The sequence below is a fragment of the Herpailurus yagouaroundi genome, unplaced genomic scaffold (genome assembly GCF_014898765.1).
Source record: "Herpailurus yagouaroundi ecotype Mexico unplaced genomic scaffold, PumYag 181, whole genome shotgun sequence".
NCBI lineage: Eukaryota > Metazoa > Chordata > Mammalia > Carnivora > Felidae > Herpailurus > Herpailurus yagouaroundi.
In genome coordinates, this window is record NW_024412412.1 from 37,742,225 (window position 1) to 37,814,313 (window position 72,089).

The 72,089-nt window shown below is 36.0% G+C and overlaps 1 protein-coding gene across 2 annotated transcripts; it reads right to left on the reverse strand.

Annotated features, from left to right (window-relative positions):
• Positions 1-15,934: 15,934 nt before the first annotated feature.
• Positions 15,935-42,324, reverse strand: LPL (lipoprotein lipase). 2 transcript variants are annotated; one of them, XM_040490372.1, is made up of 10 exons: positions 42,025-42,324; positions 34,431-34,600; positions 29,820-29,999; positions 28,206-28,317; positions 27,215-27,448; positions 25,579-25,821; positions 23,490-23,610; positions 22,137-22,319; positions 20,246-20,350; positions 15,935-17,879 (listed from the first exon to the last, which is right to left on the reverse strand). In XM_040490372.1, coding segments are annotated over exons 1-10 (1,437 nt in total). In that variant the 5' UTR covers positions 42,113-42,324; the 3' UTR covers positions 15,935-17,878. The 2 variants fall into 2 exon arrangements, with proteins under 2 accessions (XP_040346306.1, XP_040346307.1); XM_040490373.1 differs by lacking the exon at positions 15,935-17,879 and adding an exon at positions 20,643-20,644 and having other exon boundaries at positions 20,330-20,350.
• Between the last annotated feature and the right edge of the window lie 29,765 nt (positions 42,325-72,089).

A 72,089-nucleotide genomic window follows, 5' to 3' on the forward strand; every position in this document is an offset into this window, starting at 1 on the left:
CACTTTCTTACACCATACACAAAAATAAACTCAAAATGGATGAAGGACCTGAATGTGAGACAGGAAACCATCAACCCTAGAGAAGAAAGAAGGAAAAAACCTCTTTGACCTCAGCTGTAACAGTTTCTTAGCTGACACATCTCCAAAGGCAAGGGAATTAAAAGCAAAAATGATCTATTGGGACCTCATCAAGATAAAAATCCAGCATTGGGGCGCCTGGGTGGCGCAGTCGGTTAAGCGTCCGACTTCAGCCAGGTCACGATCTCGCGGTCCGGGAGTTCGAGCCCCGCGTCAGGCTCTGGGCGGATGGCTAGGAGCCTGGAGCCTGTTTCCGATTCTGTGTCTCCCTCTCTCTCTGCCCCTCCCCCGTTCATGCTCTGTCTCTCTCTGTCCCAAAAATAAATAAACGTTGAAAAAAAATAAAAAAAAATAAAGATAAAAATCCAGCATTACTTTGATCCCAAAACAGACAAAGACCCCAATAAAAAAGAGAATTATAGGCCAATATCTCTGATGAACATGGATGCAAAAATTCTCAACAAGTTACTAACAAACCAAATCCAATAGTACATTAAAAGAATTATTCACCACGATCATTGGGTTTTATGGGCTGCTGAGTTCATTCAATATTCACAAATCCATCAATGTGACACACCACATTAATAAAGGAAAGGAGGGGCACCTGTGTCTCAGTTGGCTAGGCATCCAACTTTGGCTCAGCTCATGATCTCTCAGTTTTCGAGTTTGAGCCCTGCATTGGGCTAGCTGCTATCAACGTAGAGGGTGCTTTGTATCCTCCATTCCCCTCTCTCTCTGCCCCTCCTTGTTTATTCTATTTCTCTCTCTTTCTCTAAAAATAAAATAAACACTTAAAAAATTAAAGGATAACCATATGATCTTTTCAATAGATGCAGAAAAAGCATCTGACAAAATACAGTGTACATTCTTCATAAAAATCTTCAACTGGGGCACCTGGGTGGCTCAGTTGGTTGAGCATCTAACTCTTGATTTCAGCCCTGGTCATGATCTCACAGTTTATGACATCCAGCCCCACATTGGGCCCTGCACTTACAGTGCAGAGCCTGCTTGAAATTCTCTCTCTCCCTCTCTCTCTGCCCCTCCTCCAGTTAAATGTGCATGTGCTCTCTCTCTCTCTCTCTCAAAATAAATAAACTTTTAAAAAAATCCTCAAAAAAGTGGGACAGATGGAAAATAGCTCGACATCATAAAGGCCATATATGAAAGACCAACAGCTAATATCATCCTCAGTAGGGAAAAACTGAGAGCCTTTCTCCTACACTCAGGAACAAGACAAGGATATTCACTCTCACCATGACTATTTAACATGATACTGAAAGTCTTGGCCTCAGCAATCAGACAACAAAAAGAAATTTAAAAACATCCGAATTGGCAAGGATGAAGTCAAACTTTCACTATTTGCAAACAACATGATACTCTAGTAGAAAACCTGAAAGACCCACAAAAAATTGCTAGAACTAATACCTGAATTCAGGAAAGTTGCAGGATATAAAATCAATGTGCAAAAATCTGTTGCATTTCTGTACACCAATAATGAAGCAACAGGAAAAGAACTCAAGGAATCAATTCCTTTTACAACTGAACCAAAAACAATAAAATACTTAGAAATAAACTTAACCAAAGATGTAAAAGATCTGTATGCTGAAAACTGTAGAAAGCTTAGGAAATAAATTGAAGAAGATACAAAGATATTGAAAAACATTCCATACTCAAGGGTTGGAAGCACAAATATTGTTAAAATGTCTATACTACACAAAGCAATCCACATATTTAATGCAATCCTTATCAAAATACCACCAGCATTTTTCATAGAGCTAGAATAAACAATCCCAAAATTTGTGTGGAATAACAAAAGACTCCGAATAGCCAAAGCAATCCTGAAAAAGAAAAACAAAACTGGAGACATGACAATTCTGGATTTAAAGCTATCTTTTAAAGTTTTAGTCATCAAGACAGTATAGTACTAGCACAAAAACAGACACACAGATTAATGGAACAGAATAGAAAACCCAGAAATGGACCCACAACTATATGGTCAATTAATCTTTGGCAAAGCAGGAAAGAATATTCAACGGAAAAAACACAGTCTCTTTCTTTAACAAATGGTGTTGGGAAAACTGGACAACAACCTGCAGAAGAATGAAACTGGATCACTTTCTTACACCGTAAACAACGATAAATTCAAAATGGTTGAAAGACCTAAATGTGAGACCTGAAACCACAAAAATCCTAAAAGAGAACACAGGCAGTAATTTCTCTGACATTGGTCATAGGTTTGTCTAGGTTTGTCTCCTGGCAAAGGAAGCAAAAGCAAAATAAACTATTGGGATTACATCAAAATAAAAAGTTTCTGCACAATGAAGAAAACAATCAACAAAACTAAATGGCAGTTTCTTGAATGGTATAAGATATTTGAAAATTGCATATCTGATAAATTATTAGTATCTAAAATATATAAGGAATTTATACAATTCAACAGACAAAAACAAATAATCAAATTAAAAATGGGTGAAGACATGAACAGACATTTCTCCAAGGAAGATTTCCAGATGGGCAACAGACACATGAAAAGTTGCTCACCATCAGTCATCATCAGGGAAATGCAAGTCAAAATTACAACGAGATAATACCTCACACCTATCAGAATGGCCATGAAAAACAGGAAAAACAATAGGCATTGGCAAGGATTTAGAGAAAAACGAATCCTTAATGCTCCATTGGTGGGAGTGCAAACATGTGCAGCCACTCTGGAAAACAGCATGGAGTTTCCTCAAAAAGTTAAAAATAGGACTATGCTAAAATCTAGTAATCATACTACTGGGTATTTATGCAACTAATACAAACTACTCATTTAAAGGTATACATGCACCCCTATGTTTATTGCAGCATTATTTACAGTAGGCAAATTACGGAAACAACCCAAGTGTCCACCATTGATAGATGAATGGATAAAGAAGATGTGGTATGTATGTATGTATGCTATCTATGTGTGTGTGTGTGTGTGTGTGTGTGTGTGTGTGTGTGTGTATAATAGAATATTACTCAGAAATTAAAAAGAATAAAATCTTGCCATTTGGAATGACATGAATAGAGCTAGAGAATATAAAGCTATGCAAAATAAGTCAGAGAAAGACAAATACAGTATGATTTCACTCATATGTGGAATTTAAAAAACAAAACAGAGGAGCATAGAAAGAAAAGGAGAGACACACCAAGAAACATACTCTAGATCATAGAGAACAAACTGATGGTTACCAGAGGAGAGGAGATTGGGAGATGGGTAAAATAGGCTATGGAGATTAAGGAGTGCAGTTGTTGTGATGAGCATTTGGTGATGTATAGAATTATTAAATCACTATATTGTACACCCCAACACTAATATAACATTGTTAATTAACTATACTAGAATTTAAAATAAAAAATAATAAATAAAATAAAAAGATGCACAGATTGTTAAACATTGTTTCTGGGTGTGTCTGTGAGAGTGTCTTCAGACAGTGTCAGTAAAGAAAATGACTTTTACCCATGCTGTTGAGCATCATTCAATATGATATGTGTTAATTATTGTGTGTCTCAATAGAACCAAAAGGAAGACCTATATGCTTGACCTGAGACATTCATCTTCTGCCCCAGAATCCCTGGTTCTTGGGCTTTCAAATTCAGATCAGGACTTACACCATTGGTCCCCAGTTTTCAAGCCTTTGGACTTGGAATAACTTCTATCACCTGTTTTCTAGGTTCTCTTAGAGAACCCTGACTAATACAGTGCTCTTCAAATTGAGAATATACCCTTCTATTTCTAATTTTTGGAGAGTTTTATCATGAATGGATACCAAATTTTGACAAATGATTTTTCATCCTCAATTTTTTTATGGTTGCAAATAATTTCAATTAATGGACATATGTGTTGTTCACAAATTTGCTATTAAAAACAAAACTGTGATGAGTGGCACTATGCTAATATCTTTTTGCATATGTGAATCTTCGATATAAAATTCTTAGAAGCAGGGATACTGGAAAAGGGTATGCATTTATAATTTTGATAGGAATTACCAATTGCCCTCCATGAGAATTGTACCAATGCACTGTCTTGCCACAAATGTAAGAGAGTTCTTATTTCCTTTCAGAGTTGCTAACAAAGTGTATCTTTAAACTTTATAATTTTCCCAATATAAGTTCATATAAAGTGGCTTTTTGGTTTTTTTGTTTGTTTATCTCTAAGTATGAGATACTATCTTTCCATCTGTTTGAGGGTCTTTTTACATTTACTTTTCTGTTCCCATTTTTTGCCCCTTTTCCCTCTTTGCGTGTGTGTGTGTGTGTGATTTAATTGATTTTTAGAAACTTGTTTTTTACTATCAATTTTTTTCAGCAATTTGTTATCTTTTGGTTTTTCTTTTGGTATGTGTGAAATTCATATTTCAGCTAATCTTAAATGGGTCACATTTTTTCCATTATTTTTATGATAAGATTTTAGAAATGTAACATGAGAAAATACGGAAAACATTGTAATTTATCAATTCCTTTGAAAAATCATCTTGTGGAAAGATGTCCACTTATAATAATAGTGATCTATTCCTAATTTCTTTCATAACAAATATTCAATATAGCTTGAGTGTGTCTTCTTTCACCGGTATGAATAAAAAGGTATCATCCTCATTCACTCACATCATACCTTTAAGGTTACAGGAGCAGTAAAGATCAAGGAGTAGACTGATACTGTTTGTTTGTGTATTTAATTTACTTATTTTGAGCGAGAGCACAAGTGGGGGAGGGTCAGAAAGAAGTAGAGACAGAATCCCAAACAGGCTGTGCAACATCAGTGCAGAGCCCGTTGTGGAGCTTGAACTCACAAACTGAGATCATGACATGAGCTGAGATCAAGAGCCAGATGCTTAACCGACTGTGCCACCCAGACGGATACTATTTCATGTATATGGAGCTCAAATGTGCCCTTAGAATCATGATCACCTTAAAATGATTAGTGCTCTAGTTTCAAATAGAATGCTTCATACCTCTGATAATATGCTTGTCATTGGCATCTTAGCCCAAATTCACATGTAGAGGAATCCAAGGACCTCGTTTTATAACCCAGACTCTCCAACGTGGGGCTACTGAGAGATTAATTTTCTAGCCCTTAGATAACAAAGTGCTGAGTTCACAATGATGACCTCTTTATTTAATCTCTACTGTCATTGCTCTTGGGTATGACACTATCTCACATGATGTTGGCACACACAGAAAATAAAGTTATTTTTTTCTTTTAAAATTAACATTAACTATAAAGTGTTAAGATATGAATATTTTCCTTCCTTCTTTCTAACTTCTGCTTTCTATTTTTTTAACCCCAACTCAATTCACCCTATCTTTATTTAGCTTTTTTAGGTCAGCGTCTCAGTTCCTTTTTGTTTTCTTCTTAGGAAATATGGGGAAATCTTTTCCTGAAGCTAATTATGTTCATGTTTGTTACATTCTTGAAAATACATTTTTTTAGTGAAGGAAAAGCTTATGTTTATTTCAGTGTAAAAACAATGTAAAAAACAAAAAAAGCAAAATCTAAAACTACGGCATCATGAAAAATACATTTTAATAAATTAAAGAATATATTTTTAGAACATCCTAAATGCCCTGTTCCCAGAAAGAATGAATACTGGTCAATTTCTTTTTTTTTTTTTTTAATTTATTTTGAGAGAAAGAGAGACCATGAGAGGGGCAGAGGAGTGAAGAGGGAGAGAATCCCAAGCACTGTCCACACCGTGCAGAGCCCACTGCAGGGCTTGAACTCATGAACCACAAGATCATATAACCTGAGCTGAAATCAAGAGTCAGATGATTAACTGACTGAGCCACCCAAGCACCCCAAATGCTGGTCAGTTTCAATTATACCCATTACTTGTAGAAACCTATAGAGGTAGAGATAGGGTGAAGTGAAGAGTCTCATTCATTTAAGCTACTAGTCAGAGTTTGAAAAGTTCTTATTCCTTTGCTCATTTGTTTTGTTTCTTAAATGAGAGACAAGCCAAGAAACAGACTTTTAACTATTGATAACAAACTGATGGTTACCACAAAGGAGGTGTGTGGGGGATGGGTGAAATAGGTAATGGAAATTAATGAGTCCACTTGTCATGATGAGCACTGGGTAATGTATGGAATTGTTGAATCACTATATAATATACCTGAAACTAATATAACTCTGTATGTTAACTATACTGGAATTAAAATTTAAAAAATAAAGAAAAAAGTATTCACGATAGTCACCATCCATTTATTTGTGCAACTATTTAACAAAGAGTTGTTAATATAAGTGTAAGTATATTTATTTTTATACTCTGAGGGTTTTTTTAAGTAGATATATAATGTAATCATTATTATTAAAGAAGCCCAGTATCCATCTCAGAAGGCAAGACAAACTATGTAAATTAATTTCTGGGAAAATAGAATGATGGAGGCAACATAGAGCCAGAGCACAAATATAACAGCATTTTCTAGCCCCTACTTCATAGCCAGATACCTCCCACATCTTTAAATCTTACCTAATTTTGGTGAAGGACAAGGCAGTAAGTAAAGTCAGTGCTAACATGTACAGTGCCTTTAAATGAATTACCAAAAAAAAAAAAATGCCCACTGTGGGCAGCTGAACTAAAAAAAGGCATCCACTTCTGGGCACACGAAGCATATGAAGATCCATGTCACACATAGCTTTCCTATCTACTCCCATAAGCCTGCTAAAACTTGCCATAGGTACTATGATCCTAGCACCTTACAAATTGCCTGCACGTAGGAGATGCCTACTAAAATTTGTCAGCCTGAAGTGACTCTACACTTTCCTTCCTCTGTACCTCCAGCTGTTAACAATATCATTTGTTACAGCTCAACACCAATGAATTATTTAAGTGACAGAGATGTCAAGGTTTTCTGATTGAGTCCCCACTGAAACCAGTGAAGCTTTCAAAAAACACCAGAGACTCCTGTGCACTAAACTTTACTGGGAAAATGTTTGGCCAAAGGTGCTACGAGACACCACACTATGAATGCTAAATTTAGCCAACCACAGATTAATCCCTTCTCCCTATATCTCAGGAATACCTCCATAGGGGCTGAGGTGCAAGATAATAGGAGAAACAGACACATGGCAGAACTCAAACGTCTCTCTTTTCCATCCTGATCCCTCATCTATGAGTTGTTATTGTGTATTCAGGCCTTTGTTCCCTTAGGAGAATTTTTTCCTGCCAATATATTTCTGGTGGACCATTCTTATGTGCACTGACATGCTCAAACAGGCTTAAAACTTAGAAGGAAAACGATGACTTTGAAGCCAGACATGGGTTTGAATGCCAACTTGTCCACTTACTAGCTATGAGTCTCTAATTTCTAAATTACTTAATTTCTCTTCTTCTCAATGTACTCATCAATAAAGGGGAGATTATAATACCTTTCTTAGAGGACTTTTGTGATAATAAAACAAAGTGACTTGCACAGTGTGTGGCACATAGATGATGCAGAGAAAATGGTATCTACTATTTTTATTAAAGCAATATCTGAACAAATACATGCTACATTTATGCTGACTGATCTTAGTGGTAATGTGGTAATGGAAGAAAAAAGATTGAGGGAGGGAGTTCAGAACAGTGAATGTAGTCATTAAAGATACAGAGAAGATACGGTGGTTATTCTAGGCAGGGAGAGCCACATGAGCAAAAATGTGTAAGTTACAGTAAGAAGCTTTGTTTGGAGAAAGATTAAGAGCCCATGCTGTCTCGGGCAGAGCTTCCATATTAAATTAATGAAGAATTACTTGGCTGAATTAGAAAAGTATAGGAAATACAATAATTTATTATCTCTACTTATCCACTTCCCTTGACTTGCAGTTTGGACCATTATATACCATTAAGGGGCTTAAAGAACTCCTAATTTCGATTTAGCTCAGCCTGATTCTGGAGATGGTCTTGGAATTACACCTCCTGGCAGCCACATTCTGGTAGTGTGAGCCTGGACTTTATGCATAACATTTCCTCAGCTATAATGGGGCAATGATACCAATATCAAGGATTATTATAAGGATTAGAAAAAAAGATGCATGTGAGGGCCTAGAATCATAACTTCTAGATCTCAGGTGCAGATCATATGCCAACCCTCAGAATCTCATCTATGACATGATTTATGCCACCATACTATCCCCTTATAAGAAAACTAAGACTGTAAGGAAAATTTCACCATTCTTGGCTTACGAAGTCAAATTTCATTAATTTTATTACTGATCTTATTCCCGTAAACAATTTCTTCTGTTTTGTCCTAAGAATGAGTTTCATTTTTATTGTGAAATATTTGTATTACCTTTCACTAAATAATTGCCTTAATTTAGCAATTAAAAGATTTCTAAGCCTAAAAAAGAGTCTCTCTAGACTCTTTTGGAACCCTGTCAAAGGAATGGGAAGGGTCAGAGGAAGAATTTAGGTTTAGATACTACCCTTAATCTCACATCTTAGGCAGATTTCCATAGTAGGTCCAGAAGCCTGGGATGAGAAGGTAAAACAAAAACAAAAACAAAAACAAAAACAAAACAAAACAAAACAAAATCTTGAGCCATGATAAAATAAGGAAATCTCCACATGAGAACTTTTGTGAAGGTTTTCTGAGTTTAGCCTGTTCAGAGTCCAAATATGCCAAAAAATTAATCATTATGAGTAAATAATCTGTGAGGATCATAGAACAGATTTGCCAATGTGACTTGATGCAGAAAGGGCAGTCATTACAACAAATACTGTTGGAACAATTTGACTATGTTAAATAAAAGAGCAATCACCACCATAACAACAACAAAAACCTCTATCTATAGTTTGCACTGTATATAAAAATTAACTAGAAGTGGGCTAAATGTAAAATGGAACAAATTGCACATACACATATGCGCATGCACATACCTGCACACATATTTGTTCACATAAGGCAATAACAATTTAAAGTTTTGTTGTTAGTAGAGAGATTAAGTTTTGAGTAGAGGAATGGGGTGTTATACTATATTCTGAAAAGTTCATGTGGTTGTTATATTATTACTATATCAATGGGTAACCAAGGCAATTGCAGAGAAAGGGAAGACTATTGCAATAATCCAGGTAAAACTTGATAGTGATTGCATTAACAAGAGTAAAAAATGGTCAGATTCTGGATATACTTTGAAACAGAGTTGGTAGGATTTCTTGACTTATTGACTATATCTGTGGGGGAAAAAAGGATTCAAGATTAAATTCCAAGGTGTTCTTTCTGAAGAACAGGAGGAAGGAATTTGCCATTAACTAGGTGTGAAAAAATAGGAAATTAGTAGGTTTTATAATCAGTAGTTATGTTTTTAACATGTTAGATTTTAAATGCCTATTAGAAAGCCAAGTGGAGACATTTATTTATTTTTAACTTTATTAAGGAATAATTGACAAATATATATCTTTAAAGTCTGCAATGTGATAATTTGATGTACATATACATTATAGAATAATTACCAAGATCAAGATAATTAACACACCGTCACCTCAAATAGATAACACAGTTAACTCTGTGTGTGTGTGTGTGTGTGTGTGCGTGTGTGTATGTGTGTGTTGAGAATGCTTAAGATGTACTCTCAGTAACTTTCAAGTACATAATACCATATTTTTAACTATAGTCACTATGCTGTGTACTAGATCCCTAGAACTTCTTATAACTGAGTTTCCAACTGGGGATTTTTAAATTTTTTTTAATGTTTATTTATTTTTGAGAGAGAGAGAGACAGCATGAGCAGGGGAGGGGCAGAAAGAGAGAGGGAGACACAGAATCTGAAGCAGGCTCCACGCTCTGAGCTTTCAGCACAGAGCCTGACACAGGGCTTGAACTCACAGACCATGAAATCATGATCTGAGCTGAAGCCAGAAGCTTAACCAAATGAGCTACCCAGGTGCTCCCCCCGTCTACCCCCCTACCCCCCCTGCGCCCCCCACCAACTGGAGATATTTAATTAGCAATTGGGTATATGCAAGTATGGAATTTAGAAAAGAGATATAGGTTGAAGATATAAGTTTTGGATTCATCATCAGACACATGGTGATTAAAGCTATGGAACTAAATTAGGATCATTTTGAAGAAAGGGCTGAGGACTGAACACTGGCACACTCAAACTTACAAAGGTAAGGAAGATGAGCAGGAACAATCTCATTGAGGAAATTGAGAATGAGTAGATAATTAGAGAGGAGGATAATAAATAGTTCCAGAGATTAATGAAAAAGCGTTTCAAGGAAAGAGCAACTAGATGGATCAAATTATGCTGGGAAATCAAGTAAGCAAGAGGAGAATTACCATTGGGCTTAGCATCATGGTAATCTTAATAAGAGTAAGGTTGGTAGAATAAAAGTGACATTTTGATTAGACTTTGAAAAAGGAAAGGGGGAGTAGAAAAAGTGAGTAAAGACAAATCGGACAGTTTTGTCTTAAAGGAAGACATAGAAATAGAGATGGACTGGGATCAAAGAAATTTTGTTTTGTTTTTAAGCAGAAACTTTTATAGTTTGCTTTTGTGCTGACAAAATGATTTAGCAGAGAAGCAAAAACTGAGAGGCAGAAAAGAACAGGGACAACATTAGAGCAATGTCTGGGTAGGAGATACACAGGAATATACAATGAATATACACAGGAGATACAATGCAGGAATTGGCCTTAGATAGGGATAGGGAAAACATCTTATATCAGGAGAGAAAGCAGAGTACATGGACATAGTAGCAGGGAGATTGGTAGATTGAGGAGTGGAATACATGGAAGTTCTCCTTATGATTGCATCTGTATCTTCAGTAAAATAAGAAGCTAAGCCATCAGCTGTGAGTGAAAAGAAGTGAGGAGCTATTGAGGGTTGAGATGAAATAATCATCTGGGAGAGTAAAAGAATGTTTGTAAATGTAGTAGAATTACTGAGCAGTCATAAGGGACATTTTAAATGACATGGTGACAAATTTAAAGTGAGATAGTGACAAGAGATGTGTGTGTGTGTGTCTATGTGTGCCTGCACACATGCACTCTCATGTACATATTTGTGTGTTTCCAGTCACACTCTGCTGTTCAGATGCAGTCATTGAGAAAGTGATAATTTGGATTTATTCAGGGTTTGCATTTTGCTGTAAGAAATTCTACTCAGGGACAGAATGGCAAGGACCTTGGAAGTTTGGGTAGTAGAGCAAAAGTGACCTTGGGCCTTAAAATCTGAGTAAGGATCAAAGTGAGAATATGTAAGGAAGCAAGAGATGGATAAATCAATGAACTGGAGGTTCAAAAACATTTGAAGAATTGTTGGGGTGGGAACAGTAGATTGATTAGATAGAAAGACAGGAAGTAGTGGTCAAAGACGGGAGAACTTGAAATGGAATATATAATCACTAATCAACATCCTGTCATTATAGATTAATTTGAAATTACCAGAATTTTAGATAAATGAAATAATACAGTATGTACTCTTACCTGGCTTCTTTCACACAGCCATAATTATTTTCAGATTCATTCATGTTTTTGAGTGTATCAGTAGTTCACAATTTTTTTTTTTTACACATTCACATGTTGATAATTACTGGGCAGCTTCCAGTTTCCAGCTAGTACATATAGATCTGTTAAGAACATTCCTATCAAGTCTGTATGAACGTATGCTCTCATTTGTCTTTGGTAAATTCTAGGAGTAGATAGGCTGAACTATATGGTAGGCATTTGTTTAGCTTTTTAAGAATTTGCAAAATTGTTTTCCAGCATCCATCTGTTTCCTTCTGTTTTCCAAAAGTCTTTCCCTAATGAACAAAAGAGAGGTTATGTCTGGAACATTTGTAACTATCTGTCTCTAAATATCTTAGGAGGTTACAGATTGTATAAAACCATACTTATTTTAGTTTAAGGTAACTATGAAAGCAAAATATATGACCCATATCACTTAATTTTTTAATTTTAAATTTTTTTAATGAAAGATCAATACAACTGACAAACCTCTACAAAAACTGACAAAGAAAAGAAGACACAACTAGAAATATCAGAAATGAAACAGAGAATATCACTAAGGACATAAAAGATATCAAAAGAATAATAAATACTATAAGTAACATGAAACAATATTTTTATTGAATTACAGTTGACATGCAATGTTACATTAGTTTCAGGTGTACAGCATAGTGATTGGACAAGCATATGTATTATACTATGTTCACCATCAATGTAGTGACCATCAGTTACCATGCAACACTAGTACAATACAAATGACTATATTCTCTGTGCTGTACCTTTTATTCCCCTGACTTTATTTATTTCATAAGTGGAAGTCTATACCTCCAGTTTCCCTTCACCTACTTTGCTTATCTCTCTATCCTCCTCCCCTCTGGCAACAATCTGTTCTCTGTATTTATGAATAAGTTTCTACTTTTTGTTTGTTTATTCATTTGTTTTGGTTTTAGATTCTGGATATATGTGAATCATATGGTATTTGTCTTTCTCTATCTGACTTACTTCACTTAGCACAATATGCTTAGTCCATCCATATGGTTGCAAACAGCAAGATCTCATCCTTTTTATGGTTTCCAGTGTGTGTGTGTGTGTGTGTGTGTGTGTGTGTATGTGTGTATACTCTCTCTCTCTCTCTCTCTCTATATATATATATATATATACATATATACATACAGTATATATGTATATATATAGAATAGTATAGTATATATATAGTATAGTATACATATAGTATATACATATAGTATATATAGTATATATATAGTATAGTATATATAGTATAGTATATATATAGTATATATATACTATATATACCATATATAGTATATATATAGTATATATACATATAGATATATATATAGTATATATACATATAGATATATATATATGGTAGATATATATGGTTGTGTATATATAGTATACATATATGGTGTGTGTGTGAATATATATATATATATATATATATCTTCTTTATGCATACACACACACACACACACACACATATATATATATATATACATTTTATTTATCCATTTATTTATTGGTAGGCACATGGGCTTCCATATCTTGGCTATTGTAAATAATTTTGCAATGGCATAGAGGTGAATATATCTTTTCAAATTAGTGTTTTTGGCTTTTTTGGATAAATACCCATTTGGGGTACCATTGGATCATACGGTATTTCTATATTTATTATTTTGAGGACTCTCCATACTGCTTTCCACAGTGGCTGTACCAACTTATATTCCCACTAAGAGTGCACGAAGCTTCATTTCTCTCTAAATCCTCACCAGCACTTGTTTTTCTTGTCTGTTTAATTCTAGCCATTCTGACAGGTGTAAGGTGATATCTCACTGTGGTTTTGATTTGCACTTTCCTGATGATTAGTGATGTTCATCTTTTCATGTGTCTGTTGGCCATATGTATGTCTTCCAAGTTTATTCTTGTGGCTGCTGAGAAGAGGTGTTAGTCTTTCACTACAATAGGTTTCTCCATAGGGACACTCACAACATGGTTTCCTCCAGAGTGAGTGACCCAAGAGCAGAGACAGCACGAGAGAACAACCAAAACAGAGCTTGTGCTTTTATAGCCATCACTTTTAGAAATGACGTACCTTTTCCAACTGTTACTGTTCACATAGGTCAACGTGGGAGGTGACTACCCAAGGATGGGAATATCAAAGCATGGGAATTTTGAGGGCCAATTTAATGGCCAATTGCTACCCTATTCCAGTTGTTCTATATATGTGTTTGATCTGCAGACACATAGTTCTATGCATACAATACTGTGATAACAAAATAAAGAATTGAGGTGTAATTAACTACTGGTATCCATGGTAGAGAGTGTACTTAGTGGGAAGCTTCACCATTACATGCATGCTGTGTCAATAGTCACAAAAGGTGTGATGGGATTAATGTAAATCCATCTTATCCTAGTAGAAGTCCAAGAATGTATCTTCTAATGGTGAATTAACTGTGCTCTGTATATGAGGCAAATTTAAACCTAAGCACATATTTTTAATGTATTTGGGAGGCCAGATAATGTAAACATAAGTTATTAACCAGTAAAAATCCATTCTAGTTTCATGTGTGTATACTTGCAGTATAACATCAGGCAAATCACTTAACCTCTCTGAGCTGATTATATCAACTAAAAAATGAGAATATTGTATTAAGTGATTTCTAAAAAGATGCTACTTGTAAAAATGTGTATTTGATGACATTCTAAATATAGGAAATTCCCAATAAGATTCATTTAGAGGATGGTTATCTTTATGATAGCATTTCTACAGTATGATCAATGCATCATAAATGGGCCCATTTATGTCTAACTGAATCAGGACTAAAATAAAACATCTTTAATAGAACAAGGATATGGCAGTGTTTACTTACAACAAACTGCCATGTGTTGGGCCTTTGGATAAACAAGGCTGGTGTTAGAGGATACTAGATAAACACTGAAGATTCCTTCTGTAAGGGCAAAAGGGGAGTGCCCCTAAATTATAGTTTTCATAGGTTATATATGTAAAGTGGTTGTGTCTATCCCCACAGTTCTATGCATATACATTTTTAAGACCTTTATTGAGGCATGCTATAAAAGTCACCTACTTTAAGTGTATAATATAATATTTTTTAGTGAAGTACAGAGTTGTGCACTCATCACCACCATCTAATTTTCATCATCCCAAAAAAGATCCTTTATATCCATTTGTAGTCAATTGTTCTTCTAACTCCCATTCCCAAGCAACAGCTAAATCTACTTTTTGTCTCTATAAATTTGCCTTTTCTGGATTTCATACAAATGAAATCATACAATATGGAGTCTTTCATATCTGGTCCTTTCATACAGCAAAAGTGTTTGAGATGCACCCAATTTGTAGCAGATATCAGCAGTTTGTTCTTTTACTTTTCAACAATATTCCTTTGTATGAACATACCACATTTTCTTTATGTCTTCACCCATTGATGGATGTTTGGGTTCCTTCCCATTTGGAGCTCTTATGAATAATGCTGCTATGAATATTTTGTGTTAAAGCTTTGTGGAGATATGGTTCACTCCTCTTGGGTGTATACCTAGTAGTGGGATCAGTGTGTCATATGGGTTAAACTCTATAATTAATTTTTCAAAACACTGCCAAACTATTTTCCACATCGGCCACACCACTTTACATTCCCCTCAGCAATATATGCAGGCTTACATTTCTCCGCAGCCTCACCAACTCCTGTTATTATTTGCCTTTTTGGTTATATCAATATGCATTGATGGGCTGTGAGCAAAATTTAAACTGGAGAGTCTCTTCCTGTCAGGGATACCCCAGTCCAGAAGGTCTTATGCCTAACTAACCATGAAATTTTGGGCCAGTGGCCAATGAAACAATTGTTCTGTAGATTAAATTCTTCCTGATTGTACTAAGAAGCAATCCCTACATAGATGCATATATGGCTGTATGTTATTCTTTTCCCCAAAAAAAGTTTATAAAAAATTCACCTTCCAATATCAAATAGTTGATTTTATCACACAAACTCACTTTGTAGGTAATAATTAGACCTCAGAAATAAAAATAATTCATTCTAGAAAATGGTCAAAAATTTTTAAATTAATCTAATATTTTACTACTTAAAAAGTAAGTGTAGACAAGTAAAATTCATGTATTTTATTTAGGGAAAAAATCTGTATTATTTTCTTTTATAGTTGGTTTAAAGGATCTCTAAGGCTTTGTACAAATGTAAATATAAAAATAAAACACAATGTGCACTGTAATTCTTAGAAGCTATATTTTTTTCACCAAGCATAGTAATTTTACTCAGCAAATTTTACTCAGTAAAAAATATGCTGAATGAATCTTTCCTAAGAATAAATATCTATTTAGGGGACTAAAACAATACAAAATAATGACTTAGTGTTAAAATAACATTTTGTCAATTTTATTAAAAGCAGATTCCATTTCTGAACATAGTTAATTAAGTTTCCTTAAAGAAAAAAGAAGCCTACTTTATGGTATTATTTCATCAGAGTAAGTTGGCTCATTGAGACTATCACTGAAAAAGACATGTACAAAAGTTAGCACCACCTGTCTATAAACGCAGATAGTCACAGCCATTCCAATATATATAATCTCCCTTTACTTATACACACATATATTTACAGCTAATAAATAACATTTAAAGCCAAAGCATTGTTAATATACATATATAGTGAAGTCTGCAAAAGTCAGAGTTCCTAGGCCCATACACTGATTTGATCCATATTTTTTCAAGTTTATGTATCCTTGTTCAAAACCCAAATCCAGGAAATTAATGAATTAGCAATAAAGGGGGAAGACAACAACAAATCTCCAACATTTTATTTTTAGAGAAAATTCATTCCAAGTTGGCTGACATTAATCACAGTGTTTGTATTACTTTATATAGGCATAACTATATTTCTCAAAAGAAAGGCTGAAGTTTTGGCATCTCTGGAATAATTTCTACTCCGATATGTCCCAATACTATATCTCTTGATTTTTTACTTTCCAAGCTATGCTGAATAATAAACACATATGCAGGGCTTCATATGTGAATATATGTTAAGATATCCACACACGTTTACAGTTTGGATTCCCAGCAAGAGCCTTTGAGATATTTTACTTCTTTATCAATTCATATTAATATAGAGAAAATCATTCTGAAAGTATGATACCTAATTTATAAATAACTGTTCACTCACTATTGACTAGTTGTTAAAAACAATAACTCTCATGGCATTTCATGTAACTATGGCGATTGAGGATTCTTTTAATTGCCCACAATGGTTTTAACCACTGTTTATGGAAATATACTTTTTCATCTCCTAACTTAGTAAAATGGTCCTTGTCTAAAACTTGCATGATTCAAAATTTGATCTTGAACACATATTTTCTTATCAAAACCAGGGAAGAAAGAGACATCCTCAAAGCATGACTAAAGCATGACTGAGATAAACCTAAAATTGAATAGGGCTTATAAGATATTAAATGACCCCAAACTGATGAAAACAATTTCAGAAATCTGATAATGAAATTGTGGTATCATTTTCTTTCCCCATGTTTAAAATTATGTGTGAGCTGGCAATAGCAGGCTCATAGAAGATGCTGTTAAAATACAATCTTGAGACAAAGGAGGGGGAGAGATTAAACTATAAAGCCTATTAAGACTGAATTGATCTAAATTTTATATTTCTTTTAATTAGTAACTTAGAAATGATGCAACCAACTGCAGGGATGTTTTAAAGTTTCAGTGATTTATCAACTTCATCTTCTATTCCTCTCTCCAAGTCACTAGTCCCTGGTTAAATCCTGGAAAACACAGAAACCAAAAAAAAAAAAAAAAAAAAAAAAACATATTTTGCACTAATGGGTGCAACTCATGCCACCAAAAAAAAAATCATTTTCTATATTCAGACTTGGAGAAAACTTTGAGAAGGTATCAGTCCAGAAAATGCAGAATTTCAAATAAAATATGAAATTCTACTCAACTTTAGGCTATTGACTAAACTTACTATATAAAGAAGGTTTATTATTTTACCATGGGCCCAAATGGCTCTCAATTCTTTCTCAAAGGACAAAACAGTGATTTTTAAATCTGCTATCTTTTGATGTTGGAGGATGTGCTATTTGGCCACTATACCCTTCAAATTGAATTAGTCACTTTTTTTTTTTTTTTTTTTTTTTGTATTTGAGATTATATCCTAAAATAACAAAGCAGAGCTGGGATTAATACTCAGGGAACTTGTCTTTGAAACATCCAAAGCACTGGGCATCTGATGTAAAAGTTACTCCATTCTTCATGGAATTCGTGTTCTGTTCTTCCTTCTGTAGATTTGCCCAGTTTCTGAGAAAAAGCAGAAGAGGAGGAGGAATTTATTACCTTTTTAGTGTTCTACAATCATCCCTCCTCCCACCTTCATGATATAAAAGCATTCAACTGGAAGATCAGTACAAAGGTTGTGAATATATACCCAGGAAAGATGTGGACGATGGATCACATGTGGATAATGGCAGGTTTGTAGGAATGAAAGACACTCTAATACCTACTTAGCTATATCCCAATAAGGACTATCATTTTCAGAGGACTGAACCAAATGATTTCAAACAAGATATGATTTAAGATTTCTTAATTCTAAAACTTGCCAAATGAAATGGCTGATTATTTTCTTTTCCTGAGGAATGAAACTTCTGAAGAGTTTTATCAGAAGAAAAGAGACAGAGAAATTTTGATTAATATAGTCACAGAAGAGAAAAACTGCAGAATGTTATAAGCCTTGTTCATAATTACTTCCACATAAAGTACAGATGTATAAAAACACCTGCCTAAATATCTGTGGTCTCAGTAATCTTATTATCAGATAAGGAATGTACCCTTAGATTTTCTCAGATATATTATTGTGACTTATATAAATAGTATGACCAGAAATACTTTTAAAATATCTGGAGATATTTCCTAATCTTTCAGGTTTTGCTTTTACATTTACACAGAGATTTAAAGTTGTATTTGATTTGGGGAGAACATATAAGTATATGTGATTTTGTGTATGTTTGTATGTGACATAAATGCATGTTTAAAGCTTCATATAGGATTCCTTTTCTAAAAGTTAAAGTAAATGTGAAATTGTCTCAGATTTTTGATGAGGGAAAACAAAGCAATGAGCCTCTGAGTAGAACAGTCTCCACTTAGGTAAATATTCAGTTATTCTGCCTGGCTGAATACCATTAACTAACTACTCTATTTCAAATTTATCTTGAGTGCTCTTACGTTAATGTTTTTCATAAAGTGGCTTCATCTTATCATTCAAAGTATGTCATAATTCTATTTTTGTAAAAAATGAAAAAAAAATATAAATATTATATATACATAGAGAAGGTCTAAAACAATATACATTTAATGTTAATTGGGAGTTGTCCCTGGAGGAGAGAGTCAGAGTGATTGTATTTTCTTTTTGCCTATTTTTTCCTAATCTATATATAATCCATAATTACCCATGGATAAATTACATAATAAAATAGAAATTTACAATAATAGAGATATTCCCTATAGGGTTTTTAATATGATTTTCTGATTAGGAAATTCTTATTCTGTACTTTTGTCTATAAATGTAACTGAGAGAAGACAAATCAGAAGTAAGTGTTTTTCCTACATCAGGATTATGTTGTGCCTAGCCTTTCCCCTCTTTTCTTGTGCCACTGGTTTGTATGACATGATCAAAGTTTTCCTCCCCTTTTACTTTAACCCATTAGTACTCAGAATCTGGCAGGAGAATGAGCAGAGAAATGTGAGAATTCAGGAGGGGCTGGGAAAGGTCACATGTGAATCTCCACTTAATATTACACTCTAGAAAGATTTGGCTGACAACTGTCATGTGGATTAGTCTTAAAGATCATGTAGGTAAGGGCCAGGGGATTGCTTTGAGATAGAAAAGAGAACCGTCTCCTGAATTCTAACTCCATTAGCTCCCCATCTTTGGTGATTTTGAGATGGGTACTTGATGGCTGCCCTTTTGGCTCTCTGTCCTAGAGTCTGCTGTCACTTGGAGCATCAAGAAGGACTATGTGAGGGCACCTGGGTGGCTCAGTTGACTAAGCATCTGATTCTTGATTTCAGCTCAGGTCATGATTTCAGGGTTTATGAGTTTAAGCCCCACATGGGGCTCCATGCTAACAGCATATGGAGCTCTGTGTTGTCAGCACAGAGATTCTCTCTCTCCCTCTGTCTCTGACCCTACCCCACTTTTTCTTGCATGTGCGTGCATGCGCATACTCTCTCTCTCTCTCTCAAAATAAAAATAAATAAACTTAAAAAAAAGAAGGACTATGTATTGCAGCTGATGTTTTGCTCCCCTGGGTACATCTGGGGAGGGGCTACACCCTCAGCCATGATTATAACTATTGTGTCATATGCTCTGTATACGGGATCCATAAAGTTAGCAGAGATACAATACAGAAAATGCAGCAGTGAAGATTTTGTGGCAGCCCAAAAAGTAAAATAAAAGAACAGAAAGAGGAAGAAAAAAGAGGAAGTATTGAGAAAAGTAAATGGGTAAGTCTGATGTGTAAATATGGAAGGGCTAAGAAAGACCACCTGAAGATTCTAACAAGAATCGGTGCAAGTCTTTAGTCACAAGATGAAGAGCAATGTATGAAGCAGTGTCCCTCAGAGGGCAAGCTCAGGATATCCAGAGAGCTTTAGTCCATAATGCTCACCAGCCAGACTTTTTATTCAGGGACTTGTCATGGCATTTCACAAATACCACAGATGCCTTTCCTTTCTGCAGATGAGATACTTTCTCCCTGGAACAGAAGATCACCCTGTAGAATAAAATGGATGTAAACATATAAGGGAAAATAGAAACAACTGTTCACAAATATATGGTTTGGTCAAGGATCTTTAAATCCTACATGATCAGCCTGATTGTTTTGATATTTCTAAAAGCTCACTGTTTAAAGTTAGGTCATTCTGGTCAGCAATACATCTGAATCATAGGGTTATTTGAGGGCCTAATCACAGTTCAGCAATAAAGGTAGTCAATCTGGACAGCTTGGAGCAACCTTAAAATCACAAGGCTTTCACCATGAGATAATACAAGATCCACTTTACCACTTCTTTGTATCTACATTAAGGAATTCACAAATCATCCTTCAACTGGCCCTGTTAGAAAAACAAATGCTCTGCAGAGCCTCTCCATCCACAACCTCCTTTTTGTTTGTTTTGTTTTGTTTGTTATAAAAGAAAATGACCAGAGGGAAATAATTTATCAATCCTAATTTAAAGAGTCATTTTTATATGAAATTTATTGTCAAATTGGTTACAACACCCAGTGCTCATCCCAACAGGTGCCCTACTCAATGCCCATCACCCACTTTCCCCTCTTGGGCCCCCCCCCCCCGCCCCCCGCCCGCGGGGGGGGGGTTGTGGGGGGGGGGTGGGGTTTGGCTCCCTTCCTCGCTAACTTTTTTTTTCTTCCCCTCCCCCATGGTTTCTGTTAAGTTTCTCAGGATCCACATAAGAGTGAAAACATATGGTATTTGTCTTTCTCTGTATGACTTATTTCACTAAGAGTCATTTTTATTACAATAATGGAACACTATAGTTTGCAAAAATCCCTATAAATTTAGTGTACAAGTTTTCAAATCCCTGGGGCTCTGTATTCAATTTCTTTATAGATATATGTGAGGTGGGGTTGGGGAGATGGATGAAGATACCTTGGAATCTCATTCTTCTTGAAGATGTTGGTTTTAATCTTTGAATGTCAAAGTGACATCTCTAAGGTTCTTTCCACAACTGTTTTGTACTTGCAAGAAACAGTGCTAAAATAGGGGCATTTGTACCCCAATGTTTATAGCAGCACTCTCAATAATAGCCAAATTATGGAAACAGCCTAAATGTCCATCAACTGATGAATGCATAAAGAAATTGTGGTTTATATACACAATGGAGTACTATGTGGCAATGAGAAAGAATGAAATATGGCCCTTTGTAGCAACGTGGATGGAACTGGAGAGTGTTATGCTAAGTGAAATAAGCCATACAGAGGAAGACAGATACCATATGTTTTCACTCTTATGTGGATCCTGAGAAACTTAACAGAAACCCATGGGGGAGGGGAAGGAAAAAAAAAGAGGTTAGAGTGGGAGAGAGCCAAAGCATAAGAGACTCTTAAAAACTGAGAATAAACTGAGGGTTGATGGGGGGTGGGAGGGAGGGAGGGTGGGTGATGGGTATTGAGGAGGGCACCTTTTGGGATGAGCACTGGGTGTTGTATGGAAACCAATTTGACAATAAATTTCATACATTGAAAAAAAGAAACAGTGCTAAAATAGAAGCTGAGATCCTCATCTCAGCTCTCGGTCAATAATCGTGACCAGTTCAGGGCTTATGTTTTCTTTCATGAAATTCAGAAATACTATTACTTCCCTAGTAATGATAATAAAAGAACACTCCTCCCCCAAATTATAGGTGTAATTATCTAGATGATATAGTTTTAAATACAAAGCTTACTAAAGTTCCACCTGAACGTTGAAGGCTCCAAGAGTACCCTCCCAAGGTAATGACAGGGTAAGCCTAACGTGAATGGAAAGAAATTGATTTAATTACTTTTTTTGAGTCTCTCCTGCTTTTACTCTGATCTTCTCAATAGTAAACCCAGGGCTGCTCCACCAGTCTGACCAGCTGAAGTATGAATCGCTCTTCCATTTGAGTTTCAACATTAGCAGTTCCCCAATATCCACCTCCGTGTAAATTAGAAAGGAGTATGTCTTATTCGCAGAAATTTCAGGCCTGAATAAAAAATCAGCATATTTGGTTAGTTCTGTGTGGTTTTTTTTTTTTTGTTTGTGTTGGGTTTTTTTTTTTTTTTTTTTTTTTTTTTTTTTTTTTCATTTTTCTTCCTCCCAAGGCATAAATAGCTTTGTTGTTTGGGAGATATCTTAAAAATACAAAAAGTGTCCAAAAAAATATTCCAGATGAAGATCAATGGCATTTAGTGACTTTTAAAAGACATCTACACCCTTTTAATCTATTCTAACTTTTACACTAAAAGTGTGAACTATCTAATACAATTCTTAAGAAAAAAATCCATAAATGAATCATTCAGAGACATTATATTCATTTTCATATATCCCCTTTCAATCTGTACTGCTATGTGAACATTTTTACTTTGTTACAATCATAGCATACATACAATTCTCTATTCTTTCTTTGTTTACCTCATATTTTACCTTCCATTTTTCACCATGTTTTACCTGTTTTTCTATAATTATAGGTTTTAGAAACTAGATAGATTTTAGTGACTTATTAAACCACAATTAACCATTGTCTCAATGTTGGGTACTTATTTATTTCTAATTTATGCTATTGTATGCACAATGTGAATATCTTTTGTCATAGTTTTTTTTAAATTTTTTAATGTTTATTTTATTTTTGAGAGAGAGACAGAACATGAGTAGGGGAGGGGCAGACACACAGAATCTGAAGCAGGCTCCAGGCTCTGAGCTGTCAGCACAGAGCCCAACGCAGGGCTTGAACTCACGAACCTCGAGATCATGACCTGAGCCGAAGGCAGACGCTTAACCGAATGAGCCACCCAGGTGTCTCCATAAAGCTTTTTTTTAAAAAAAATTCTGTTGTGGGGCGCCTGGGTGGTTTAGTTGGTTAAGCATCTGACTTTTGATTTTGGCTCAGGTCATGATCTCACAGTTTGTGAGATTGAGCCCTGTGTCAGGTTCTGTACTGGCAGTGTATAGCCTGCTTGGGATTCTCTCTCTCCTTCTCTCTCTGTCTCTCCCCTGCTCATGCTCTTTCTCTCTCTCAAATTGCATAAATAAAACACTTTTTAAAAATTCTGTTGAATATCTCTTTTTCTACTCTTCTTCTGTTCTAGGGACCAAAAGCAGTTAGCAGTGCCATGATAAACCCACATGCTGGAGGTAATGACAAGTGGTTACTCACAGGGTGAAAGGAATGTTCTCACTCTCAGCCACAGTGCCATACAGAGAAATCTCAAAGACCTGGTTGGTCTGTGTATCACTCTCAGTCCCAGAAAAATGTATCTTTACTTGGTAATGGAAGACTATAAGGAAAAAATTGGAACAAGTGCTAATCAGTTTTTATGGAAACATCACAGCCCCCAAATAAGCAGGCGATTCAGAACCACAGACTACCTCACTAGTGATTAAATAAGAAGTGCTCGCACACAACCATCACTGTGGCTTGGAAAGATTTCTTCATGTCTGTACAGTGTTTGTTACTCAAATTTTCAGACCTTGAATTCCACTCCTTTTTAGAAAAGTGTGATTTCAGTGCATAGGAAGAATCTAGGTATATCTGAATTGTCAAGCAGCCCTAGATTGTAGTCATCTTTGATTGGGTACAAGGGAAATCAAATCAAGAAACCAAACTACACATGATTCTTTCTTCATGAACTATACCCTTCCTTGGCCATCTTGACCCTGAATATCTGTATAAAGCATATTTGGCATTTGTTAATGGAACACTGTGATTGTGTTTTTTCATGCTTTATGAGTATGTCTGACACTCTACCCTATGTGTAAATTCCTTCAGGTCAGAGGATCATGTTTATCCTTTTTATCCCCCCATCATCTAGCACAGAGTAGGTATTATAGCAGGCTCACAATAAAACTCATTCATTGAATCATCAGTGAGGCTATAAAGACTGCCAGTTCTTAAAGTGTTTGGGAGAGCTTCTGGAAGCAAGTACTTGAACTTCTACATCATTTCCTCCCTGTTCTATCTCTACTAAAACCCCTGTGTAGATGGAATGGAGGGAGGTCAAGGAGATAAGAAACACAGCAGGCTTAACACACAGCTACTAACGAGTAGAAGAGAAACTGTTTCTCTTCAGTGGAGCCCTTGCAGGACTCACCATAGACCAGAGCAGGAGAAGTTGATACTGCTGCAGTGACCCCAAGAACAGTGATGGAGCACTGCATGGCACTGAGCAGGATGCCTGGGGATGAGTAATACCCACCAGGTCTCCAAAAGATTCCACCCTCCTCTCTACCTCACACACATTTTCTCATTCTGAAAAGTCAGGGAAACTAAGGGTTTCCTCGTTGCTTAAGAGGTTTCCTTGAACTATTGCTGCTCTAAACCTCTGGGCAACCAAATGCACCTCTACAGAAGTTCTAACACACTTTACAAGTGGGTGCCTCTATCAGATACATTTTTACCTTGGAAAACTGTATTTCAGTATCATCCCTTCCCCTGGACTTCTCCCTGGACTCCACATAAATTAGCTTTTCTGGATTAGTTCCTCTTGCTAGATTTACCTAATTATCTCCTTTCTTGTCTCCCCTCAATCTGTATAAATCTTGCTCTAAATAAGCTGCCAAGTTTGAAATTCACCTGGGAACAAATTAATGACAAAATGGAAATATCTTACAGGTTTGGTATATTCTCTCTCCCAGGAATAGTTGAATTTTAAAATACAGATAGCTCTTGCCTAAAGCAAACTTTAGGAGTTGGCAAACCTTTTCTGTGAGGGGCCAGATGGTAAATAATTTAGGCTTTGTGGGCCATACAGTCTCTGTCCCAATTACTTAACTGTGGTAGCACAAAATCACCCTTAGTCAATTAAAAACAAAAAATGAATGTGTGTAGTTGTGTTCTAATAAAACTTTATTTACAAAAGCAGGTAAGGGGCTAGATTTGGCCTCCTGGGCCTTGGTTTTCTGGCCCTGGATAGATAGATGGTTTCAAATGAGCTCTGAGCCTGGTTCTAATGGGCTAGCCCATGCTAATGGTCACAATTACAGAGAAGGGTGGCAAGCAAGACTATTACAGAGGTTAATGCAGGTTGTACCCTGGGCCTTACTGGCAATGTGAATTGAGAGCTTCAGTAAAATGGACCAGTACAACTCCCTCTCTAGCAACAGAAATACAGTGAGGGTTCAGGGTTTAATAAAATCATTGCACTACTTCTGTTGTAATGGACAGAATCAGTACATGGGATGCAATGAGTGTGATAAAAAAATATGATCAAACTGATTTTCCTCATTTACAACATTCTCCAGCATACCTTTGTAAGGCATCTGAGACCGAGTCTTCAGGTACATTTTGCTGCTTCTTTTGGCTCTGACCTTATTGATCTCATAACCCAAATTGTTGCAACGGTTTTTTCTACAACTCAGGCAAAGCCCTTTCTCAAAGGCTTCCTTTGAATTGCACCGGTAGGCCTTACTCGGGTTTTCTTCATTCAACAGAGAATCAATAAAGAGATGAATGGAGCGCTCATGGGAACACTTCACTAGCTGGTCCACATCTGGAGAACAAGAGACAAAAAGAAAATTTAATTCCATGACAGTCCACAATGAGTGTTTCATCTCACATGTCTAAACTAGTTAAATGCGGTGTCAGAATAAAATTACCTAAGAATCTAGTCCTATGACTCCTTGATGTAAGTCCTATTTAAGGAGGTATTCTTGATGGGAGTTTCTTACCTATCTCTAGAGTGTTAAAATTGCAAATTTGCAGAGAACTTTTGACTTTTCTGCTGTCTTATATTTGTATGTTTATGAGGATCTAAGTAAGAGACATTCAAGGCAGAAGTTGACTTCCCCCAGTTTGTCACATCCTTCTCTTATATTGAAAACATAAAATACTTCTACATGGACCTAGAAACAATATCACAAAAGGCAGAATTATTATTTTTTTTATTTAAAAAAAAATTTTTTTTTCAACGTATATTTATTTTTGGGACAGAGAGAGACAGAGCATGAATGGGGGAGGGGCAGAGAGAGAGGGAGACACAGAATCGGAAACAGGCTCCAGGCTCTGAGCCATCAGCCCAGAGAAAAGGCAGAATTATTAAATGAATAGTATTTTAACATAGATTCTATGTATAATTGGAGGTTGTGTCACTACTGATTTTTGCATTAAATGAATCACAGAAATAATCAGTAATGTAATAAAAGTGTATCTATTACCATAAGCTTCTATAACAATTAAAAATAGTAGCATTATGCTGTAAGTCCTATAACATGTGCACAAAAGACCTATAGTCAATATCTACAGGTAAGTTTAATTGCCCACAAAGGATGCAAAGATCCCTTAAAACAAATTACAAATTTAACACAAACATGATTATTGAAGTAAATATTAGGACAATATTAAATTATATTTTCTTCTTTAAATTTTGGAATATTTATTTTTAGAGAATGGCGATTTGTTTCTTATTTTTACTTTCTCTCTAAAAGGCTAACAAAATTAATTTGGACTAATTAACATGCCCTTTATTTTCAATCAATTCAAAATAAACCTTATGGTTTCACAACTATATTCAGAATATAACAACATGTGCCAGAAGTCATTTTATGCTGCTATTATCCAAGGCAATGGAGTTTTCTTGTATAGATCTCACCTTTCTTTTCTTTTATCTCTGGAAGCTCAGTACTCACTCACTCAGTATTGTAGTCTATAATATAATACATAAAAGAAAAAAAAATGTTTGTCTATCTGATCAAAAGAAGTACTAAGGTATAAAGGCGATTATGCTGAATATGATAGCTTCTTCAGAAATTATCTTGGCTAAATGTGTATACTTTAATATACACATTTGCATACACATTGCATACTTGTGGGGAATGGGTGGAAGACTGGGTCAATAAGAATTAAGAACAACACTTATGTTTAATTAACTTCTAAATCATATTTACCTCCAAGGCCTCTCTCTGCAATCACACGGATAGCTTCCCCAATGTTACATCCTGGTTGAAAAGTGCCTCCATTAGGATAAATGTCAACATGTCCTACTGGTTTCTGGATTCCAATACTTCGGCCAGGTGACCCTCTGGTGAATGTGTGTAAGACATCTACAAAATCTGCATCATCAGGAGAAAGGCGACTTGGAGCTTCTGCATATTCAAAGTTAGGTCCAGCTGGATCTAGTCCTTAATGAGGGGGAAAAAAAAAGACCTCACATATTTTTTAATTCCCATTAATTTTAGTCTCCATTAGCATTAGACAATGCTAATGTCACCTTGGCATTCGATTGTTCATCATTTGAATGTAACTGGCAGCCACATAGATTTTTATTAGCTCCTTATCCTAGTGATTGGATCATTAAGTTACTGAGAGTCATAGAAGTAGGCTTAGCTCTTTCTGAAAGGAATTTGAGTCTCTGAAACTTGCTATTAAATAGCAATTTCATTCAGAACAGCTAGATCTCCTTTTGTAAATTACTTTTGAACCTGTTGAGAAGGACTTCAAAGAGTGGTGAGTTCGTTCTTTTTCTTTATGCATGCCAAATCATCTACTACCTTTGCCCTGGTTGACTGCCTTCTTTTTTCCAAACAGGCTCTGGTGTTGGTCCTTTTTCATTTATCCCAGTACTGATGTGAAATGTGACATACATAACACCAAAGCACAGAGCCCGGGAGGATGGAAATGAGCTTCCCAGAGACCACTGGGCTTTTTGTGCTTAACTCTGCTCTTTCTTCTGACAGTAGGTGGTATGTCTAGGACAGCTAGTGCCCATATTCTGTCCTTCTCCAGAAAAAAAGTGCTCCCATAATATAATCAAATGGCTTGGCAAGCAGAGAGGAACACCACACACATATAGATATATTTGACAAACATTTTTATTCTATTTCCAAATGACAGGCATCTCGACTCTTCTGTGATAGACTACTGGCACTGCTTTCTTACCAGTAATTCTATTGACCTTCTTATTGGTCAGACTTCCTGCAATGCCAGCAGCATGGGCTCCAAGGCTGTATCCCAAGAGATGGACATTGTCCAGAGGATAGTGAAATTCCTCCTTTGGAAGAGAAAAAGAAAAAAGGGGTTCTTACAGTTCTGTACAAAAGATCAAAACTAAATGAAAAATATTGTTTTGGAAATGCAGGCTATACTGAAAATTAATTCTACTTATTTAAATTTTGTGGTATAGATCAAAGAAACACTTTAGTGTTGAGATTTTCTCTTTCTTTAACAACATATTTAAGTTACAAACTTTTTCCATACATCTGATATTGAAATGTATGGAAATGTGAATTTTCATTTATCTGAAAATATATGTATGCATGTACATGTGTATGTATAGCTGTATATTTATATGTAGATATATGTATATGTGTGTGTATCTATATGTAGATACACACATATATTAAATATATATTTAACTTTAAGCCAGTATTCCCTACTCTAAATACCCTACATCACTTTATTCTTTAAGTTAGCCAGGAAATGTCTTAAAACCAGAAAATATTATAGCAGGAATGGATCGCAGACACATATAGTCCATCCTCTTTATTCAATAGATAATAAGCCTGAGGTCGAGGCAGGTGATCTGATTTTCCCAGATTCACTTTCCTGATAGGCAAAAGAGTCAAGAAAAGAGCTTTAATCTTTTTTTTTTTCTTTAGTTTTAGAGACAGGGAGTGTGCTCAAGTTGGGGAGAGGGGGAGAGAGAGAGAGAGGGAGAGAATCTCTAGCAGGCTCCACACTCAGGGCAAGAGCCCAATGCGGGGCTCAATCCCACAACCCTGGGCCCATGACCTGAGCTACAATCAAGAGTTGGACACTCAACCAACTGAACCACACAGGTACCCCAAGAACTTTTATCTTCTAACAGTCAGTCCAATAAACATAGCTTATTTTTTACCTCCACATATCTGGCTTAAATATTTTGGCCCTGTCAGAGTATTAGCTTCCTTTCAACCAATGCCAAGATACATTTCAAAGATAATTTTCAGAGAATGACCTCAGGAAAAAAGTGAATAAAAGTGGCAGCTAAGTCAGAAGTCCTGACCCTTAGCCATCTCATATCTACAGACTTTTCTTGCCAGTTTCTTCCCAGCTCAAATCCATCACTCCCCTAACCCTCAACAAAAATCTGGATCTTTAATCTACACTAAGCAATAGGTATTATTAATACTTTCATGAAAGAGATTGGTATTCTAATGGGTCAAAGCCAAGATAACATTTCCATGTGCCAGTCAACTGGTAAGGAAGGATTTGGCTGAACCTGACATCTTCCCTTTGCCCTGAAATAACAAGCTTTTGTCTGTTTTGCCCAGTCACTTCTTGGTCTCACCAGATCCATTCACTATGAGAATATCGATAGGGAAGGGCAGGACTATGCTTTGGCTTTACAGTTTTATCATTCTTATCATAATACTGCTTTCTGGCTGAAAAATAACCATGCTTATTCTGAAGATTTGAATTTCCCCAGATGAAAAGTAACAAAGACCAGCCATTTGTCCCACTCTGGCCAAGAGATCTGTTTTGGACATGTAAGGCTTCTTCCCCCAATCTTACCTCCATCCAGTTGATAAACTTGGCCACATCCTTTCCCACCAGCTTGGTGTATCCCGCAGACACTGGATAATGCTGCTGGGCCCGTGACAGCCAGTCCACCACAATGACATTGGAATCTGGTTCCCTCTTGTACAGGGCAGCCACAAGTTTTGGCACCCAACTCTCATACATGCCTGTCACCTGAAAAGGATGATGCAAGCTTTCTTAAAATACCCACATACAACTTGTTATAGATATGACAGCCTAATATACTTACGCTGAATGGAAAGAAAACAAACAAATCTGAAAGGTTGTCCATTAACTCAGGAAGAAAACTCAAACTATGCAAAACAGTGTTCAGAGACTTGTGACTCCCCTTTATGAGGCAAATTTGAGTACGCCAAGGAAGGGTGTTGAGGTGAGGAATGGCAGACTAGGGTTTACACCACCAATTTTTAAAAGCTTGGTTTATGAATTCTGTAAAACCAGTAATTTATATGAAAGATCAATCTGAATAAGTTAAAATTTTGCACTGGAGCTATAGACTATTTTATAATAATTTAATTCAATTACTTTCAACTAGGCTAATAACTTATTCCCAACAAAATTAGTTTGGAGGATGTGAATGCACTTTTTTTTTTCTTAAGAGTCATTTATTTACATACAACATTTGATGTGCTGATGAAAAAAAGTTTTAAGCACGCTAATTCTAACAGAAGGTAAATTTATTTATCAATCTGTTTGTTAATACATAAGAAAATGATCAGTTTCAGTTCAGATTTTTTTTTACAGTTCTCTCAAATTCTTAATTTTCAGAGTGGAAATTAATGAGGTTTAATAGTCACATTTCTCAAATTAGATTGGCTCTGGAGATAAGGATACTGCCAATTGTAATTCTTTACCTCTTGTTTAAGAAAGCCCCAAAATTCAAAGTCAAAAGAACTATAGAGTTCTCACATTAACTTTTTTTATGTAAAATTTTAATTTATGCTTTCAGAGAGGACATCAGACACTTCTGCAAAGATGCACACTTTAAAATAATCAAAACACATTTTTTAAAAAGCACATTATAAAATTCTCCACCATCGTTCCATGAGCCTGCATGTAGCAGTAACTTGATTCAAATCCCCAAATCTCCCCACCTCTACCATGACCTGATAGAAATCATATTGTAGCCATAGTAAAAGTTACTCAAATACGTACTCAACAAAGAAGGTTCTGAAATATATGTTTAAGGCAGCTTTTGAAGGGAGATCTATAAAACCTATATTCTTCTTAGAATAATTCCAAAAGCAAATATAGGAGTCTTGAATTCCCAAACCAGTGGGCTTCATTTGGAACTTTGATCTTATATGGTGGATTCTTTCAGATTTATGCTTCCATTTTGTTCACTTTATTCTCTAGACTAAAACTATCAAAACCTGAGTTCTTGTTTCACTCCTGACACTAACAACTGCACAATTTTTCACCTCATTGCTGTGGTAGGAAAAAGCAAGCCTGAAACTCAGGAGATCTTGGTTCCAGTCCCAGCTCTTCCAATAATTACTTCTATGAATGTAGGCACTGTTTTAACCTTTTAGGACACCTACAAAACAAAGGAGTTGGATTCAGATGATCTTGAAGTTACCCACCACCTAATAAATGTCTTCTTGCAACCATTCTGACTTCCAATCTACCTGCAGTGATATAATTAAAGCTATTGCCATTTCAAGCATAAAGAGAAAAAGAAAAAAAAAAAGAAAAAAAAGGTACAAAGGTGACGTTGGCTCATTAGAAACTCATTTAATAAACCTTCTCTGAACATGTTTCGGTGAGGCTGCTTTAAGTCTAAGCACAGTCTGGGTCTTTGAGGAAACAGGCTAGAACACCGACCTAGCCTCAAATTCCTGTGAATTGGTCCTGTCTTCTCTTCTCCTCTCTTAGTGGTTGGGGGTTTGCCACACTTTTCAACTGCCTTTCAAGAGAGGATGATGTCAGTTCTTCAGAATGAAACATTAACCACTCCTCCTTTCAGCTGGCGTGAGGGCCTCCTACCACAATGAGAACTCTGTGCTTAGTGCACTGGTCTATGAAACCTAAGCAGGTGGCAAAGCTCCAGGACAGCTGTGTCTAAACAGCTTTCTGGGATGTGCCCTAAGCATACTACATGCTAAGCATTCTTTTGGATTTTCCATGGCAAAACTAAAGAATTTCCCCATTTCCCTTAGTCTTATGACCTTGAGTTGCTGAACAGCTTACCTCAGATAAGGCAGAAAAATCTTGCTTGCTCTAAGCTCCTATTATAAGTTTTTCCGTACTATCAATGTTTCCAAGTTAAGCAATCTATCAAAGAGCAAAAAACCCAACTTATTTCTACAGTGACTGATACTTTTATTAACTGTCTAAAAATGAATCTACTCCTTTCTCTTTTTTTAATCATAGGAAGAACTTTATTTTTTGTATTATTTTATTTTATTTATTTATTTTTTAATAAGAGATTTATTGTCAAATTGGTTTCCATACAACACTCAGTGCTCATCCCAACAGATACTCCTTTCTTTTTTAATTCAACATAAAATACTGCTGTAAGTACCCCTGAACAAAGGGGTGTAAAAGAAACCTTCCTTAACTCTAAAAAGTTTTTCTAGGGTTTTTTTCTAAGGTTCCTTAAATCAGCACAAAGTTTTTAAATCTTTGATTCTCAGATTCACAGTTGAACTGAAGCCTTTCTATGGCTAGATTAGTTCCTGAATAGACCAACCAGCTAGCTTTTTATGATGAAAGTCAGTCCCACAGCCAATGGCCTAGCCTCTGAGCTCAGGCACTCAAAATGTCAGGACACATGATATGAAGAATATGGTGGGTTTAGTGGGCAGAAGGACCCATAATAGAAATTGGCACTATATACTGATACTGGGTTAGTTATGTCATCTTTGCATGAGAAGGAACTATGCTTTTTAAAAATTCTTAAAGCATCAAGTTCTCTCAGGGGATAAGAATGTGAGGTCTGAGACATTCAATTTATTGTGCCATATAAAATGTTTATTAAGCTTATTATACTTTTTACAAAGGTATTAAAACTCTATATACAATCAAAACATCTCTAAAACTACCAACAATTACTTTTTCTTATTGAATCTCTTAAATATAAAAAGATCCATGTTAATAATTTGAATATATAATTTTATCATAAGATATGTAATTTATGTTAACTTAGTAAATAGATGTTTAAAAAATAAACATCCATCTAAATTCTGTTAGTAGTCACCTTCATCTCCATAAAGTTATAGCAATTATCCTATATTGTTAATAAGAATGGTACTTAAGTTACACAGGAAAATAAGTCAAGACTAGAAGTCTATCAATCCTTCTCTAATTCATCTCATTAGGATATATTTAGTATCTTTACTATATTCACAAGCTCCGACATAATGGAAAGATAATTTCTCTTTAATGTCCCATTTTATATAACTCCTTTTTATATAAAAGATGAAATCTGCTAACTGGGGTTTTAAAATATTAAAAACCAACTGAAGTAGTTAAGTAAGAACTGAACCATGTAAAGTGACTGCCACATATTTAGAGAGTACTACTTTATTCACATTCTTTATTTTGTTGTTGTTGTCTTCTTTTTTTTAAGCGTTAATTTCCAGTTACTTAACATACAATGTAATATTAGTTTCATGTGTAAAATTTAGTGATTCAACATTTCCATACAACATCTGGTGCTCATCACAAGTGCACTCCTTAATCCACATCACCTATTCACATTCTTTAAATGTAACCACAGTTTTCACCTTTTCTAATCATTTTGCATGACACTTCCCTGGCTAGCCCTCTGTCATCTATAAAAAAGTTCCCTAAAGTTTACAATTGGAGAATGTTGGAAGTAGAGGGACAACTAGTCTAACCTCTTTGTCTTACACATCAGTCAACTGAGGCCCAGAGATAAGAAGTAGCATCAGTCACTTCACAGAGCTAGAGAATGGCAAAGCCAGAGCCAGAATCAATACTTCCTCACTCCACTCTAACCCTCTCCTCCCTCTGACAGGTTGTTTCCCTTAGGAAAGCATGTGCTTTGGCAATGTGCTACATGAATCAGGATCATACCAGGTGTGTACTGGTTTCCTAAACTGAAAATGTACATTCTGCTCTGTAGGTGAGCAAAGCCTTGTTTTCCCAACTCACAAGAATGGCTGATTCAAGGGCACCAACTAGGGACTGTGGTAAAATGAAGGTAGGCACTATCTGGGGGAAAATACTCATGAACCTGTGATTTTAGATTCCATAATCCCACCCTGAGCCAGAATTGCCTGTACTCAAGTTTAAAGTAAAGCCATAGGAGGGGCGCTTGGGTGGCTGAGGTCATGATCTCACGGTCCATGGGTTTGAGCCCCGCACCAGGCTCTGTGCTAACAGCCCAGAGCCTGGAGCCTGCTTTGGATTCTGTGTCTCCCTCTCCCTCTGCCCCTCCCCCACTCATGCTCTGTCTCTCAAAAAGTGAATAAACATTAAAAAAAATTTTTTTTAATAAAAATGAAGTAAGGCCATAGGTACAGGATATATGAAGACTCATCACAGGGTTCCCAACAACTCATCACGGGGTCAAGATGCCTGGGTCACCCCAATTCTTTTCTAAAAAGACTGTCTTACCGTCCAGCCATGGATCACCACAAAGGTTTTGCTGGTGTGGTTGAAGTGGCAGTTAGCCACAGATTCTGTCACTCCAGGAATGAGGTGGCAAGTATCTTCAGCTATGTCTTCAGGGGTCCTTAGAGCAAATTTACTTTCGATATCTATAAAATCTCTTCCTCCTGTAATTCCTGAAAAGGAAAAATTGGATAGGTGGCTAATTGGAGGGTTGTTTGTTTTATTTGTTGTTATGGTATGTTTTAGGTTTATAAGCAACTACCACCAATGACATTTTTATTTCTATTTTTTTTTAATAAATGTAGATTGAAAGAGAATGACTTGGGGTACCTGGGTGGCTCAGTCAGTTAAGCAAGAGAATGACTAATTCTCCATTAGTAATAGAAGTTGACAGAGACCAGAATCCAGGTCTCTTGGTTACAATTCAAAACTCATTCTTCTGAAGAACATTGGCTCATGGCTCTTGCATTGTAAAATTCCACTTATATCATATATTATTTTTCACCCTCTTTCAATATTGGATTATATCAACATAATGCTTTTCCCAAAATGTTGTATAATAGGCTTGAGAAAAGGTTGTTTCCTTTGCAATAACATAACTTTAAAAAATAATAGCAGTAACAAAATTTGGAAGCTTGAGGAAGTTTTTATATGAAGTTGTTCTCACCCCCATAGCAAGGTACCTCAGTTAAAAATATTTTTGAAAAATCATTTAGTGGGTTGTTCAAAAATGCATATACTATGTGTGAACTGGTTAATACTTTACCCAAATATTTTTTTCTATTATTTCTTATGTCTTTACTGTCTTTTACACAAAGTCATAGCTTATAGCTTTGTAGTTACAAAACTACAGCAAAGCAGGTTTGGGAAAGAATCCACTTTGATTCTTCATAGTCAATCCCAAAGTGAATAAGGAGAGAAATAAACTTCAGCCTACCATTTGAATCTCTTGACAATAACTCTAAATTTTGATAAACCTTCATCTAATACCACAGTGAATGCTTGAAATAAATTTTGCTGCAAATAAAATCAAACTCTTCTACAAAGCAAACACAATCAAAGGGAAGTTATATTAGGGGAAATTATTTACTTTCTTGTCAAGAAAAAAATTAAAAATTATTTACTATAAAATGGTAATAATTTGTAGATTTTAGATTCCTCTACTTAAAACTCAGATGATAAATAATTGGTACTTCTAATTTCTTAATCTAAATTTACTCTTTTCACAATTCAAATGCTGAAAATCTGTAATTTCAAATAACATTGCAAAAGCCAGGCCAAAATAAAAACAAGAATGATATGGTATAATGAATACACAGGTATTCATGTAGCTAGCTGAGTACTGGTCAACTTTTTCCTTTTTAATTATTTTCTAAAATTCCTAAAGCAATATTGTGGCTACTTGCTAAGTCATTCATTATAGGTGACAAGTTGATATCTCTCTCTCTCTCTCTCTCTCTCTCTCTCCCTCTCTCTCTCTCATCTCTAGCACCTGGACATTCTAAGATAATTTATTCAAATAAGAGAGTGTGGTAAACTATTGCTATTTAAGGCTTTTTTTATTTACAGATAGTAAAATTGCACTTGAAAGCCATTCACCCATCAAAAATACACTTGGCCTTCCATCTTATTTGAAGATGCAGGTCTTCCTTTTCCTTCCTAACCAGGTAGTACTCTGATGGCCTTATTATTTGCCTGATAGTAGAAAAAAATGTAGATTTTTAAATCTTATTCTGCTCTAAATACCCAAGAAGGTTTTTTTTTAATTGTTAGGAAGCGCTTTAGAAAATTTCAAACTAAATTAGTTTCACCTTGTCTCATCTCTCCACATCAAATAACTCATCCTTCCTCAATAATCTTATTTTAACATATTTTATTATCAATCTTTTCAAAGTAGAAATCATCCAAGTGACCTGGCAGACATATCCCACCCACCACCTATTTGTTAAACTGTTATTTAAGACTACAGCTTTACATAGCTCCAGAGGATGCCACTCACTTTGGTCTATTTTCCCCTAGAGTTATGCAACATGATGGCCCTAGAGTTGCTGGTGGTTTTGAAATAACTAAGGATATTCTCAGAAATTATTAAGGCTAGCTTTGTGAATTTCCATGAAAAAAAGTCTATTAAATTCATAGATTCTATACAGATTATCTGCATAGCCCATTGAGAGGTCCAATTTTCCACTACCAACATTTCCTGTTCGGTACATAACTTCTACATTTAAAAAAAAAGGAAATTCCTACATTCTCAAACAAATTTGTATTTGGAGACTTTTATTTCACTTCTCAAGGAGATTAGTTTTTATTTTAAGTTACAGAAAGCATAATGAAGCATTTGACAGGAAGATTGCACCACTCTATATGCTATGTGCTGTTTTCAAGTCTATGTCAGTTCTATACATGATCATAAATGGTATTAGTGTTTAGTCAGTTTTTCTTTCTCTTTGGCATGCTGACAGAAATGTTCACACTGCTGGTGTTTGTAAGAGTGTCTCAGCATCCTAAAGATGAATGTACTTTCCAAGCCTATCTTTTCACACAATTGATATGGGCCAGCTGTTACTTTTAGTTGTTCCAATATACACTAGAATTGCTCTTGCCAGACAGATGAAGTGATTTGACTCAATTGTTACTAAGGGAATTACGGATTTCCATACATGAAAATGATATTAATGACTGCACTTATCTTTCTAAGGGGATAAAGATCTTTTTTATCAGATCCCCTTAGAAATTAAAGCTACCTTAGGGTAGTCGGAAGGGGGCTGCCTAAGGTATATTCCTTTATAAGTGCTTCCATCCTGAATTCAACTTATCATAGCAACGTAACCACTCTGACTTGTTCCCATCAGATGGCCTTATTCAGCACTAAGGTAGGACTTGGATACCAGGCAAGTTACAAGTTAATGTATTTCTTGACTATGTAATCTTTATTTCTAACTTCTTAAATAGCTAAAATTCTAAGTGTATAAACAAAGACAAGGTATTTACTTAACATGGATAATAACTCACAGAGATGAAATTAGATTGAGAGGTGAACGCGCTTTAAAGGTAAATTTATGGAGGGTATGTTATTGTTCCTAGGAAAGAAGAAATATTGAGCATCCCAGAAAATATATTCTTTTTTCTTTAATTCTATTTTTTTTTAATTTACATCCAAATTAGCTTATACTGTAACAATGATTTCAGGAGTAGATTCCTTAATGTCCCTTACCCATTTAGCCCATCCCCTTTCCAACAACCCCTCGAGTAACCCTCTGTTTGTTCTCCATATTTAAGAGTATCTATGTTTTGTCCCCCTACCCTGTTCTTATATTATTTTTACTTCCCTTTCCTTGTGTTCATCTGTTCTGTGTCTTAAAGCCCTCATATGAGTGAAGTCATATGATATTTGTCTTTCTCTGACTGACTAATTTCACTTAGCATAATCCGCTTTAGTTCCATCCACCAGCATTCTTCACAGAGCTAGAACAAACAATCCTAAAACTTGTATGGAACCAGAAAATACCCCAAATAGCCAAAGCAGTCTTGAAAAAGAAAACCAAAGTAGGAGGCATCACAATCCCAGACTTCAAGCTGTAATACAAAAGTGTAATCATCAAGACAGTATGGTACAGGCATAAAAACAGATACTCAGATCAATGGAACAGAATAGAGACTCAAGAATTGGACCCACAAATGTATGGCCAATTAATCTTTGACAAAGCAGGAAAGAATATCCAATGGAATAAAGACAGTTTCTTCAGCAAGTGGTGCTGGGAAAACTGGACAGCGACATGCAGAAGAATGAACCTGGAGACCACTTTCTTATACCATACACAAAAATAAACACAAAATGGATGAAAGACCTAAATGTAAGACAGAAAGCCTCAAAATCCTCAAGGATAAAGCAGGCAAAAACCTCTTTGATCTTGGCCACAGCAACTTCTAACTCAACGCGTCTCCAGAGGCAAGGGAAACAAAAACAAAAATAAACTACTGGGACCTCATCAAAATAAAAAGCTTCTGCACAGCAAAGGAAACAATCAGCACAACTAAAAGGCAATGAGAGAGGATATTTACAAATCCTCTCATTACAAAAAGGAATGAGAGAAGATATTTACAAATGACATATCAGATAAAGGGTTAGTATCCAAAATATAAAGAACTTACCAAACTCGACACCCAAAAAACAAAGAATCCGGTGAAGAAATGGGCAAAAGACATGAATAGACACTTCTCCAGAAAAGATATTCTAAAGGCAGTTCACAGTTACCAGATGGATAGGATAAGCATGCATTTGAAGATGAGGTACAAGAGTTCAATTATAATGCAATTCCCTTTAAGTTTCTAATCACCCCCCCCACCCTCAACACACACACACACACACACACACACACACACACACACACACACACACCTAAAGGACTTCATCAGTAATTCACCTTCTCTCTGAAACTGATAGTCATACTTACTGACTCAGGCAGCTTCTGCAGAGTGCCAAAAACCAAATTGAATGGGAAAAAAAAAAAAAGTTTGGTGAGGGGAAAAAAAGTCAACATCCTATTTGACGGAATTGATTAGTCTTTTCCAATGTAGACACCTAACAGATTTGCTTTTCATTTGTATGGAAAAGATGTTTGTGAAAACAGAAGCAGTAAACTAGATAGCCCAATTTCTCCTCCCAAAATAAAGCAAAGAAGGAAGGCTAAGCTAAAAGTACACTGCCTGAAAGAAAGTGAAAATTTCCCATTGTTAACTCTTCCCCTGTGTCTCACTCCCACCTTTCAATACTACTATTCATCCATCCCTCCAGTGCTGAGCTCTATTTATGTGGAATCTGCTATTTTGCTGCCATCACCCATCACATTTAATTCACATGTTAGCCTGGAAATTCACTATGGCAGGTCAAATAGAAGTGCAGTTACTGAGCACTGACCCATATGCTCCTTGCTTAGCTCTTCAAGTTTCCTAATGAGGCTCTGCAGAGACTGAGGTGGCTCCAAGAACAAAGAGCCTGAGGGCAGTGCCTCATATCCTTACTTTCATCTTAGAAAAAAATCAAGAATAAGTAAAGTCAGAGCCCAGAGAAGGTGCTGCTCACACTTGTATCCTTTGGCTATGAAATTCTTACATTCCTAGATGAATTCATTTGGAGGAGAAAAGGGGTAGAAATTTGCTGTGATGGGAAAGGCATAATATAAAGGGTGGGGGGTGGTGGATTGAGAGTGGGAGGGAAGGATAGGAGGGATTAATTTCAAGTGTACTTAAAAATGATTCTTCCCTTAATACATTTACAGCCAGGAAAAGCACGTGTTGGTTAAAATCCAATTTAATTCATCAATCACAAAGTGTCTACTTAAATCAAAGAGTATGAATTAGAGGCACTTACAAGAATTGTTTTTCAAGATTTTATTTATTTTCTTTTTTTTAAATTTTTTTTTCAACGTTTATTTTATTTTTGGGACAGAGAGAGACAGAGCATGAACGGGCGAGGGGCAGAGAGAGAGGGAGACACAGAATCGGAAACAGGCTCCAGGCTCTGAGCCATCAGCCCAGAGCCCGACGCGGGGCTCGAACTCACGGACCGCGAGATCGTGACCTGGCTGAAGTCGGACGCTTAACCGACTGCGCCACCCAGGCGCCCCAAGATTTTATTTATTTTCTTAAGTGATCTCTACACATAATGTGGGGCTCAAACTCACAACCCAGAGATCAAGAGTTGCATGTTCCATCGGCTGAGCCAGCCAGGCACCCCAGCCTAAGAGAATTTTGAGTGCAGTCTGAACTCCTCATTTTAGAGTTAGGAATCTAAAAACCAGAAAGGTGACACTGACTAGACCAGGAATTTAGGGTCATGAATTGCTAAGGAGCCAGCAAAAACAAACTGTGGACAACACATATTCGGGTGTTTATGGTAAAAGGAACATCACACCATGGTGTATTTTCTTAAATAAGAATTTGGAGTTTGTTCTTACCATTTTCTTGGAACTATGAAGGGAACATGACACTATATAAGATATTTAAGACTTTCTAATTGAACCTCCAATATTCTTAAACTGATCTGACAGAAAAGATACTTTTTTTATTCAATCATATTAATGAAATCTACTTTTTTTTAAATAACCTTAACAAAAATGTTCTATCACAACACACTGCTGAAATAAACTTTCAACTGAAAAGTCATGGACAAACTTAACTATAACTTGAACGTCTGTGGACATGCTACCTGAGAGCACATCCAAGTGACACTGACCTAACTGCAATTTTACCAGGGAAGAGAGAAAAAAATGTTGCCTCCTTTTATAACTTGCTTCAGTTGGTTTTTGGTTGTTGTTGTATATTAGATGAACCAAAGTTCAAGGGCAGGCCTGCTGCCTCCATAGTGGAAGGGTCTGGAGCTGGGCCTGTGTGTTCCCTACAATAAAGAAATTCACATCTCTCCTGTAGCACCTTAACCCTAGCAAGCCAGGGGCTCCAGGGTGGTGACTGAGGTTCAAGGGTAAACTCCCTGAAGCCCCACTGCTAGCAGCTGCCTCTCAGGTCAGAGCAGGACTGAGTTCCCAGGACATTAAGGGTAGCCAATTGCAAAACCCGTAACCCCCAAGTCAGTGGCGACAGACAGCTAGTCCCTGCGACACGTTATCAGGAGGGTCAACTCTTCCCTAGGTTTTCTGGGTGCTAAGAAAAGTTGCATCTGCAAGAATGGAAGCTAGGGAGGGGTGCCTGGGTGTCTCAGTCCCCTCAGGTCATGATCTCAAAGTTCCTGAGTTCAGCCCAGCGTGGGGCTCTAAGCTGAAAGGGACTTGCTTGGGATTCTACGTCTCCTCTCTCTGCCCCTCCCCGACTCATGCACGCTCTCTCCCTCTTCAATAAAAGAAAGAAAGAAAGAAAGAGGAAGAGAAAGGAAGAAAGAAAGAAAGAAGAAAGAGAAAGAAAGAAAGAAAGAAAGAAAGAAGAAAGAAAGAAAGGAAGGAAGGAAACTGGCGAGCTTCCCAGCTCCGGAAGGGGTGCAGGGTGCTGGCACAGCAGGACTCGCTGCCACCTACGCGACTCAGTCCCCCACTACGCTGTCAAGGCAGAGAGCTGGTGCCCGGTGCTTCTAAGATACCCACAACGCTTTTTCCCCTCCTCTTCGTGGCCTTCTCTTACAGAAGCCGCCACTCTGTCGGTGCTCACGAAGGCCGGAGCCCGGGTCGCGGCTGCGCCAGGGTCACCTTGACCTGCGCGCCTTTCATTCCAGAGCCCGCATGCGAGAGAGTTATTATGGATCTCCACCATTTAAGTCCTTCCTCCTACCTCTCTTTGTCCGCCCCTCATGCTACCCGCTACTCTTCTCTGAGCCTACGTACCCGGAAATATGGCCTCAGCCAGATCGGAAGGATCAACGAGGGAAAGACTCCAGCAAGACTCTAGCAAGATCGGAGGGAGAATTCCCTCCCTGCCCCTCCCGGATCCCAACCCAGTGGCTCTTCTCCCGGCCTGGCGCTCTGGCTAGGAAAGTTTCCAGGGTGCCTCTGCAACCCCTTTCAGTTTCCTCCTTCCCATCCTTGTAACTTGTGGAAGTGGCCACAGAGTGAAGTCTGCAGGTGGAGGGGAGTGTACACGCAAAACTTACTGTCGTCGGCAGCCACCCATCCACGGGTAGTGGTCAGACTCTGGAGCCATATGCCCAGAGCCATCAGGAACAGGGTTTTGCTCTCCATCTCCGGGCAGGGCTCTCTGTAGGAGCTACAGGGCTCTGGCAGGAGCGCGAACAGTGTTGGACCAGCTGAGCCTGAGACGGGAGCAGGCTGGAGGCGCGGTTCAGCGTGAGGCAAGTTGCCCTTTAAAACGGAGGGCAGGGCAGTTAGAAGTGGCAGGTTCCCTCTGAGGAGGAGAAGGGAGAATGGAGTCTGACACTGTTTCCACTGCACGGCTGCTTATGTGACTGGAAATATGCAAATAAACCTCATCATCTATTGGCTTTAAAATCAGAAGTTGGGGGGAGGGCTCTAAATTCTCTTCCAAGTATTTGAGCAAACTGTAATGAGTATCAACCCTGCCAGAGAAAAGAGGGGGAAAGGGCAGAAGGGAGAATTTACTTTCTCTGTAAAGTTCCTATTTGCTTTTCCTAAGGATTCTCGCTCAGAAAGGCCCCCTATCCACGAAACACAAATTTATATGGATTTATGTTAAATACTCTGCAATCACCAGTTTTCCAAAGATGGGAAATTAAACTGTTAAACTACATTTCATAAGTATTTAAACTACACTTGTCTTTTAATGGATCCTGTTTGTGACTTGCAGTGTTTTTGTTGTTGTTTGTTTTCCCCCAAAATTCTCCTGGACAATGTCAATTTAGGGATCCATGGACACACATTGTTCCGTGGCTCATGCTTGCACAATCTTGTATATTAACATTGGCAAAATGGATTAACATACCTGGCGCAGAAAAGCCCTCTTGCTTTAACCAGTTTTAAAGTTTTCTGTCATGAAAATTGTACCCAATCCTCAAACTCATAAAAGAATTCAAGGATGACATTTTATCCTCACAGACAGAATATTGAGGTCAAACAACTTAAAACTAGATTGTCGTGTGAACTGAAAGAAGCCCATTTAAAAAAAAAAGAAAAACACATATTGTATGTGTTTATAGAAAACACATTTATATAAAATATCCACAAATAGGCAAATCTTAGAAACAAAGTAGATTAGTGTTTGCCTGGAGATGGGGAAGAGTGGAGGAGTTTTGGGGGGAAGGTGATAAATAATATTCTAAAATTACATTATGGTTTTAGTTAAATATACTAAAAACATTGACTTGTTTATGTACCTAAATTTATGGTACCTAAATTACATCTTAATAAAACGATTTAAAATGTTCTATTGGGGCACCTGGGTGGCTTAGTCAGTTAAGCATCCCACTTGTGCTCAGGTCATGATCCCATGGTTCCAGAGTTCCAACCCCACGTTTGGGGCTGACAGCTCAGAGCCTGGAGCCTGATTTGGATTCTGTGTTCTCCCTCTCTGTCTGCCCATCCCCCCACCTCTGAAAAATAAACAGACATTTAAAAAATGTTGTATTGAGGTATGCAAGTAAAATAAGAATAATGAAATCACATTGCATATTTTTTTCACCAAAATGTTCATAATACTTTCAAATATCTTTCTATATGTAAAGAATTTGCATTAGCATATGGGTTAGTGCTCAGTAGCTGCACTTCTATTTGACCTGCCATAGTGAGTTTCCAGGCTAACATGTGAATTAAATGTGATGGGTGATGACAGCAAAATAGCAGATTCCACATAAATAGAGTAGAGCTCAGCACTGGAGGGATGGATGAATAGTAGTATTGAAAGGTGGGAGTGAGACACAGGGGAAGAGTTAACAATGGGAAATTTTCACTTTCTTTCAGGCAGTGTACTTTTAGCTTAGCCTTCCTTCTTTGCTTTATTTTGGGAGGAGAAATTGGGCTATCTAGTTTACTGCTTCTGTTTTCACAAACATCTTTTCCATACAAATGAAAAGCAAATCTGTTAGGTGTCTACATTGGAAAAGACTAATCAATTCCGTCAAATAGGATGTTGACTTTTTTCCCCCTCACCAAACTTTTTTTTTTTTTTTTACCCATTCAATTTGGTTTTTGGCACTCTGCAGAAGCTGCCTGAGTCAGTAAGTATGACTATCAGTTTCAGAGAGAAGGTGAGTTACTGATGAAGTCCTTTAGGCATGTGTGTGTGTGTGTGTGTTTGTGTGTGTGTGTGTGTGTGTGTGTGTGTGTGTGTTGAGGGTGGGGGGGTGGTTAGAAACTTAAAGGGAATTGCATTGTAATTGAACTCTTGTACCTCATCTTCAGATGCACGCTTATCCTATCCATCTGGTAACTGTGAACTGCCTTTAGAATATCTTTCCTGGGATGCTCAATATTTCTCCTTTCCTAGGAACAATAACATACCCTCCATAAATTTACCTTTAAAGCGAAATAAGTCATACAGAGAAAGACAGATACCATATGTTTTCACTCTTATGTGGATCCTGAGAAACTTACCAGAAGACCATGGGGGAGGGGAAGGAAAAAAAATAAAAAGGAAAGAATAAATAAATGAAGTGCTTTCACCTCTCAATCTATATTTTAAAAAAAATAAGTAAATAAAATAATAAAATAAAATAAAATAAAATAAAATAAAATAAAATAAACATGACACCAGATTTGGAGCTGCCTGTGCTGTTATGCTGCATGTCTACAAGAGTTGCAGAGATTTCCAGGAAGAATGAACTCATAGCAATTCAGCCTGGTAAAAAAGGAGACAGTTGGCTCCAATCAGTGGACAAGCAGTGGACAGGTGGGTGTGGTGGCAACGCGCTCTCCTGATTGGCTGTTCTCAAGGCCTGAGTTGTTCTGAGGAGGCCCAAGTTGGTCTCCACATGTTAGCAAAGTGCCTCAGTGAAATGCCTAGCCCAAACGTCAGCAAAGTTATTTGATTACCCATAGCATGACGCATGACTGTTTCCATAATTGGCATTTCCTTTATAACAGATTTTAAAAGCTTCAGATTAAAAAAGCTAAACTTTTTATAAACGTTTGACAAACCAGCACTCAACAGCACGACGCTTGCTCCTAGTGTAAGTTTAAAATAATGTAAATAAAAAGTTCAATGGGCATACCTAAAAAAAGGACCAGAAACTCCAGTAGTGAAGTTCTGTCTGCATATCCTCTATTATTTAGATTAAGGGACTATTTGCACACACTGAGCATTTTACAACCCTTTCTGTGTTTAATCACTACAAAAAAATACCCTGGACTTAATAATATTCCCATTGCACAATTGAGGGAAGATGAAACTCAAGGAAGAATAAATAACAGTAACCACAAGTCATAAAATACGTTTTTTTCGGGGCGCCTGGGTGGCGCAGTCGGTTAAGCGTCCGACTTCAGCCAGGTCACGATCTCGCGGTCCGTGAGTTCGAGCCCCGCGTCAGGCTCTGGGCTGATGGCTCAGAGCCTGGAGCCTGTTTCCGATTCTGTGTCTCCCTCTCTCTCTGCCCCTCCCCCATTCATGCTCTGTCTCTCTCTGTCCCAAAAATAAATAAACGTTGAAAAAATTAAAAAAAAAAAATACGTTTTTTTCTTTGGCAATCCCAAGAAAGAAAAAAATGTATTTGATGGTTATATGTTAATCATGCTGCAATTATAAGCTAGGAAAGGCTGAGAAGCAGATGTGTGTTGTACATGCATAATTTAAGGCATATATTTTTTGCATATTTTTTTGTTACATTAAAATATGATGGAATGTCTAGGGTCTAAAAGAACATCTGTACTGAAGTAGATCTGGTCTCTATCACAAAAATTACATTTAATGTAGAAAAGAACTTGGTTAATGAAAATAAATATATATAAATATATTTAAATAAATAAATATATGTAAATATAAACTTATAAATACAAAAAGTACTTGAAGTCTACTGACTTTTAATAAGAAAAAATAAAACCAAAATGTTAACCAAAAATGGTCATAAAAGACTTTTCCAGTGCCACTTAACCATTAAATTGTAGACAGGGAGGAGTACAAGTTGCATCTGTCAAGGACGGTGATGTGACAGTGAGAGTGAGGATGAAGTTGAGATCATAGGTCTGGGATGTGGTGCCTGAGACTGGAGTTGTCCTACTGGGCAGTTGTTAAGTGGGGATGCTGGTCTTGTAGACTTCTTTTATTTATTACCTAGCAAAGCTATTTTGAAGAAATTCCAAGTAGCAGTTCAAAAGATGGCTAAATTCAGAGAGTATAGCTCTCCATTGGTAAAGTGGATGTTGTATATAAAAGTGGATGTTGTAATATAAACTACAAATAAATATTATATTTAGCCAATTTGCTACTGTCTCCTTCCTTTACCAGGTTTGAATAAAGGAACCAGTGTTACTTTCTTTGCTTTGGGGTGAAGGAATTGTGGAGTGTGGAAAGAATTGCTTCAAACAATAGAGGTATGGTGTTAAATAATCCAGACACAGTTTAAGGATTTTAGTTTTCTTGAGTTGGGGATATTCTACCCTTCCTTTATTCTAAAAACAAAAGAAAGCAAACAAAAAATAAATAAAATAAAAATAAAAATAAATAAATCATTAAAATCATTAATGCTTTAACATTAGCATTAAAAGATTTTTCTAAATAAAGTTCAGAAGAGAAATAAAAGATAATTTTTAAAAGAAAGAGAGAACAACAATAACAAAAGCCAATGCATTTCAATGGCATGTCTTGGAACAAGGCCTTATGTTGAGGGAGACACATCAGAACATACCAGATAGATGCTGTCACAGCAGAACTGTGACTGGCTGAAGGGGGAAGGATGTAAGTCTTTTCTAGAAGACAGGTCATAAAAACAAAAAAGGAATGTCCCCACAAATAACCTACTGGACTTATAATCCATGTTCATTTATAAGTAGTTTTATTTTAAATTTTTTTCAAAAAAAGAAAACTTAAAATTTAAATCCATGTAGGAAATAAAAGAACACTTTTTTTGAGACTTAATTCATGACTTGAATATGTAAGACCACCAGTGTTTTTCCCTTAGGGCTTCACATTCTGAGGTAACTTCAGACAAAACATCAAAGCCCTAAGCTGAAAGTGAGCTAAGTCAGACTCAGCACAAGATATGTTTGAAGTGCCCCCTGCTGACTTCCTGGTGACACTAACATCTCCAAAAAGCTTTTTCAAGGGCCTTCAGACAGAATTGACTTGAGTAATCATTAGGCTCTTTTATTACTTGAGGTTTTCTTGTTTATTTTGTTAAATTATATGTAACATGAAGGAAAGTATTGTTCTTGTTACCTCTGTGGTACTTCCCACAGCACCAAACTGCGCTGGGAAGTTAAGAGGTTCTTGGTCAATAGTTGTTGGGTGAATTAATAACACTGAGTAAAAGATAATACAGTGCTAAATGGGGGAGACAACAAGATTTTTTTTTATTTTTAATTTTTACTGAATTTTGTAGTTATGAAACTTGTTGTCATAATCTAGTCTAGTTAAGCCAAATTATTTGCGTTAGAGAAATGAAGGACAACTTTTTTCTGACTGGAGCTTTCTGCTGGCCTCATATATTTTGGTTCTTCCTTTTAATTAGCCTTTTATTTAAAAATGTAATATATTCTTGACCAAAATAAAACCACAAAAGACAAAAAATTTAAAGCAGTCCAAAAGTGTGTGCAATCAAACAAAAGTCTTTCTCTGACCTCATACTTTCAGTCTTCTAGTCTTTGTCTAGAAGCAACTACCCATAGCAGTTCCCTTTCTTGTTTACCTTTCTAGAAAAGTCTATGCATTTACAAGCATAAATGTGTACATATGTATGTTTTATTCATCTACAAAGTCACATCTTTTTACTGTAATGTGAGCACACCATAACCACTGTTTTGCAATTTTTTTTTATTTAATATGTGACTTATAGATGAGCTTATGAAGAAGAGTTCCCTGTTTGAAAATTTTTATGGCCATATAAGTTTTTCTTACATAGTTGTACCATCATTTATTAAACCAGGCATTGTTCACAGTTATTTAGATCTTTAGATAATATAAGCTAGGCTATAATGAAAAAAGACAAATTCTTCAAAATTATTGAGTAAAAAAGTATGAATATTTATCATCTTAATAAGTAAAGCAACGTGTCCTTTAATGAAACTGCACAAATTTATATTCCTACCTACAGTGTAGGAGAGTTGAGTGATTGTGGAAATTCCGGCCATCACTATGTATTACTGAATTACTTAATCTCTAGCAACCTGGAATGTGAAAAATTGTTTCTCATTTTAATTTTTATTTTAAATAATAACAGCTAGTTCTCACGTAGCACTTGCTATATGTGCCATTATAAGAGCTTTTCATATATGACTAATGTAATATAAAATACCTTTATTAAGATATGTCATGTGTCATCCAATGTATCCATTTAGAACATACAATTATATTGTTTTTAGTATGTTCACAGAGTTGTGTGAACATGACCTATTTTAGAACATTTTATTCATGTCCAAATAAGGTCTGTACCAATTAACTGCCATTCCCCTCTTCTCCCTCCCCCAGTCCCAACCCTAAGCTACTTTCTGTGTCTATAGTTTTACCTATTCTAAATATTTTATAAAAATGAAATCACACACTATGTGGTTTTTGTGGCTGGCTTTTTTCATTTAGTATAATATTTTCAAGGTTCATTCATGTTGAAACATGAGTGAGTACTTCATTTCTTTTCATTGGCAAATAATATTTCATTGTATGCATATAACATATGTTATTTATCCATGTATCAATTAATGAATATTTGGGTTATTCACACTTTTTGGCCATCATGAGTAATGCTGCTAATACACATTCATGTACAAGTTTTTGTGTAAGCAGTATGTCTTTAATTCTCTTGGGTATACATGGAGGAGTAGAATTGCTGAGTAATAATGGTAACTAACTCTATTTCTAAGCCTTTGAAGGATGCCAGATTATTAAGTAGCTCTTTATTTACAGAGTCTCCCAGATTTCCCTCTGAGAGTTTGTCATGACCTCCTTTGCTGCAAAATAGTATTCATTTGTTGAGTATTATACATATAATATGATGTTATTTAGTGTCTATTAATTGCATGAGATTATGCCCTCACAAAGTTGAGGATGAAATCTCAATCATAGCTTCTGTTTCCTTAGCACTAAACATAGAGTTGGGTACCATCATAGGTAATCAAGCATTTATACAAACAAATGATTGAATAGAGAAAGGAAAGAAAAGTTTAAAAGACAAAAATCAGTACATACTGCAAGGCATTCATATTTATCTTAAAATCTATTTTCTAGTTTCTTTAGCAAAATAGTTAAGTAAAAAATCCATAATTAAAAGGATAAATTAAATAAACTTATGGATTACTGAACATGACAGTGTAATGCCATTCACAAATGAAGTAAAGGGAAATGCAAATCAGAACCAAATCAAGAGGATCTATCTGAGCTTGCACTGTCATAAATATTTGCAATTATATGGTAGTGCTTTCTACTTTTATTACATGACTTAGATACGTTATAGCAACCAATATAATTTTATAAGTGATTTTTTTTCTCCTACTTCTATTGATATTTTAGTATGAAACTAACCTTAAAAAAAAACTAACCTTGCCATTTTTATGATTTTTTTGTCATCACTGGTAGAGTTAGAGTACTATTTTATCAAAGATTATGTATATGTTTTCCAGTACATACTAGGCATTTATCTAAAGAATACAAAAATGCTGATTCAAAAATGGCACATGCACCCAGTTTTTATAGCGACACTATCAACAATAGCCAAATTATGTAAACAGCCCAAATGTCCATCAACTGACCAATGGATAAAGAAGGTGTATTGTGTGTGTGTGTGTGTGTGTGTACACACTCACACACACACATGCACACACCTATATATAATGGAATATTACTCAGCAATCAAAAAGAATGAAATCTTGTCATTTGCAACAATGTAGATGGCACTAGAATGTATTATGCTAAGTGAAATAAGTCAGTCAGAGAAAGACAGGTATCATATGATTTCACTCATGTGGAATTTAAGAAACAGATAAACATAGGAGGAGGACACTTGGGATGAGCATTGGGTGTTATATGTAATTGATGAATCACTAAATTCTATCACATTATCACATGTGATATGTTAATTAACCTAGATTTAAATTTTAAAAATTAATTTGAAAAATAAAAAGACCAATAAAAAGACTATAATATAGGGGCATCTGACTGACTCAGTCAGAAGAGCATGTGATTCTTGATTTTGGGGTTGTGAGTTTGGGCCCCATGTTGGGTATAGAGATTACTTTAAAAATAACTTTAAAAAAAGGACTACAATATAATTTATCAGCTATTATTCTATTAGTCTTTAGCTTAGAGTTCCCTTGTTTGTGAAGCTAAAATTACATAAAATTGGGGTAAAAAATATGTATATGTTGTTCAGTATCAATTCTAATACTTTTTGTTCAAGATATGTAAACAATTTAATAATAATACATTGTGAGAAATGTGAACAGTCTTCACTATTATAAAGGCTAAGTCATCATAGTCAGAATTGAGAATTTGCTTTGGTCTGGGCAATTCTCAAAGAACCACCAGGAAAGTCAGCACGCAAATTGATCTTTGGAATTATTTCTAAAAGCTTTATTCTCTGACTTCACACACCAATTGCCATATGTCCTCTCACTACATAGAGATTTAATTGACCCTTGCCCAAAATTCTGCACAACCATCCCAAACCAGTGCACATACCTTACTCTAGATGCACTTTTTGGACTATTTTAAGCTACCAGTCAACCCAGTTGACTTATTACCTAATAGCATTGAAAGAGGGGTATAAATCTGCCAGGACCTTGAGTCCACATTATTAAGGGCTTTCTCTAGAGGCCATGAACCCAGTTTGTCTGCTTGACTGGCCAGGAGAAAATAGGCAATCTCATCATCTCAATCCTGCCTGAATGCAGACTTTTCCATCTTGGACTTAGCTGTAGTAGATTTAGTGAAAAATTCCAAGGAAAGCAAATCTCATTGGATCTTGATAGAGAAGATTGAGACTAGGTGGCGAAGTCCACAGTGAAAGGAGAGGAGATCACAAAAGTGGGAACTCTGGGCCTATTCCTGGTTGCTAGGATCCTGGCACAGGGATCACTGTCGTCAGCAGTCTCAGCTGGAATGCTCTATTCACTCAAGAACTGTGAATCCTTATCTGTAATGTGCTGAAACAGACTTATATCAGCTTGCTAAAGCTGATTGTTAAATCTTTAGGAATTATGTAAGTAGGTTGATGGTATTTGTAGCTTTAAATAAGCCACTAAAGGAGTATTTACACCACAGAAATTGGCAAATAGTACACAGTTTTTTTGTTTTTTTGTTTTGTTTTGTTTTTTTCACCAAGAGAGTAGGCTAAATATTTACCAGTACAGCATTTATTCCTACCCTTTAAAACCATGTAATGCACAGGTTCTCCGGGTGCCCGAGTGGCTCAGTCAGTTAAGCCTCAGACTTCGGCTCAGGTCATGGTCTCTGAATTCAATCTCCCAGTAGGGCTCTGTGCTGACAGTTTAGAGCCTGGAACCTGCTTCAGATTCTGTGTCTCCTTTCCTCTCTGCCCACCCCCCCCCCCCCCCCACTCGCTGTCTCTCTCACTCTCTCAAAAATAAACACACACACACACACACACACACACACACACACACACACAAAATAGGTTCTCAACCAAGAGTGATTTTGGCCCACAGGCAACATTTGGTAATGTATGGGGACATTTTTGTTTGTCAAGAAAGCTGGCTGGGGCGGTGTTACTGCCATCTAGTGGGTAGAAGCCAGAAATGCTGCTAAACATCTTTATACAACTCAACATAGCAAAGAATTATCCAGCCCAAAATGTCAATAATTTTGACACTGAGAAACCTGGTGTAAACCTCAAGAAAATAGAGCTTCCAGATATAATATGCTCATCATCATGCTCATTAAGACTCTACCTAGTGGTAGAACAGACTAGGATATTCCTGTATTCTCTCTCATTTAAAGTCTCATGGGTCCACCTTCAATCATTGCTAGTGCTGGTTAAGTTTAAAATTTAAACTTGCAGGTGCTTCACACCTGAAATGTTGTTGTCTCTTCTGCATCATTCATACCTACCGTATGGCAGCCCTGCCCACCTCCCAATGACTTGTATCTCATTGCTTTTTTCTACCTATCCTGGTAACGTTCTGCTACCTGTAACCACCCTTCCTACTATCTTAAAAAAAAAAGATACAGCTTTTTTGAGACATAATTTACATACCACGCAATTTACCTATTTAAAGTAATAATTGAATGTCTTTTAGTATATTCACAGAGTTCCATGACTATTACCACAGTTTTAGAACATTTCCATCATCTAAAACCCAAACCTCAAACCTATAAGCAGTCAATCCCAATTTCCCCCAAGCTCCTCATCCCTAGGCAGTCACAAATATACTTTTGATTTCTATAGATTTTCCTATTCTCAGTATTTAATATGAATGGAATGATATAACATATGGTTTTGCCATCATGTTGAATCATGTGTCAGTACTTCATTCCTTTTTTATGGCAGATAATATTCCATTGTGTGGATATACCACATTTTATCCATTTTTCAGTTAATGGGCACTTGGATTGTTCCAACTTTTTTTGGCTATTTTGAATAATGCTGCTATAAACATCCATGGATACAAGTTTTTGTATGGATATGCATGTGTTTTTACCTAGGAGTAGAATTGTTGAGTCAAATGGTAACCCTGTGTTTAATTAGTTGAGGAATTGCCAGATAACTTCCTAAAGTAACTGTACCATTGTACATTCCTACCAGCTGTGTATAAGGGTTCTAATTTCTCTATATCCTCACAAACACTCATTATTATCTGTTTTTTTTATTATAGACATCTAAGTTAGTGTGAAGTGTTATTGTAGTTTTGATTTACATGTACCTAATAGCTAATGATGTTGAGGATCATTTTGCGTGCGTACTAGCCATCTGTATATCTTCTTTGGAGAAATGTGCATTCAGATCTGTTGCCCATTTTTCAATTGGATCATTTGTCTTTTATTATTGAGGTATAAGTGTTTTTTCATGTATTCTACATATAAATTCTTTATCACATATATAATTTGTGATTTTTTTCCCAGTTCTGTGGATTGTCTCCTCACATTCCTGATGGTGTCCTTTGAAGCACATATTTTTGTTGTTGTTGTTGTTTTTAATATTGATGAAGTCCAATTTATGTATTTTTTATCTTCTATAATGTGTGCTTTTGTTGTCATATCTAAGAAACCGTTGTCTACTCCAAGTTTGCAAGAATTTATCCCTTTTTTTTTTTTATATTTGCAACTTTGATTTCCACCTGGCTATTTGTTTTTGTTTTTTTTTTATATATGAAATTTATTGTCAAATTGGTTTCCATACAACACCCAGTGCTCATCCCAAAAGGTGCCCTCCTCAATACCCATCACCCACCCTCTCCTCCCTCCCACCCCCCCTCAACCCTCAGTTTGTTCTCAGTTGTTAACAGTCTCTTATGCTTTGGCTCTCTCCCACTCTAACCTCTTTTTTATTTTTTTTCCTTCCCCTCCCCCATGGGTTCCTGTTAAGTTTCTCAGGATCCACATAAGAGTGAAACCATATGGTATCTGTCTTTCTCTGTATGGCTTATTTCACTTAGCATCACACTCTCCAGTTCCATCCACGTTGCTACAAAAGGCCATATTTCATTTTTTCTCATTGCCACGTAGTATTCCATAGTGTATATAAACCACAATTTCTTTATCCATTCATCAGTTGATGGACATTTAGGCTCTTTCCATAATTTGGCTATTGTTGAGAGTGCTGCTATGAACATTGGGGTACAAGTGCCCCTATGCATCAGTACTCCTGTGTCCCTTGGATAAATTCCTAGCAGTGCTATTGCTGGGTCATAGGGTAGGTCTATTTCCAATTTTCTGAGGAACCTCCACACTGCTTTCCAGAGCGGCTGCACCAATTTGCATTCCCACCAACAGTGCAAGAGGGTTCCCGTTTCTCCACATCCTCTCCAGCATCTATAGTCTCCTGATTTGTTCATTTTGGCCACTCTGACTGGCGTGAGGTGATACCTGAGTGTGGTTTTGATTTGTATTTCCCTGATAAGGAGCGACGCTGAACATCTTTTCATGTGCCTGTTGGCCATCCGGATGTCTTCTTTAGAGAAGTGTCTATTCATGTTTTCTGCCCATTTCTTCACTGGGTTATTTGCTTTTCAGGTGTGGAGTTTGGTGAGCTCTTTATAGATTTTGGATACTAGCCCTTTGTCCGATATGTCATTTGCAAATATCTTTTCCCATTCCGTTGGTTGCCTTTTAGTTTTGTTGGTTGTTTCCTTTGCTGTGCAGAAGCTTTTTATCTTCATAAGGTCCCAGTAATTCACTTTTGCTTTTAATTCCCTTGCCTTTGGGGATGTGTCGAGTAAGAGATTGCTACGGCTGAGGTCAGAGAGGTCTTTTCCTGCTTTCTCCTCTAAGGTTTGGATGGTTTCCTGTCTCACATTCAGGTCCTTTATCCATTTTGAGTTTATTTTTGTGAATGGTGTGAGAAAGTGGTCTAGTTTCAACCTTCTGCATGTTGCTGTCCAGTTCTCCCAGCACCATTTGTTAAAGAGACTGTCTTTTTTCCATTGGATGTTCTTTCCTGCTTTGTCAAAGATGAGTTGGCCATACGTTTGTGGGTCTAGTTCTGGGGTTTCTATTCTATTCCATTGGTCTATGTGTCTGTTTGTGCCATATCCCTGTTTTTTCTAAGAGTTTTATTGTTTTAGCTCTTACATTTTGATCTGTAATCGATTTTGAAATAATTTTTATGTATGCTGTCATATAGAGGCCCCAGCTTATTGTTTTGACCATGGATATCCCATGCTCCACAACATTTGTTGGAAAGACTATTCTTTCCCCAAACCTATTTAAAAATATCATTTGACCACAAATGTGAAGATTTATTTCTGGACTCTTGATTCTATTTCACTGATTATATCTCTGTCTTCTAGTCTGTACTATATTGTCTTGATTGTTATGGTTTTGCAGTAAGTTTGAAAGCAGGAAATGTGAATCATCTAACTTTATTGTGTATTTTAACCTTGGTATGGTTATTCTAGGTTCTTTGAATTTCCATATGTTATTTATTTCTAATTTCATCCCACTGTGGTCAGAGAACATACTTTGTATAATTTAAATTCTTTTAAATTTACTGAGACTTATTTTATGGTGTAGCATATGGTATATCCTATTCCATGTTCACTTAAGGAGAATGAATATTCTGCCACTGCTAAGTGAAATGTTCGGTAAGTGTCTGTATCATATATATTTTTAATTTTCTGTGTATTATGATGTTTGGGCATCTTAATATTTCTGGCTGAGGAGAGACTGCCCCTCACTGGGATAGCCAATTCTTAGAAATAGCAAAAGACCCAGCTGGGGACATGCCTTTGATAATGCAAACTAACCAATCTAGAGCCATATTTCCTCCATCTAGCCTGGTACCCAGGAGGCAATATTCCTCTGTCTTAATCATTCCCAGGCCATACACTAGGCAACTAGAGATCATGCTTAAAGCTCAAAGCCCACCAAAATTACTCAATGAGTTTTTTTAATTGTGGTGAAATACATATAACATGAAATTCACAGTTATAAGCATTGTAAAGTGTACAATCCAGCAGTATTAAGTACATTCACATTGTTGTGCAATCCTCACCGCTAAGAATCTCCAGAGCTTTTTCATCATCCCAAATCAAAACTTTGTACTTATTAAATTATAACTCTCAATTTATTCTTCTCCCCCGCCCCTGGTAACTACTACTATAATTTATTTCTCTGTGATTTTGACTATTGTAGGTCCTTCATATTAGTGGAATCATATAATATTTATCTTTTTATGGCTTATTTCTTTTAACACAATGCTTTCAAGGTTCATCCATGCATGTGTCAGAATTTCTGTCCTTTTTAAGGCTGGATAATATTCCATTGTATGCATATACAACATTTTTTTCATGCATATTTCCATCAATGAACATTTGGGTTGTTTCAACTTGTTGGAGTATAAATATCTATTTGAGTCCTTACCTTCAATTCTTCTGAATATATACATACCTTTAAGTAGAATTGCTAAATAACACAGTAGTCCTATAATTTTTTTTTGAAGAACTGTCCTGCTGTTTTCACAGAAACTGCATCATTTTACATTCCCACCAACAATGCACAGGGTACTGATTTCTCATACCCTCACCAAGTAGTGTTATTTTCTGTTTGGGATTAGTTTAGTTTAATTTTAGTTTATAATAGCCATCGTAATAGGTATCAAGTCTTACCTCATATTTTCTTCTTGGATGTTCTATTGTTGTGCATTTATCCATAATCCCTTTCCCCAGGTGTCTGTGAGTCTTAGTCTTCCTAAAACATTACTGACGCTTGTCCCTACCTGAGATTTGAGTTAGGAGAAACTGAAACTAGTCCTTCGTGAAACCGTCTGGTTAGAATATAACAAGATCTTCTCTGCTTCCTTTGGTTCAAAGGAGGGATTGGGAACTGGGCTGCTGCATTCAGTGGTCTACCATATGTCTTCATCTGTAATCTCTTGCCCCAGGCATCTGGGTTTAAGTCTCCCATTAGTTTTCCTGAGCCTTCTGCCTGAGATATGAGTGAAGAAAAAGAGAGCAGTTCTTCAGACTGCCCCCATATAGGTTAGAATCTTCCAAATATGGTCTGCTTTACTCCTTTCACTTCAAGGGAGGAAACTGGGAATTGGACTGCTTCCTCCTCTACACCAAGCCTGTCCACATGGAACGTGTGGAAGAGGAGATAGAGAAAAGGCAAGCAAAACATCACAAAATTTCCTACTAATTTAAATGTGTCTTTTTTCTTGAGTATTCACTTGGTTGCTATAGACTTGTAACTATTTTTCAGAGTTCCTATTAGTTTCTTTTAGCAAGGTTTTGATTGTATCTTGATGTCTTCATGGAAGTACAAGGACTCAGAGTTTCCTCCTGTGCCATTTTGCTGATGTCACTTTTCTCCAATAGGTTTTGACCATCCTAATCAAGATATAGAATATTTTTATCACAGCAGAGAGTTGTCTCAAACGTTGTACAATTTTATATAAAGGAAATCAGAGTATACACTCTATCATGTCTGTTTCTTTCAGTCAAACTAATATTTTTGAGATTCATGCATATTATTTTGTATATGAGTAGTTTGTTCCTTGTTATTGCTGAGTAATATTTCACTGTAGAAATATGAATTCATGTTTATCTAATCACCTGTTGGTAGATATTTGGATTATTTCCACGGTTTTGCTATTACATATAAGGCTTTTATGAATATTTATATATGTTCATATATATATATGTATATATATATATATATATATATATATATATATATATACACACACACACACACACATATATTCTCTTGGGTATATAACTAGTAAATAACTAGATCATAGGGAAGTTTGTTTAAGAAACTGTCAAACTATTTTCCAATATAGTTGTACCATTTTGGACTGCCAGCAGCTAGTTATGAGAATTCCAATTCCTCCATATTCTCATGCTTTATGTATTTGGTCTTTTAAGCTTTAGACATTCAAGTGTACAGAGTGATGTGACATAGTTGTATTCTACATTCTCTGATAATTAATGATTTTGAGCATGTTTTTCATGTGCTTATTGACAATTGGTTATCCTTTGTTCATGCATTTTGCCTAATTTAAAATTGTGTTGATCTTTTTTATTATTGAATTAAATTGATATATTCTGACTAGGTTTTTATCAGATATACTTACTACAAATATTTTCTCTCAGTTTGTGGTGTGCCTTTTTATATTCTTTACAGTCTTTTTTTTTTTTTTTGAAGAGCAGAAGGTTTTAACTTTAATGAATTCCAATTTATCTTTCTTTTTCCTTATTTAGTTTTTTTTTTTCTTGAGGAACTCTTTGCCAACTGGAAGTTTACAAAGATATTTTACTATGTAGTTTCATAGAAGGTTCATAATTTTCACTTTTATATTAATGTCTATAATCTATAATTTTATAAGATAAATATATAGTTTTATTATTTTCCATGTGCATATTAAATTATTGTATCATTTCTTAAATTGTTGCATCATTTGTTAAAAGACTATTCTATCCCCTTTGGCACCTTTTCTGAAAAATCAACTGATCTGGTATGTCTGGTTTCTACAAATTGTTGTTTAATTTATTTGTCTACACTTATTCCAAGACTACACTGCCTTTATTGTAAAATTACAGTAAGCTTTGAACTCATGCCACTTAAGAACTCTCTTTTTTTTTTCTGGTAATACTGCTGACTTTCTTGTCAAGTTTATCTCAAACACTATATTTCAAATGCAACTGATTACAAAAACATTAATAATGATAAAGAAAAAGAAAAATTATTTTTACTTTACTTTAATTATTTTATTTTTTTTATTTTTTATTTTTTATTTTTATTTTTATTTTTTTGAAATGACAAATACAATTTTTATTTTTTTTAATATGAATTTGTTGTCAAACTGGTTTCCATACAACACCCAGTGCTCATCCCAACAGATGCCCTCCTCAGTGCCCATCACCCACTTTCCCTGCCCTCCTACCCCCGATCAACCCTCAGTGTATTCTCAGTTTTTAAGAGTCTCTTATGGTTTGCCTCCCTCCCTCTCTAACTTTTTTTTTCCCTTCCCCTCCCCCATGGTCTTCTGTTAAGTTTCTCAAGTTCCACAAATGAGTGAAAACATATGGTATCTTTCTCTGTATGACTTATTTCACTTAGCATAATACTTTCCAGTTCCATCCACGTTGCTGCAATGGCATGATTTCATTCTTTCTCACTGCCAAATAGTATTCCATTGTGTATATAAACCACAATTTCTTTATCCATTCATCAGCTGATGGACATTTAGGCTCTTTCCATAACTTGGCTATTGTTGAAAGTGCTGCTATAAACATTGGGGTACAAGTGCCCCTATGCATCAGCACTCCTGTATCCCTTTAGTGGAGATAAAGCAATTGCAAGTTGGGAGTAGGTAAAGGATTGATAAAGAGCCAAGAAGAACAAGGAGGACGACCAAGTTGAAGGAGTAATGGTGCTCCTGGATGCATTTTTGTAAGTCTTCCAAGAATTTGACTAGATCTCAAAATAATATACTTTAATATACTTTTTTAAATTAAAAAAATATTCCTAGGAATATAAAAAAATATTACAAATTCCTAGGAATTTACACAAGGGATATTTTTTAATTTTTAAAAAAGTTAATATACTTTTTCTAAATTAAAAAATATTCCTAGGAATATAAAAAATATATTAAAAATTCCTAGGATTTTACCCAAGGGATATTTTTTAATTTTAAAAAAAAGTGTATTATTTTGAGATCTAGTCAAATTCTTGGAAGACTTACAAAAATGCATCCAGGAGCACCATTACTCCTTCAACTTGGCTGTCTTCCTTGTTCTTCTTGGCTCTTTATCAATCCTTTACTTACTCCCAACTTGCAATTGCTTTATCTCCACAGAAGAAACCATGCGCTTCTATATGTTACACTCCTCATCCCTAATTCTGAACTTAGAAATGACCCAAAGTTTATCTTGACCAATTATAGAAACTGACAGCCAGTTATAGAAAATGACCCTCTAGATATAGGAATATACACAGTATAATGACAGAACAGTGCCAGAAATATTAAATCATATGTTCAACTCTACCAGTGTATCTGCATATACCACCACACTATATAGTCGGCAAATGGCATCTGTGAGCATTTTCTTGAGATGCTTTTCAAACATCATCTAAATATCAACTAAAAAAATAAGCTCAGTGAACTCCAAACACTAAAGTCATATGTATATTCTTAAATTTTGACTTTATTCTGTTTTACTTCTTTGAATTTTTTGTGTTGAAAGGATTATAAGAGATTGATATCCTGTCTTAGTTTTTGAATGAGAAAACCAAGCCATCAAGCAGTGTCCTGCCTGTTGCCACCAAACTTATTCATATCAGAACTACAACTCAAAAGACCAATGCTTTCCTAATTTTTATTTTTTATTTTTATTTTCAGCAGAAAGTCTCCTTTATTCCTCTTATAAGACATGGTATTTTTAATTTTTAAATAAGCTTATAAGTTTTGTATATCTAAGACCCAATTTTTCCAAATCTTTTTTCTTCAACCTTTTTCTCTGTTTGCTAATACACTTGGTATTTTCAGCCTTGTGATTCCCCAGAGCCCCCTACTCCCACCCCACCTCACACTTGATTTTTATTCCCTCTGGTTCCATCTCTCTCTCTCTCTCTCTCTCTCTCTCTCTCTCTGTATCATCAATTCAATTTCAAGAATTCATTTATGTCTTTTTTCCTTCCTCAGCATTTTCTTGTCTCATTCCTATTTTCTCTTTATTCTTTTAAAACTATCTTCACAACCTCGACCTCTTCCTCAGCATTCCTATTCATCTTGTCACAATCCTTATTTTTTCTTCTTTTTTCTAAAAAAAATGTTTATTTTGAGAAAGAGAGAGAGAGAGAGAGAAAGAGAGAGAAGCAGAGAGAGAGGGAGAGAGAGATCTCACAACCATGAGATCTCACAAACCATGAGATCATGACCTGACCTGAAATCAAGAGTTAGGTGTTTAACCAACTGAGTCACCCGGGCACCCCAGCTGACTTTCCTCCTTTAATTCTGTTTGTATAAGATCATTTTTAGCCCTTTCTTTATATTTTTAATTGAGATATAATTGACTTATAGTATTATATTAGTGTGAAGTATGCAACATAAGGATTCGATATTTGTATGTATTATGAGATGGTCACCACAATAAGTCTAGTTAACATCCATAACCACACATAGTTACTAATTTTTTTTTCTCATGGTAAGAATTTTAAAATTTATTCTCTTAACAACTTCCAAATAGACAATACAGTATTATTAAGTACAGTCACCACGTTGTACATTATATCCCCAGGACTTATTTATTTTTCATAATTGGAAGTTGGCCACCTTCTGTTCTTTGTATTTATGAATTTAATTTTTTGGTTTATATAAAATCACGCAATATTTGCATTTCTGTTTGATTTATTTCACTTAGCACGATGCCCTCAAGTTTCATTCATTTTGTTGCAAATGACAAGATTTCTTTCACTGTATAGCTGAATAATATTCTGTGTGTATATGAATTTATATATATATATATATATATATATATATATTTGTTAATTATTCATCCGTGGACACTTAAGTTGATTTTATGTCTTGACTATTGTAAATAATGCTGCAATGAACATGAGTGTATACACCTTTTTGAGTTAATGCTTTTGTTTCCTTTAAATAAATACACATAAGTAAAATTGCTGGATCATATATGGTAAATATTTTTAATTTTTCTAGGAACTTTCACCCTGTTTACCATAATGGCTGTATCAAGGCACAGAGGTTCCCTTTTCTCCACATGCTCACCAACATTTGTTATCTCTTGTCTTTTTGATAATAACTATATTAACAGATGTGAGATGATAGCTCATTGTGGTTTTGATTTACATTTACCTGATGATTAGTGATGGTGAACATATTTTCATGCACATGTTGGTCATCTTTATACCTTCTTTGAAAAACTGTTTATTCAGGTCCCCTGCTCATTTTTAATTGGATTGCTTGCTTTTTTATAATTGTATGAGTTCTCTATATATTTTGTTTATTAATGCCATAATAAACATGTGATTTATAAATACTTTTTTCCATTCTATAGACAGCTTTTTCATTTTGAAATGTCTTTTTGGCTGTGCAGATGGTTTTATTTTGATGTAGTCTCACTTGTTTATTTGCTTTTATTGCCTTTTTTTAATTTTTTTTTTAGTTTCAGGTGTTGAATTTTGTGATTCATCATTTACATACAACCCCAAGTGCTCATCACAACAAATGTCCATCTTAATACCCACCGCCTATTTAACCCACCCACCTCCCCCTCCAGTAACCCTCAGTTTGTTTCCCATAGTTAAAAGTCTGTTTCTTACAGTTCCCCTTCTTAGAGTGAATTTGGAAGAATTGTCACTGGCCTCTCCGGGGACAAAAAGTTGGCAGGTGCCAACATGCTACCCTGTTCATTAGCATATGGCAGCAAACCTTGGTTCAGCTTTTTGCTGTGCTTTACCATAAACTCCAAATCACTACATGGTCATTCAACTGCTTTTCTGGGACAAACTGGAGTAAAACACAGCGTGGCAAGACCAGAGGATCATTGCAGGTCTACATTATGTTGGGTCTCTAAAATTTAGAGTTTTGAAACCCAGCCACATGCCTGAGATAAAACACAGGAGAACTGTGCTGCCTGGAAGGCAAACAACTTGGACACTGATAGGGTGAAGCCAGGGATCCTATGGAAGCTGGGAACAAAAAAGTGGAGATTGTTTGCTCTTCTGTGATGGCTTCCTGAAAAATGACAGGTGTGAACTCTCTACTCCAGGGGGGAGCAAGTGTGTCCATGCCATTTTCTTCCCACACACCAGCACTAACTGACCTTAGTGAGCAGCACAGCATCCCCAAAGAGGGGGCACATCTTTCTTAGACAAGTCTGCCTGAAACAAGCACAGTAGGCCCCTCCCCTAGAACACCAGCACAAACCCCTCACATGCACCAAGTCTACCGATCATAGAGTGCTGCAAAGCTTCAGCTCTAGGGGAAATGGCATATAGACTCTTAACAAGCAGACCAAAACTCACATAGTTAAAACTTGCCACATGGTGAACAAAGTCCAAACACTTCACACTGCAGGCAAGGAGAAACTGCAGAGGACTGACCTGAGGGAAGGAGTAGCCAAAACACAACAGCAGAGTGCACACTTTGAAACACTTCTTAAAGCACCATGTTCAAGACAGTATTGGGTCATAGCCATTATTCTCTAAAGCAGGAAACACAACAGATTTACCTACCACAGGTCTAGGCAAAATATCAAGACAGAGTAATTTATCAAAAAAAAAAAAAAAAAAGAAGAAGAACTGGAAGATGCCATGACCAGGGATCTAATCAGAACAGAAGTAGTATGTCTGAACCAGAATTTAAAACAACAATAAGGACACGACCTATATTGAGAAAGGCAAAGAAGACAGTAGAGAATCACTTTCTGCATAGATAAAAGGACTAAAAACAAGTCAAGCTGAAATTTTAAATGCTATAACCAAGAAGCAAAACTGACTGGATGCAATGACAATGAAGATGGAAAAAACAGAGAAGGAATCAATGATATATAAGATAAAATTATGGAAAATAATGAAGCTGAAAAGAGGGAAGAAAAGTATTGGATTAAAATGTAAACTAAGGAAACTCAGCCACTCCATAAAGCCCAATAACATTCCTATTGTAGGAATCCAGGAAGAAGAGAGGGAAAAAGTAGAAAAGGGTTTATTTGACCAAATATAGCTGAAAACTTCTCTTATCTGGGGAAAGAAGCAGACATCCAAACCCAGGAAGCACAGAGAACTCCCATCAAATTCAACAAAAGCTGACCAAACTAAGGTATATCATAGTACAATTTACAAAATATAGAGATAAGGAAAAAATCCTGAAGCCATTTCTTTTAGGGAAAAGAAATCCCTAACCTACAAGGGAAGACAAATCAGTTTAGCAGTATATCTCTCCACAGAAACCTGGCAGACCAGAAGGGAGTGGTATGATGTATTCAACATGCTGACGGGGAAAAATATGTAGCCAAGAATACTCTATCTGCAAGGCTGTCATTCAGAATAGAAGAGAGATAAAGTTTCCCAGACAGACAAAACTAAAGGAGTTAGTGACCACTAAACCATCCCTGCAAGAAGTATTAAAGAGGACCCTTTAAATGTGGAAGAAAGACCAAAAGCAACAAAGGCTAGAAAGAAATACATAAAATACCCTTTGTATTTAAGAGTCTCTTATGGTTTGCCTCCCTCCCTCTTTTTGTAACTATTTTTCCCCTTCCTCTCCTCCATGGTCTTCTGTTAAGTTTCTCAAGTTCCACAAATGAGTGAAAACATATGATATCTGTCTTTCTCTGACTGACTTATTTCACTTAGCATAATACCTTCTAGTTCCATCCACATTGCTGCAATGGCATGATTTTATTCTTTCTCACTGCCAAGTAGTATTCTGTTGTGTATATAAACCACATTTTCCTTATCCATTCATCAGTTGATGGACATTTAAGCTCTTTCCATAACTTGGCTATTATTGAAAGTGCTGCTATAAACATTGGAGTACATGTGCCCCTATGCATCAGCACTCCTGTATCCTTTGGATAAATTCCTAATAGTGTTATTGTTGGGCTGTAGGGTAGCTCTATTTTTAATTTTTTGAGGTACCTCCACACTATTTTCCAGAGCAGCTGCACCAGTTTGCATTCCCACCAAAGGTGCAAGAGGGTTCTCATTTCTCCACATCCTCACCAGCATTTGTTCCTGATTTGTTAATTTAACCATTCTGACCCGTGTGAGGTGGGATCTCAGTGTGGTTTTGATTGGTAATTCCCTGATGATGAGTGATGTTGAGCATTTCATGTGTCTGTTGGCCATCTGGATGTCTTCTTGGAAAAGTGTCTATTCATGTCGTCTGCCCATTTCCTCACTGGATTATTCGTTTTTTCAGGTGTTGAGTTTGGTAAGTTCTTTATAAATTTTGGATACTAACCCTTTATCTGACATGTCATTTGCAAATATATTTTCCCATTCTGCTGGTTGCCTCTTAGTTTTGTTAATTGTTTCCTTTGCAGAAGTTTTTTATCTTTGTGAGGTCCCAAAAGTTCATTTTTGCTTTTAATTCCCTTGGCTTTGGAGATGTGTCTAGCAAGAAATTGCTGCGGCTGAGGTCAAAGAGGTTGTTGCTATTTCTTCCTCTAGGATTTTGATGGTTTCCTGCCTCACATTTAGGTCCTTCATCCATTTTGAGTTTATTTTTGTGTATGGTGTAAGAAAGTGGTCTAGTTTCATTCTTCTGCATGTTCTGACCAGTTCTCCCAGCACCATTTGCTAAAGAGACTGTCTTTTTTTCCCATTGGATGCTCTTTCCTCCTTTGTCAAAGATTAATTAGCCATACATTTGTGGGCCCAATTCTGGGTTCTTTATTCTATTCCATTGTCTATGTGTCTGTTTTTGTGTCAATACCATACTGTCTTGATGATTACAACTTTGTAGTAGAGGCTAAAATCTGGGATTGTGATGCCTCCCACTTTGGTTGTCTTCTTCAATATTACTTTGGTTATTCGGGGTCTTTTGTGGTTCCATACAAATTTTAGGATTGTTTGTTCTAGCTTTGAGAAGAATGCTGGTGCAATTTTGATAGGGATTTCATTGAATGTGTAGATTGCTTTGGGTAGTATTGACATTTTAACAACACTTATTCTTCCAATCCATGAGCATGGAATGTTTTTCCATTTTTTTGTGTCTTCTTCAATTTCCCTCATAAGCTTTCTATAGTTTTCAGCATACATATCTTTTATATCTTTGGTTAGGTTTATTCCTAGGTATTTTATGGTTTTTGGTGTAATTGTAAATGGGACCAGTTTCTTTATTTCTCTTTCTGTTACTTCATTATGGGTGTATAAAAATGCAGCCAATTTTTCTACATTGATTTTGTACCCTGAATTTGCTGAATTCATGTATCAGTTATAGCAGTCTTTTGGTGGAGTCTTTCAGGTTTTCCATATAGAGTATCATGTCATCTGCTAAATGTGAAAGTTTGACATCTTCTTTGCCAATTTTGATGCTTTTATTTCATTTTGTTGTCTGATTGCTGATGCTAGGACTTCCAACACTATGGTAAACAACAGTGGTGAGAGTAGACATCCTTGTCATGTTCCTGATTTCAAGGGGACAGTTCTCAGTTTTTCCCCATTGAGGATAATATTAGCTCTCAGCTTTTCATATATGGCTTTTATGATGTTTAGGTATGTTTCTTCTATCCTGACTTTCTTGAGCGTTTTTATTAAGAAAGTATGCTGTATTTTGTCAAATGTTTTTCTACACCTATTGACGGGATCATATGGTTCTGATCTTTTCTTTTATAAATGTGATGTATCACATTGATTGATATACAAATATTGAGCCAGCCCTGCAGCCCAGGAGTGAATCCCACTTGATTATGGTGAATAATTCTTCTTATATTCTGTTGAATTCAAATTGTAGTATCTTGTTGAGAATTGTTTCATCCATGTTAATCAGGGATATTGGCCTGTAATTCCCTTTGTGTGGGGTTTCTGTCTGGTGTGGGAATCAAGGTAATGCTGGCTTCATAAAATGAGTCTGGAAGCTTTCCTTCCATTTCTATTTTTTGGAACAGCTTGAGAAGGATAGGTATTAATTCTGCTTTAAATGTCTAGTAGGATTCCCCTGGGAAGCCATCTGGTCCAGGACTTTTATTTGTTGGGAGATTTTTGATAACTGATTCATTTCTTCACTAGTTATGGGTCTGTTCAAATTTTCTGTTTCTTCCTGTTTGAGTTTTGGTAGTAAGTGGGTGTCTAGGAATTTGTCCATTTCTTCCAGGTTGTCCAGTTTGTTGGCAAATATTTTTTCTTTTGTCCAGATACAGTCCTATGCTTCCCAAGCCTCTCTTTCTCTTCCTTTTGTCTCTTTGCAGAAGGGGCTTCCTCCTCTTTCATTTTATCTCTCCCAGTTTGCAATCACACACTTTTGGCCTGTCAGGTTGTCCTTATGGGTCCCTGGAAGTACTCTGTGTCTTTGCCTCCTGGACTCTTGGAGTTCAAAGTCCTTTGGCTCCAACACTGCTTTGCTTGAGAGACAAAGGAGCTTCGGATCCTCCTATTTCTCCACCATGTTGGCTCCACCAACAATTTAATTTTTAATTAAAAATTGAAATAGAACTGGTTTCAAAAAGATTTCTAAATTAGTAACTGCTTTCAAATGAAAACAGAGCTAACAGCTAGGAAGGTGATTTTATTGCCAACAACTTACTCTATTGTTCAGAACCTACGAATCTTTAAGTCCCTGCCACTGACATTAATAACAAGTGAAGTGTTAAACTATTGCTAACCCCCAGAAAGAATCATTTACAAGTACTAACTTAGATGTGTCTAAGAACACCAAATAAGAGAAAGACACCAAAAGACATTTGGATTAGAGAGGGCAGGGCAAAGAGAGGTGACAGCTAAAGAGTACAGAATTTCTTTTTGAGTCAATAAATATATTCTAAAATTGACTGTAGTGATGGTTGCAAGATCTGTGAATATACAAAATACCATTAAAATTTGCATTTTAAGTGTGTGAATGGTATGGTTTGTGTTATATCTCAATAAAGACAAGAAAGCAGAACAGAAAGTGGTCAGATTAGCTGACCAAGAAGCTGTTTCTATCAGCATAGCAGGGAGTCCTTGCTATTCCCCTCAAGCAGTTCATATGAAGTCAAACACAGGATAACTCCACCATATTTCCTATTATTCTCTTCCGAATGTAAATTGTCACTGAAGGTTTTTTTTTTCTTGCATAGATTAGGTATATTAGTGTGTGTGTGTGTGTGTGTGTGTGTGTGTGTGCGTGTGTGTGTGTATGTGTGTGTGTGTCTGTCTGTTGAGGAGGAAGCAGGATGAGTGAAGATAATCAAATTTATTTTTAGTCACTAGTCGCCAGACCTTGAAGACATATCTGGACATAACAACAATAAAAATCCCTATCATCCAGAGAAGCTAAGCTTGGAGCTGGTCACAAAGAGGCAAGACCCTGGGATCTCCCATGGAAGGAAAGTGAAGTATCTTTTATGTTGCATTGTTTTAAGTGCAATTGTTTTCACTCTTTTTTACTTTCAAAATCCCTCCATATCCCAACTGATTTCTCACCCTTAACAACTTTCTTCATTTTAGTGCCTTTTTTTAAAGATTGTTGAGCATACTTGTCCTCCAGATAAGAATCCATACTTACATTTACCAACTTCAGAGGTTGAGAAGCTAAATGAATTTCCTAAAGACATTTATTGGGGTGGACCTGGTACTACCATCTGTCTCTCTTGCCTGGAAGCCCAGAGTTCTTCTCATTAGAACAATATCCACAGTGAAGAACAGAGGATTCAAAATAGTAGTTTTATTTTTTTCCTTTGATCTTGGATCTCTCTAGTTCTTTCTTCTAAATCTTTAATCTTTCTGTAAAATGCCAAAATATCTAGAAAAAGTGAAAGATCCAGTTGTCTGTGTGTTTCACCTACATATCTTGATGCATATAAATGTATCAAACATTATACATACTTTTATATATATGAATATTTAATGTTACATAAGTAAAATGGAAAATTTCAGCTTGTTATCTTAAACATTTATTATCCCATTACTGACCACATCACAAATCCTCAATAAAAATTCTGTTGATAATAGCTTTTCTGTGCAATATTATAATGAGAATTGAAGGGAAATTATAATTTTCCTGCACTAAATAAAGTCTAAAATTAGTTGTGGCTTAGGAGAACCAAAAGAAAAGCTAACAGAGGTCAAGTATAAAGGATTTATTATTTTTAAAATTGTTATTATTATTGTTATACTACTACTACTATTACTACTACTACTACTATTGCTATTCCTATTATTATTATTTAAGGAAAGTGAGATACAATGATCATTGATATTCCATGCTGCTAAGGGGGTAAATTTCAAGTTCTTATTTTTCTACTTACATTATGAACTAGAGGCTGACAACTTACCTAAACAGTATGAGACTCAGTTTCTCAATCTGTAAAAATGAGATAACAGTACCTATCCTACCCCCTTCATAGGGGTGTTTTGAAGTCAAATGGGTCATTTTTAAAGGACTTTGTAAAATGAAGAGTGCTATATATGTGTTGAGTTTAGGGATTATTTGCAGCTTCTTGATGTTCCTTCCTTCTAAAGTATAACATAGTAGTATTTTGAAATGTTATGTTGCACCTCAAAAGTAAACTTTCAAAGCTAATAATTAAAAGTAATAACAAGAAATAAGTTTCACATTATGTTTATTCAAATTGATGGTGTTTCTGAAACTATACTGACATCTTAGTGAAAAGCAAACTCAGAATTGTTCTGGCCTAGTTTATACTATGGCAACATGTAAGAACTTTCCCTAATGTTCAGAACTTTACCTTTCAAAAGTCATAGCTCTAAGAAGTGCACCAGAACATGAATTCAGAATCTAGATCCCAAGGCCACTTCTCTGCATAGGAATTTACCAATGAAAATGAAGGAACAATGCATTATGTTGCTTGTTAGTCACCCCCAGAGTTCTTACATTTCTTCTTCTTCTTCTTCTTCTTCTTCTTCTTCTTCTTCTTCTTCTTCTTTCTTCTTTCTTCTTCTTCTTCTTCTTCTTCTTCTTCTTCTTCTCCTCCTCCTCCTCCTTCTTCTTCCTCTTCTTCTTCTTTTTGGACATGCACATGCTATTTTATTACTTTTTTGTGTGATTTACTTTATTTTATTTTTTAATTTACATCGAAGTTAGCATATACTGCAACAATAATTTCAGGAGTAGATGCCTTAATGCCCCTTACCCATTTAGTCCATCCCCCCTCCCACAACCCCTCCAGTAACTCTCTGCTTGTTCTCCATATTTAAGAGTCTTTGATGTTTTGTCCCCCTCCCTATTTTTATATGATTTTTGCTTCCTTTCCCTTATGTTCATGTTTTTTATCTTACATTTCTGTGCTTGTGAATTTCCTGAAGCCTGAAGTTTTATAGGAGAGCTATTCCTTTTGATCTAATACTTTTGTGTTATTTTAGAAGAGTCAATCAGGAAACAATCTTTATTGATGTTTGGCTTCCTACTTATATTTTCTTTAAGATGCTCTGAAGGGCATATGCTTAGATGTTATTTGAAAATGTGAAGACTATAGAATTATTTGACAACCAGTTTGTAACCTCTGTCTCTTTAATGCTTTGGAATATCAACTTCTCTTTTTTTGTTTGTTTTGTTTTTGTTTGTTTGTTTATTGTGAGGTAGAGAAAGAGAGAGAGAGAGAGAGAGAGAGAGAGAGCATAAGCAGGGGAGGGACAGAGGGAAAGGGAGAGAATCCCAAGCAGGCTCCATGCAGGGCTCAATTTCATGACTGTGAGATCATGACCTGAAATGATATCAAGAGTTGAATGCTTAACTGATTGAGCCACTCAGGTGCTCCTGGCAGCTCAAATTGTAATGTCCAGTGGTCTGGATTAAGTGACAGGTGGCATTCCCTGGATTGAATCCTATACCAGGACATTGTAGGCATATATGATGTGGCTGAACATGTTTCAGCATTGCTATTTCTCCCTCCTTTGTTTTTTTTTTTTTTTGAAAAGTAACTAGTGAATACAAATAATCAAAACCTCAAATTTCTAGAATAAACTCAAGTAGGATAGCACAGCTAAGAGGATTTCCTAGAAAGTGGGAATGTACTCTATTCCCAAATCTATTTTTTTTCTTCTCAACGTCATCTATACTTGCTGGGTGCTTATTTAGCTTCTAAGATTAAACATCTCAATTATTTTAAATAAGACAGAGAAAGAAAATTGTTTGGAATTTTAATGTTTTTCTCCATTAGAAATATGGCATCATTTTTTTAAGTTTTTATTTAAATTCCAGTTAGTTAACATACAGTGTAATATTAGTTTCAGTTGTACAATATAGTGATTCAATACTTCCATACAACACCTGGTACTCATCACAACAAGTGCACTCCTTAATTCCCATCACCTATTTCACCCATCCCTGCAGCCAACTTCCTTCTGGGACCCATCAGTTTGTTCTCTATTGTTAAGAGCCTGTTTCTTGGTTTCCCTTTCTCTCTATATTTTCCATATGCTCATTTGTTTTGTTTATTAAATTCCACATAAGAATGAACTCATATGGTATCTGTGTTTCTTTGATTTCTTTCAGTTAGCATTATACTCTCTAGCTCCCTCTGCAACATTGCAAATGGCAAGATTTCATCCCATTTATAGCTAAGCTATATTCCATTCTATATTCCATTGTTTATCCATTCATCATATGGGCTGTCTCCATAGTTTGGCTATTGTAGATAATGCTGCTATAAACATTGGGGTGCATGTAGCCCTTTGAGTTACTATTTTTTAATTCTTGGGTAAATACCTACTAGTGCAATTGCTGGATTGAAAGATAGTTCTATTTTTAACATTTTGAAGAACCACCATACTGTTTTCCAAAGTGGCTGCACCAGTTTGCATTCCCACTAATAGTGTACAAGGACTCTCCTTTCCCCACATCCTTACCAACACTTGTTGTTTCTTGTGTTGTTGATTTTAGAATATAGCATCATCTTTAAGAAGTGAAGACTATGTTATATGCGAATAATGTGGTCTCAATTTTTTGTGTCTTTGCTTTTTTAGTTTGCGGTAAGCAGAGTTTGCACTGCATGTACATTTACGGATTTGTTTAAACAGGCAGTAAGATTGTTTAGTTGTTGTTTTAGGTTTAGGTTTTGGTTTTACATTCTTTGAGTTTTACAAAGAGCACTCATATTTTATTGCTGTTTTGCTATGCCTATGAAATTATTCTATGCTTAAAATTTTTTATTATAAAAATGTTTGCCCTTGGAAATGTAATCAAATAGGATTCATTTTCCTAAATGTTACAAATTTGGGTTGATTTTTTTAATGGTAAAAATTTTAATCTAAAAATTCCACTAACAGTGCTTTGGCTTAAGATAGGGAACTGGATAAATGATCTTGTGAAGTCTCTATAATTTGCTACATCTCAGTGGGGATCAGCCCATGTTTTGGGAAGACATATTATAGAAAGATGTAAAAAGAACCTGTTTTTGTGTAATATATTTCACTGCCTGGGTATCTACAAGAAAATCTATTATTTTTGTGCTATTGGTTTGTTTTGTAGTTGGGAGACAAATAACTCTTCAGTAACATAGCACCTCATGTTTCTAGTTTGTTTACATTACAAGAGTTTATACAAGTTATTCAGATAAGTTGTCTACATAACATTAAATATCTGGAGATTTGCAAATCTACCAATAGCTTAGTAATTTCTTTCTAGTTTTTAGCCTATACATGTAGTGTTGTGTATGAACCTAATATAACAATCTTGCTAGAGGTGCCTGGTTGACTCAGTTGGTTAAGCATCAGATTCCCACTCAGGTCAGGATCTCACGGCTCACGAGTTTGAGCCCCACCTTGCTCTGTGCTGACAGCTCAGAGCCAAGAGCCAGC

Bases quoted from the DNA above. Each gene is read 5' to 3' on its own strand.
- LPL (XM_040490372.1), bottom strand. From the start codon at position 42,112: ATGGAGAGCAAAACCCTGTTCCTGATGGCTCTGGGCATATGGCTCCAG. The intron at 25,822-27,214 runs GTAAATATGATT...CTTGTTCTCCAG, and splicing joins TGCAGAGAGAGGCCTTGGAG to ATGTGGACCAGCTAGTGAAG. The intron at 23,611-25,578 runs GTATGCTGGAGA...TTTTCCTTATAG, and splicing joins GTCTCAGATGCCTTACAAAG to TCTTCCATTACCAAGTAAAG.